This window comes from Neofelis nebulosa, chromosome 2 (genome assembly GCF_028018385.1).
Source record: "Neofelis nebulosa isolate mNeoNeb1 chromosome 2, mNeoNeb1.pri, whole genome shotgun sequence".
Lineage (NCBI taxonomy): Eukaryota > Metazoa > Chordata > Mammalia > Carnivora > Felidae > Neofelis > Neofelis nebulosa.
The window spans coordinates 134856231-134928319 of NC_080783.1; positions in this window are offsets into that span (position 1 = coordinate 134856231).

Consider the following 72089-nt stretch of genomic DNA (forward strand, 5'->3'; position numbering starts at 1 on the left):
GCCAGCTCAGAGGCACAGCCAGAGAGAGCAGTCCCCTCCCTTGAGTGCTGTGGGAAGAATGCATATAGCTGCTGAAGAACAAAAGACCCTGCAGGCACCTGCCAAGCAGAGGCTCCCAGCCTTTGTTGGCTGGCTGGGTGGAGTGGCACTACCTTGGAACCAGGATGCTTGGGATTCTTTAAGACACTGGAATTTGAATCCCAGCCAGCACTTGGGAGGCATGGGGGAGACTGTGGAGCAGAGAAATCAAGGAATGGATCCCATTTATAACTGCACCAAGAACCATAAAATACATAGTAATAAACCTAACCAAAGATGTCAAAGATCTGTATGCTGATAACTATAGAAAACTTATGAAAGAAATTGAAGAAGACACAAAGAAATGGAAAAACATTCCATGCTCATGGATTAGAAGAACAAATATTGTTAAAATGTCAATCTACCCAAGCAATCTACACATTCAATGCAATCCCAATCAAAATTGGGATTTTCTTCTCACAGCTAAAACAAACAATCCCAAAATGTTTATGGGACCACAAAAGACCCCGAAAAGCCAAAATAATGAATGTTGAAAAAGAAAACCAAAGTGGGAAGCATCACAATTCCAGACTTTAATTTCTACTACAAAGCTGTAATAATCAAGACAGTTATGATACTGGCACAAAAACAGACACATGGACCAATGGAATTGATTAGAGAACCCAGAAATGGATCCTCATGTGTTGGCCAACTAATCTGTGACAAAGCAGGAAAGAGTATCCAATGGAAAAAGACAGTCTCCTCAGCAAGTGGTGCTGGGAGAACCAGACAGCAACATGCAGAAAAATGAAATTAGACCCCTTTCTTACACCATACACAAAAATAAACTCAAAATGGATAAAAGACCTAAATGTGAGACATGAAAACCATCAAAACCCTAGAGGAGAAAATGGGCAACAACCTCTTTGACCTCAGCTGCAGCAACTTCTTACTCAACACATCTCCAAAGGCAAGGGAAATAAAAGCAAAAATGAACTATTGGGACCTCATCAAGATAAAAAGCTTCTACACTGCAAAGGAAACAACCAAAAAAACTAAAAGACAACCAACAGAATGGGAAAAGATATTTGCCAATGACAAATCAGATAAAGGATTAACATCAAAAATCTATAAAGAACTTACCAAACTCAACACCTGAAAAACAAATAATCCAGTGAAGAAATGGGCAAAAGACGTGAATAGACACTAGACATCCAGATGGCTGACACATGAAAAAATGCTCAATATCACTCATCATCAGGGAAATACAAATCAAAACCACAATGAGATACCATCTCACACTTGTCAGAATGGCTAACATTAACAACTCAGGCAACAACAGACGTTGGTGAGGATGCAGAGAAAGAGGATCTCTTTTGCACTGCTGATTGTAATGTAAACTGGTGCAGCCACTCTGGAAAACAGTATGGAGGTTACTCAAAAAAATTAAAAATAGAACTACCCTATTATCTAGCAATTGCACTACTAGGTATTTATCCAAGGGATACAGGTGTGCTGTTTTGAAGGGGCACATGCACCCCAATGTTTATAGCAGCACAATCAACAATAGCCAAAGTATGGAAAGAGCCCAAATGTCCATCAACAGATGAATGGATAAAGAATATAGGATGTACACACACACACACACACACACACACACACACACACACACACACACAATGAAGTATTACTCAGCAATCAAAAAGAATGAAATCTTGCCATTTGCAACTACATAGATGGAACTAGAAGGTATTATGCTAAGCAAAATTAGTCAGAGAAAAACAAATTATCATATGACTTCACTCATATGAGGAATTTGACACACAAAACAGATGAACATAGGGAAGGGAAGCAAAAATAATATAAAAACAGGGAGAGGGACAAAACATAAGAGACTTAAATATAGAGAACAAACAGAGGGTTGCTGGAGGAGTTGTGGGAGTAGGGATGGGCTAAATGGGCAAGGGGTATTAAGGAAGACACTTGGGATAAACACTGGGTGTTATACATAGGCGATGAATTGCTGGAATCTATTCCTGAAATTATTGTTGCACTATATGCTAATTAACTTGGATGTAAATAAATAATACATAATAAAACAAGCAAGCAAATATGAACATTTAATGGTCGCTTTCCACACCATTTACTCTGCCAGATACTTTATATAAAAGAATATATAGTCCAATTCATTGATTATATTACCCTCTTTGAGCATTCACTCACAAAATTATATATTCTGTATCATACAATTAAAACTCTTTCACAAAAAATAAAGATCCAGTTTTTCTTTCCAGTCTGCATATCTGGAAGAAGAAATATTAAACTGATACTTTGTTGTCTTTAAGGAATCCAGAGAGGTTGAGCTCATATAAAAGAAACATGTTTAGATTTTAGATTCTTAGTACTTCTTGTATAGGTATTAATTAAACCATGAAAAAGGAGGATAAAAGAGAGAATGAACTGGAAGAGACTCCCCTCGTTGACAACACACCTGAGAACCAGATCTTGTCCCAATCTAAAGCATTAACATGAAGATCAGGATGAAGTTCACCTATGAGACATGAGACTCAAGAACAACCAGTTCTCTTATTCCCATAAAATCCTATTAAATTTTCTACTGTAACATGACTAATGGAGAAATTACCAAGATTCTGAGCTTTGGCAGCACAGGAGTTACTCCTTAGTCTTTCATTTTTCCCTCAGCATTTTTTCAGTAATGAACACTTAGATGGTTAGTCATCAATTCACTAATACACATTTTCTACATTATTTTATGTTCAACTAGTTACAGAAAAAAGGGTGATAAAGAACCATTATTTTTAACTTTCTCTTTAACATTAAGGAGCAACAGATAACCTCTTAGTGAGACCCTACCCCGAGCCCCTTTATAGGCAGGAGCCCTCACTTAACCCTTCTATTTTTCTCTATCACTGAAATCAAGGTGTAGGGAGGACCACACTTGCTTCACAGGCTCTAGAGGGGAATCTATTCCATGACTCTGTGGCTGCTCCCTTTTCACATCACCTTCTCTTCTGTGCTGGTGAATATACTTCTGTTTCTCTCTTATAAGGATGTACATAACTGTATTCAGGATAATCTAGTATCAAGGGGCACATATTTTGTATCTATAAGAGATTACTAAATTCATCAGAATAAACCAAACTTGAGAGAAAAAGAGAAAAAAAAAGAAACAGAAGAAGGCGAGGGCAGGAGAGAAAGACAGAGATAGAATAAACAACAGTAAATAACAGAAGAAAATTGAGGAATGAATAATGAGAAATTTCTATTTTTTAGGAATTAGGACAAGAAATAAATGGAAGAGCTAGTTTCCATCATTTGTGAAACAAAAAGTTTAGTTTTCTATTACAAGAGTTATACAGAAGAACTAATATGACCATCTAAAAGCCAAAAATCAAAACCCTGGAGGCTGCGAATGAATGTGTACAATATGGATGTGCTTCTAAAAAATATGATCTAAAGGAAATTACACTCTTCCAAGAGTGTATCTCAACTCTTCCAAGATTGCTGTAACTAAATATTCCATAGTTTATAAAAAGAAAATAAATGGCAGACATTTCAAAGATGAAAAAAAAAAGGTTTTCTTTTTAATTTTATAATTAAAACCTGGCATTTTCTAGTGTTTTGAATACATTAGAGAAAATAAACCCTAAAAAGGTTTAATTATCAATTTGGAACTTTGTTAAGAAATTTGCAACCTTTTTTCTTCCATTTATGCCTGCATGATTTACTTTATAGTCATTATGAAGTCCCTATTAATACACTCATTTTATCAGCAGTCCACTATATTTTAATCTTCAAAATGGACAATAAACATTTATAGATTCAAACTCCCATAGGTATCTTTAAATCTAATTTATTTTTCTTGTATTAAATTGTATAATTTCTATTTTCTTCTTCTCTAATAAGATTTCTTGGGTAATGAACTTTACGCTTCAGTGTTTCCATTTTGTAATTATCCAGTGAAATAACTTTGAAGGTACTAGTATGTAGTAGGCTGATTAGATTATTTTTATTTTTAAAAATCTCCCTAACAGGATCAAAAGAGGTCCTCTTCTCTCCAAACGAATCCTAAATCTCTTTCCTGCTTTCTATATTGTACTGATAACTAATATATATCTTATTTACTTAATATTATGCTATCTCTTCCACTAGAAAGCAAGCTATATGAGCACAGAACAGTTTTATTCCCTACTGTAGCACTCAGAAGAAGAGAGCCCAGTTTATATATTCCATAAACACTTGCTGAATGAATGAAAAAAATGTATTTCTGTTGTATATTTGAAAATAGTTATCTTGCTTTATGGAAAATCTTGTATCATTACTATGGAATTTTTTATAAATTCAATTAATGCTGAACAATGGGTTTTGACCAAAAAGATTGAATAATTTTATTCACAAAACTCTCTTACAGGTACAAAACATTAATTTACATTTGTAAGAATTAAATTTCTACTGAAAATTTAATTTATATGAAGTTTAAGAAAATAAGAACACTTAAATTGTATCAGTACAAAAGTCAGTAAGTAAAACCACAATTTCAAATTAGCTCTCATTCATGCCTTACCACAATCAAAATTATAATACTTATTAGATTAAGGGATCTCTCCTGTGCTCCAATTTGTGTGTGTGTGTGTGTGTGTGTGTGTGTGTCCAAGAAGGAAATAAGATTCTATTAGTTATTTTTCATAATTTATACACTTAAAGACATCTAATATATTCTTTCAAATTTAATTTCTCTGGGCAGCAGTTTATAATTCAATTAATTTCTGTTATTTGAGACTCTCAAGTTAGTTGGAGCCAGAGAACCTGAAGCAGGCTCCAGGCTCCACGCTGTCAGCACAGAGCCCAATGTAGGGCTCGAACTCACAAACTGTGAGATCATGACCTGAGCTGAAATCAAGAATTGGACGTTTAACCAACTGAGCCACCCAGGCGCCCTATAATTGTTTAAACAAATTGTGGTTGTTTTTCTGGAAAAAGTGGCCATGCAACTCTTCATGGTACCACTTCAGAAGCATCTTTTCTATATTCTCTTAATGTATGACAAAGTCTCTGAGTATTTTAATGACAAAAGTGCATTTATATTTTAATTTTCTAGAAAACTTACCATATCTGTGGGGACCAAAATATAACAGTACAGTAAAACCTTGAATTGTGAATAACTTATTCTGTGAGTGTTCTACAAGATGAGCAAACATTTCTAATGCATTTTAACTTGATACATGAGCATTATCTTGCAATATGAGTAGTATAAGACACTGAACCTCACATGATCACAACCGAGCCAATGGTTCTCTCTCTTTCTCTCTCTCTCTTGCTCGCTGTATGATTGTGGGTGATCGTCTTCCATGATGAGATGCTCAGTCTCAGGCTGCAGCATTTGGCAGAAATCAGTGATTTTTTCACAACATTGGAAGGTGCCCACAATTAGCACTAGTGTATTTTTTATCACTTCACAGCACCTATGGACAGTCCATTGCTTTTCCATACAAGAGTAAGCTCAGGAATGTTTTGCTTCATTCTAGGTCAGGCTGCCTGCAGATAGAGAACCTCTCCTCTGCTGCTTTATTGCCAGTTACATTAAATACAGTATATACCAAGGGTTTATTAATACGGTACTGTAGTCAACATCCATGCAATTGTATACAATTGCCCCCATGCAGAAAAAGATTCTATTGAGCTGATAGATAGCAGAGATTCCATTAGTGATAGTCAAAGTCATCCTACACAATAATCCTCCTCTCTTGTGTCCCTCACACCAGCCGCGAAGATTTTCAAAGGTAAGTGCAAGTTAATTTGTTTCTTTTTCTCTATATTTTGTATTTTCTTTATTATTTTGTGTTATATTACAATGTTGTAATTATTTTTATATGAATGTTTTTGGGCTGTGGATGACTCATTTGAGTTTCCTTTATTTCTCATGGGGAAATTTGCTTTGATATACAAGTGCTGTGGATTACAAACATGTTTCTGGAATGAATTATGCTCACAAACCAAGGTTTTACTGTACTTAAAATATTGAGATAATAGGATAAATCTTACTGAACCTTAAAAATTTGCCAGATGATCTTTGGATTTGAATATTTGCCCTGTTTTAGATTACTAATTAAGTACTTTTACCTTCAATATACCAAAATTAACAATAGTATGAACATTAGGTAATTAAAGATGGGAGATGAGTCTTATATTTAATTTTGTCATGATGTTATAAAATGTGTGATCCCTATACATTATCAGTAAATGAAATAAATTAAACAATAATACCACAGATGAATTTGGAGTGAACAGTCCACAGCTTTACAAAGATCCAACATCAAAGACATATTTGAGAGTTAAATTCCACAGGCAAATATAAAATTTTTTGGTCAAAGATAATTAAAAAATAAGACCCAGTATTTAGGGTCAGTACATGAGTAATTGAAAATAAATTATTAAATTACTGTGTCCACTGCAGGACCCAAACGGCATCACTCTCTATACTAAAGACTCACAGATGACCAGTATGGTTAGCTCAAGTAAAACCACATGGTTAGCAAGGCTTTGAAAAGTAGAAGACTTAGCCTAGTTGCATAATTACCTTTACTTATGAACAGCTGCCCTGAAAGTACTATCTCCCAGACAACAGGAAAGGTTCTCATCTTGTATATTTTCCTATACAGCCAAGGAGGACTACCATAATTTCATTTATATAATAAAGCAGTATTTCCTAAAGTGTATTCTGTAGGACAAAAGTCACATCATTTAGTCACATGCAAAAAGGCTTAATATTTGAAAATTACTTTGAGAAACAACATATATTATAGCCTCTAAGAGATTAAAAATCTACAGCGGCATATTATATGCTCTGATATTAATTCTACAATAAAAGAAGCCTATTTTGTTGTATTTAAAAAAAAATGTTCTATATTTTGTTGACCACAAAGCTCTTTTTGTATAGGAAATATTAAAACACCTAAAAATATTACCTTCTGAGCATACCTTGGAAAAACACTATTGGACACACTGGATGTTCAATGAATGTTTGGGCCTCTCATTCTCTGATTTAAAAATATTTGTTAAATTTCTGCATTGTATGAAGCATTGCACAGGGCATGAATATGTATAATGAATGGCGTATTAAATTGAACACTCATTATAAAAAATATGATGATTTCTCCACACATTCCTTTACAGAATGAAATTACATATCTTCTACTTATTCTTAACCAAAAATAAGATTTTTTTTAATATATGAAATTTATTGTCAAATTGGTTTCCATACAACACCCAGTGCTCATCCCAAATGGTGCCCTCCTCAATACCCATCACCCACCCTCCTCTCCCTCCCACCCCCCATCAACCCTCAGTTTGTTCTCAGTTTTTAACAGTCTCTTATGCTTTGGCTCTCTCCCACTCTAACCTCTTTTTTTTTTTCCTTCCCCTCCCCCATGGGTTTCTGTTAAGTTTCTCAGGATCCACATAAGAGTGAAAACATATGGTATCTGTCTTTCTCTGTATGGCTTATTTCACTTAGCATCACACTCTCCAGTTCCATCCACGTTGCTACAAAAGGCCATAGTTCATTCTTTCTCATTGCCACGTAGTATTCCATTGTGTATATAAACCACAATTTCTTAATCCATTCATCAGTTGATGGACATTTAGGCTCTTTCCATAATCTGGCTATTGTTGAGAGTGCTGCTATAAACATTGGGGTACAAGTGCCCCTATGCATCAGTACTCCTGTATCCCTTGGATAAATTCCTAGCAGTGCTATTGCTGGGTCATAGGGTAGGTCTATTTTTAATTTTCTGAGGAACCTCCACACTGCTTTCCAGAGCGGCTGCACCAATTTGCATTCCCACCAACAGTGCAAGAGGGTTCCCGTTTCTCCACATCCTCTCCAGCATCTATAGTCCCCTGATTTGTTCATTTTGGCCACTCTGACTGGCGTGAGGTGATATCTGAGTGTGGTTTTGATTTGTATTTCCCTGATAAGGAGCGACGTTGAGCATCTTTTCATGTGCCTGTTGGCCATCTGGATGTCTTCTTTAGAGAAGTGTCTATTCATGTTTTCTGCTCATTTCTTCACTGGGTTATTTGTTTTTCGGGTGTGGAGTTTGGTGAGCTCTTTATAGATTTTGGATACTAGCCCTTTGTCCGATATGTCATTTGCAAATATCTTTTCCCATTCCGTTGGTTGCCTTTTAGTTTTGTTGGTTGTTTCCTTTGCTGTGCAGAAGCTTTTTATCTTCATAAGGTCCCAGTAATTCACTTTTGCTTTTAATTCCCTTGCCTTTGGGGATGTGTCGAGTAAGAGATTGCTATGGCTGAGGTCAGAGAGGTCTTTTCCTGCTTTCTCCTCTAAGGTTTTGATGGTTTCCTTCTCACGTTCAGGTCCTTTATCCATTTTGAGTTTATTTTTGTGAATGGTGTGAGAAATTGGTCTAGTTTCAACCTTCTGCATGTTGCTGTCCAGTTCTCCCAGCACCATTTGTTAAAGAGACTGTCTTTTTTCCTTTGGATGTTCTTTTCTGCTTTGTCAAAGATGAGTTGGCCATACGTTTGTGGGTCTAGTTCTGGTATTTCTATTCTATTCCATTGGTCTATGTGTCTGTTTTTATGCCAATACCATGCTGTCTTGATGATGACAGCTTTGTAGTAGAGGCTAAAGTCTGGGATTGTGATGCCTCCTGCTTTGGTCTTCTTCTTCAAAATTACTTTGGCTATTCGGGGCCTTTTGTGGTTCCATATGAATTTTAGGATTGCTTGTTCTAGTTTTGAGAAGAATGCTGGTGCAATTTTGATTGGGATTGCATTGAATGTGTAGATAGCTTTGGGTAGTATTGACATTTTGACAATATTTATTCTTCCAATCCATGAGCAGGGAATGTCTTTCCATTTCATTATATCTTCTTCAATTTCCTTCATAACCTTTCTATAGTTTTCAGCATACAGATCTTTTACATCTTTGGTTAGATTTATTCCTAGGTATTTTATGCTTCTTGGTGCAATTGTGAATGGGATCAGTTTCTTTATTTGTCTTTCGGTTGTTTCATTGTTAGTGTATAAGAATGCAACTGATTTCTGTACATTGATTTTGTATCCTGCAACTTTGCTGAATTCATGTATCGGTTCTAGCAGACTTTTGGTGGAGTCTATCGGATTTTCCATGTATAATATCATATCATCTGCAAAAAGTGAAAGCTTGACTTCATCTTTGCCAATTTGGATGCCTTTGATTTCCTTTTGTTGTCTGATTGCTGATGCTAGAACTTCCAGCACTATGTTAAACAACAGCGGTGAGAGTGGGCATCCCTGTCGTGTTCCTGATCTCAGGGAAAAAGCTCTCAGTTTTTCCCCATTGAGGATGATGTTAGCTGTGGGCTTTTCATAAATGGCTTTTATGATCTTTAAGTATGTTCCTTCTATCCCGACTTTCTCCAGGGTTTTTATTAAGAAAGGGTGCTGGATTTTGTCAAAGGCCTTTTCTGCATCGATTGACAGGATCATATGGTTCTTCTCTTTTTTTTTTTTTTGTTAATGTGATGTATCACGTTGATTGATTTGTGAATGTTGAACCAGCCCTGCATCCCAGGAATGAATCCTACTTGATCATGGTGAATAATTCTTTTTATATGCCGTTGAATTCGATTTGCTAGTATCTTATTGAGAATTTTTGCATCCATATTCATCAGGGATATTGGCCTGTAGTTCTCTTTTTTTACTGGGTCTCTGTCTGGTTTAGGAATCAAAGTAATACTGGCTTCATAGAATGAGTCTGGAAGTTTTCCTTCCCTTTCTATTTCTTGGAATAGCTGGAGAAGGATAGGTATTATCTCTGCTTTAAACGTCTGGTAGAACTCCCCTGGGAAGCCATCTGGTCCTGGACTCTTATTTGTTGGGAGATTTTTGATAACCAATTCAATTTCTTCGCTGGTTATGGGTCTATTCAAGCTTTCTATTTTCTCCTGATTGAGTTTTGGAAGTGTGTGGGTGTTTAGGAATTTGTCCATTTCTTCCAGGTTGTCCAATTTATTGGCATATAATTTTTCATAGTATTCCCTGATAATTGTTTGTATCTCTGAGGGATTGGTTGTAATAATTCCATTTTCATTCATGATTTTATCTATTTGGGTCATCTCCCTTTTCTTTTTGAGAAGCCTGGCTAGAGGTTTGTCAATTTTGTTTATTTTTTAAAAAAACCAACTCTTGGTTTCGTTGATCTGCTCTACCGTTTTTTTAGATTCTATATTGTTTATTTCTGCTCTGATCTTTATTATTTCTCTTCTTCTGCTGGGTTTAGGCTGCCTTTGCTGTTCTGCTTCTATTTCCTTTAGGTGTGCTGTTAGATTTTGTATTTGGGATTTTTCTTGTTTCTTGAGATAGGCCTGGATTGCAATGTATTTTCCTCTCAGGACTTCCTTCGCTGCATCCCAAAGTGTTTGGATTGTTGTATTTTCATGTTCGTTTGTTTCCATATATTTTTTAATTTCTTCTCTAATTGCCTGGTTGACCCACTCATTCGTTAGTAGGGTGTTCTTTAACCTCCATGCTTTTGGAGGTTTTCCAGACTTTTTCCTGTGGTTGATTTCAAGCTTCATAGCATTGTGGTCTGAAAGTATGCATGGTATAATTTCAATTCTTGTAAACTTATGAAGGGCTGTTTTGTGACCCAGTATATGATCTATCTTGGAGAATGTCCCATGTGCACTCGAGAAGAAAGTATATTCTGTTGGTTTGGAATGCAGAGTTCTAAATATATCTGTCAAGTCCATCTGATCCAATGTATCATTCAGGGCCCTTGTTTCTTTATTGACCGTGTGTCTAGATGATCTATCCATTTCGGTAAGTGGGGTGTTAAAGTCCCCTGCAATGACCACATTCTTATCAATAAGGTTGCTTATGTTTATGAGTAATTGTTTTATATATTTGGGGGCTCCGGTATTCGGCGCATAGACATTTATAATTGTTAGCTCTTCCTGATGGATAGACCCTGTAATTATTATATAATGCCCTTCTTCATCTCTTGTTACAGCCTTTAATTTAAAGTCTAGTTTGTCTGATATAAGTGTGGCTACTCCAGCTTTCTTTTGGCTTCCAGTAGCATGATAAATAGTTCTCCATCCCCTCACTCTCAATCTAAAGGTGTCCTTAGATCTAAAATGAGTCTCTTGTAGACAGCAAATAGATGGGTCTTGTTTTTTTATCCATTCTGATGCGCTATGTCTTTTGGTTGGCGCATTGAATCCATTTACATTCAGTGTTATTATAGAAAGATACGGTTTAGAGTCATTGTGATGTCTGTATGTTTTATGCTTGTAGTGATGTCTCTGGTACTTTGTCTCACAGGATCCCCCTTAGGATCTCTTGTAGGGCTGGTTTAGTGGTGACAAATTCCTTCAGTTTTTGTTTGTTTGGGAAGACCTTTATCTCTCCTTCTATTCTAAATGACAGACTTGCTGGATAAAGGATTCTCGGCTGCATATTTTTTCTGTTTAGCACACTGAAGATCTCGTGCCAATCCTTTCTGGGCTGCCAAGTTTCAAAAGAGAGGTCAGTCACAAGTCTTATAGGTCTCCCTTTATATGTGAGGGCACGTTTATCCCTTGCTGCTTTCAGAATTTTCTCTTTATCCTTGTATTTTGCCAGTTTCACTATGATATGTCGTGCAGAAGATCAATTCAAGTTACGTCTGAAGGGAGTTCTCTGTGCCTCTTGGATTTCAATGCCTTTTTCCTTCCCCAGATCAGGGAAGTTCTCAGCTATAATTTCTTCAAGTACCCCTTCAGCACCTTTCCTTCTCTCTTCCTCCTCTGGGATACCAATTATGCGTATATTATTTCTTTTTAGTGTATCACTTAGTTCTCTAATTTTCCCCTCATACTCCTGGATTTTTTTATCTCTCTTTCTCTCAGCTTCCTCTTTTTCCATAACTTTATCTTCTAGTTCACCTATTCTCTCCTCTGCCTCTTCAATCCGAGCTGTCGTGGTTTCCATTTTGTTTTGCATTTCGTTTAAAGCGCTTTTCAGCTCCTCGTGACTGTTCCTTAGTCCCTTGATCTCTGTGGCAAGAGATTCTCTGCTGTCCTCTATACTGTTTTCAAGCCCAGCGATTAATTTTATGACTATTATTCTAAATTCACTTTCTGTTATATTATTTAAATCCTTTTTGATCAGTTCATTAGCTGTTGTTATTTCCTGGAGATTCTTCTGAGGGGAATTCTTCCGTTTGGTCATTTTGGATAGTCCTTGGAGTGGTGAGGACCTGCAGGGCACTTCTCCTGTGCTGTGGTGTATAACTGGAGTTGGTGGGCGGGGCCACAGTCCGACCTGATATCTGCCCCCAGCCCACCGCTGGGGCCACAGTCAGACTGGTGTGTGCCTTCTCTTCCCCTCTCCTAGGGGCGGGATTCACTGTGGGGTGGCATGGCCCGTCTGGGCTACTTGCACACTGCCAGGCTTATGGTGCTGGGGATCTGGCATATTAGCTGGGGTGGGTAGGCAAGGTGCACAGGGGCAGGAGGGGCAGGCTTAGCTTGCTTCTTCTTAGGTGATCCACTTCAGGAGGGGCCCCTCTTCCGTGGGCCTCTCCTCTGCGCTTGACCCCAGAGACTCCGTTCTGCTAATCCTCTGGTGGTTTTCTGGGTTATTTAGGCAGGTGTAGGTGGAATCTAAGTGATCAGCAGGATGCGCAGTGAGCCCAGGGTCCTCCTACGCCGCCATCTTCCCTCTCTTTTCTCAAGATTTTCAAAATGATTATATGAATGCTATCTGTAAAGAGCATAGCTTTCAATAAAGAATTAATATTAGAATCTGAATACACCTTAATATATACATACTTTCTAGACATTTATGTTGTCAAAAAAAAGAAAAATATTTTTATCAAGCTAAAAATATTTCTGATTCAGGAACAGAGTGCCCTTGCAGCTAAGGAAGAGAAGAAAAACCTCACTTAGATAATTCTTGATATTTAGAGCCTAGAAAGAAAAGTCAGGAGACCTAACAACATGTAATAATATGACCAAATGCTAAAAGATAGTTCTCACCTTCAGTGGCATTGTACTAACATGTTTCTTTAAGTTTTGCTTGTATGATGAATTGTTGTTGTTGGTAAAAAAAAAAAAAAAAAAGAAAAGCATGAATAGGGGTGCCTGGGTGGCTGTCAGTTAAGCTTCCAACTTCAGCTCAGGTTATGATCTCATGGTTTTTCAGTTTGTGAGCCCTGCATCAGGGGTCTACACTCACCAAGCCTGCTTTGGATCCTCTGATTGTCTGTATCCCTCTCTCTGCCCCTCCCCTGGTTGTGCGCTCTCTCTCTCTCTCTCTCTCTCTCTCTCTCTCTCTGTCTCTCTCTCTCTCTCTGAAAAATATATAAACATTAAAAAAAAAAGCATGAACAAAAGAGATGTTTATTACAAACCACACTACATAAGGACATCCTAAGATATAAATGCTGTGTCTTAGTTTTGTAAAATCCATATAATTTCATAGGATTTTTTTCATAGAATAAACAATACCAGCCATGGAACTTCTAAACAGTTTTATAGGGCATACTACAATCCAAACTGTCTGGCTAGTAGACAATCTGGTGACTTTGTATCTTATAAAGGAAACAATTGGCATCCCCCCCAAACCTGTATATGATCAATTCTAGTTCCACCTACATTTGAAAATTTTGTAGTTTAAACTGATTTATCGGGGCGCCTGGGTGGCGCAGTCGGTTAAGCGTCCGACTTCAGCCAGGTCACGATCTCGCGGTCCGTGAGTTCGAGCCCCGCGTCAGGCTCTGGGCTGATGGCTCGGAGCCTGGAGCCTGTTTCCGATTCTGTGTCTCCCTCTCTCTCTGCCCCTCCCCCGTTCATGCTCTGTCTGTCTCTCTGTCCCAAAAATAAATAAAAAACGTTGAAAAAAAAATTTTTTTAAATAAACTGATTTATCAACTTATTCTTTTCCAAAAAATCTCTTGGATTAGGTAATTTAAAGATCTCTGCCATCATGTTTAGCTTTTATCTTTTGTTAATATTTTGGGTCTATACAAACTTGCTATCATTTATTCTGTTAGTGTTGCCCTTAAAGGGGGACCACAGTTACATCTTTGATGCCAAGATTTTTGACTAGTTTGTGACTATCACCAAATGATAAGAATTAACAAGCAGAAGATAAAATGAGACTCTCTAAGGTAAACATTTTGGATTTAGATATGAAAGGTGATGTGTCAAGATATTCACTTAAGAATATCCCTGGCTTCACTGGTTAGAGGAAGAGGCTAAAGTTAGGAGAGGGCTATGGACCATTACAATGTAGTAGGAAAATTTAGTATGTCATACAGGGGCTTAAATGTATACTTTTAAAATTATATCCTATGATGTCTCAGGCAGGGTAACATAAAAAATAAGTAAGTAGAAAGAGAGATATCAGCAAGATGACCTAATAAGATATTCTTCAATATATCCCCCCTCTACAGCAATTAAGCATTCATCCAAAAACAAAAGTGCCTTTTTGGTATCCAGGTAGGAGTTTGTGGACAACTGGTGCTGTATAAGAATGAGGAGAGCCTTTTTTGAGAAGACAGGCCTACACCCAGGTGGCTGACTGACTACGGCCCCATCTTAGACCAGGAAACAACTCTGTTACCTTGAGAACTCAGCTGCAACAATAACTGGCTTTAGTTCTATCAATAGCATCATACTCTAAGGGATCCTGGAGACATCTCACCCACCTGTGCATAGGGTATTGGGCATAAAGATTTTGATTCTTGCTGTAGACCCATGAACTGGCTCCAGCCTCTTGTTTGCAGTTCAGAAATCCCAGGACAACACTGAATTAGACATTCACCCACAGATGACAGAGATGGGATGTGTAGATATCCCATCTACACATGTGTTTGCTATATATGAATCAGTGGATGTGATACAACAAATTAAAAGATAAAAATCATATGATCATCTAAATAGATGCAGAAGAAGCACTTGTCAATACACAACATTCTTTCAGCCTCATCATCATTATAAATTCTCAAAAAATGGAGTATAGAAGAAACTTGCCTCATCATGTTAAAGCTCACAACTAACACCATACTCAGTGGTGAAAAGTTGAAATCTCTTCCTCTAAGATCAATAACAAGATATTGGTACCTACTCTCACTTTTCCTATTCAGTTTAGTACTGGAAATCCAAACCAGTGCAATCAAGCAAGAGAAAGAAAGAAAAGTATCCAAATCAAATAAAAAAGAAGTAAAATTGCCTCTGTTTGCAGATAATATGATTTTATATAGAGAAAATCCTGAAGACTCCTCCAAAAACCTGTTAGAACTCAAACTAATTCAATAAAGTTGCAAGATACAAAATTAACATACAGAAGTCAGTTATGTTTCAATGTACTAACAACAAAATATTTTAAAATAAACAATCCCATTTGAATAGCATCAAAAACAATAAATACTAAGAGATAAATTTAACCAAAGAGGTGAAAGATCTGCACACTGAAAATTATAAGACACTTATTAAAATAAAAAGAAATTGAAGACAGAAATAAATGGAAAGATGCCCCATGTCCACGGATCAGAAGAATGAATAGCATTAAAATCTCCAAATTTCTCCCATCATCTACAGTTTCAATACAATCCTTATAAAAATCCCAACAGCAGTTTTCAGAGAAATAGAACAAATAATACTAAAATTCATACTGACCTACACAAAGACCCCAAATAGCCAAAGCAATTCTGGGAAAGAAAAACCAAAGCTGGAGGTATTGCATTTCCTGATTTCAAAATATATTACGAAGCAATAGTAATCAAAGTAGTATGGTACGGACATAAAAATAGACGCATAGACCAATGGAACAGAAGCAAGAGCCCAGAAACATGTGCGTATACAGTCAACTAATAATCGACAAAGAAGCCGAGAATACTCAATGAGGAAAGGACAATCTCTTCAATAAATAATTCTGGGAAAACTGGATGACGACATGCATTAGAATAGAATTGGACCCCAATCGTCCATCACTCACAAATATTAACTGGAAATGGATTAAAGACTTGAACATAAGACTTGAAACCATAAAAGTCCTAGAAGAGCACATAGGAAAAAAAAATCTCCTTAACGTTCATCTTGTCAATGATTTTTGTGAATATGATACCAAAAGTACAAGCAACAAAAGCAAAAATAACCAAGAGAGCCTATATCAAAATTAAAGCCTCTGAACAGCAAAAGAAACAAAATGAAAAGGCAACCTATGGAATGAGAGAAAGTATTTACAAACCACATATGTAATAAGAGGTTAATATTCAAAATAAATAAACTCATACCATTCATTTACCAAAAAAAAAGTAGACAAAACAAAACAGTCCAATTAATTTTTTTCCAAAGAAGACATAGAGATGGCCAACAGATATGTGAAAACATGCCCAATATTACTATTCATGAGGAAAACGCAAATCAAAACTACAATGACATATCACAACACACCTGACAGATTAGCCATTATCAAAAATACAAGAGACAACAAATATTGGTGAGGGTGTGAAGAAAAGAACACTTGTGCATTGTTGGTAGGAGTGTAAATTGGTGTAGCTATTATGGAAAGAAGTATGGAAGTTCCTCATAAAATTCAAAGTACAACTACCATATAATCCAGAAAACCCACTTCTAGGTATATATCCAAAGCAAATGAAATCTGGATATCAAAGACATATCTGCACTCCAGTATTCATGATAGCACTATTCATAATAGCCAAATATGGAAACAACCTAAGTTTCCATCAATGGATAAATAGATAAAGAAAATGTGGTACACACATTCACACACAAAATGTTATATTATTCAGCCATAAGAAAGAAGGAAATCCTGCCACTTACAACATGGATGAAACTCAAGGCATTTAGCTAAGTGAAATAAGTCAGACAGAGAAAGGCAACTATAGTATGAACTTACTCGCAGGTGGAATTTTTAAAAACCAAACTTACAGAAACAGAAAACAGAACAGTGGTTGCTTGGGGATGAGGAAATACGGAGATGTTCACCAACAGATTTCCAACTTTAAGGTAAATAACTCATGAGGAATCCAATGTACAACATGGTGATTATGGTTAACAATATCTTATCATATACTTAAAGTTGTTAAGAGAGTAAAACTTAAATGTTCTCACTATACACACAAAAGGTAATTATGTGAGGTGATGAAGGTGTCAACCCTATTGTGTTAATCATTTCACAATATATACATGTATCAAATCCTCATGTTGTACCTCTTAAAACTTACAAAATGCTTTATGTCAATTATATCTCATTAAAAGGAGGTAGGGGAGCACAAAGTTAAAAAATTCTGTGAACTAGGCATGTGTTCCTTTATGTTATTCCTGGATCACAAATGAACTAAAAACATTTAAAAAGAAAAGAAAAAGATGGGGAAAGAATCCTATTCCAAGCCATATGTTTATTTATAAAACATGCTGTCATGGTCTACAATCAAAGTAATCAATAAGTTGTATTAGAAGCTTACAATGTTCATGGTACTATTTAATTAGAAAGGCTGAATCTCAAAAATCCCTATGGGTAGTAGGTTGAGATAAAATCATCAACTTGCATTGTATATCCATTTCTACTAAAAAACAAAACAAAACAGGGGCACCTGGGTGGTTCAGTAGGTTAAGCATCTGACTTTGGCTCAGGGTATGATCTCGCAGTTTGTGAGTTCGAGTCCCGAGTCGGGCTCTGTGCCAACAGCTCGGAGCCTGGAGCCTGCTTCGATTCTGTGTCTCCTCCTCACTCTGCCCCTCCCCTGCTCATGCTTTGTCTCTGTCTCTCAATAATAAACAAATGTTAAAAAAAAAAATTTTAAACAAAACAAAACAAACTTCAAATGTTCCAAACATCAGGCCCCAGGTAATTTATTTCAGACTTCTTTTTCTCTCCCTGTAGGTTGTTTTCCAGGGAACAAGCCTCTGGTCATGTCAAAGAGAGAGGAGAAAAAGCTTTGGGGTAGCTTTGGGGAAAAAACCTGCTAAACCTAGAATTTCCTCTGCTAGAGCATCCAGAATGATTAATGTCTTCCTCAAAGAGCCATCAGTGAGGCTGAAGAGACATCTCAAAGCTGGGGACTTGTGGTATTTGGTTAATCTATTTCCAACTATCCAACTATCATGCTCCTTTGGGCATGGAAAATATTTGTAGCTAATACTCCCCACCTTTCATTATTCTCTGGCAGTGGCATTTAAAAACAGCACTTTTTGTTGCTTCCATTCTCTCTAAGGGTTAGGCAGGTGCTAAAGCAACTTAGGTGCAGACAGCTTTCTCCTAGATAATAATAATGCCATCTTGTGTTCACATTTACCTTAAAAAATACCATATGGTGGAACGTACCATGTACTAGGCTGTCCTACAACATTAACGACCCATAGGATGCTCTACACAAGCCCCCACTCCCCTACCCTGCTTCAGAAAGGTACTCACTCTCCCAGATGCCAGGAGAGTGGACTGCTAATGCCTCATAGCTGAGACCCACTCTGGGAATGGAACTTCCCATAGTAGGGAGTTTCCTCACCTAAGAATACGCTCCTTTCCAGTTCCAGTGACTAGTTGATCAGGAGTACAAAGCATCGCCCCCTTGCCTGAATCTGGGACAACTCTGTAGGAACTTCCCAGGGCTAGAGCTCTTCTTAGGCTGGCTTAGACCTCCATCTACAATTTCATCTCCGCCACATTTCTCTCTTTGCTTAATCCTGTTTCCTTTATTCACTCCCAGGTTTCTCTCCTGGCTCACTCCTCAGTAAGCCTCCAAAATGCAACCTCCATCCGTAAGTGTGTTTCCCTGAGAACACACACCAGGATGGGGCTAAATTTCCTAAACAATAAAGTGAAGGTCTTTGATACAATAATCTTTAAGATACCTCCTGGTCTAACACTCTAGGATTATAAATTGTAGCTCCTCATTCGTCTCCTAGAGTTATATTTGCCTACTTTAGTCTGCTATGGATTAAGATAATAAATTGTTCATAATCAGTAAACCGAGTGTCTGCTAAATGAAGAATATGAGTTTCAGTACACAGGCTTTCAGTTAGCATAGGGGGCTACACAGATTTTTTTAAATTATTCCAGATTTGGGGCTACATTCTGGGTAACTTGGGCAGTGGATAGTGACTATAACAATTGCTGGAAGACAATTTATTCCGAGGGCAGATACAGTGGTACTACTAGGAAATACATATGATTAATAGAAGCATCTATACCAACAGCTTCACAACTTATAAAAGATACATGCTTATAGAACTTTTATGGAAATTGTTGTGACAAAGGTGGTAGTATATAGAATAGTATGATTATGCATTAAGTATCAAAATATCTTAAATTTACAATTTAAAATTTCCATAAATTAGGAAAATAAAAATAGAAATAATTTTAACTTATGGATTGAAATGGAATTGTTTTTGATAAATAAAGGCACCTAGAACAAGGATATTTAACAATTAAAGCATTCTATTTGTAGATGATTTTTAAAAATTTTTTTTAATGTTTATTTATTTTTGAGAGAGAGAGAGACACACAGTGTGAGTGAAGGAGGGACAGAGAGAGAGAGGGAGACACGGAATCTGAAGCAGGTTTCAGGATCTGAGCTGTCAGCAGAGCCCAATGCGGTGCTCGAGCCCATGAACTGTGAGATCATGACGTGAGCTGAAGTCGGACACTTAACTGACTGAGCCATCCAGGCGCCCCTATTTGTAGACCATTCTTAATGGAAATTTGTAATACTTTACAGAATCTCTGGAAAGTCAGTGAAAATAGGAAGGACACAGAGAAAGCTTTTAAAATGGAAGAGAAGTTCAAAAGCACATCTGATGTATATTGTAGTTCTACAATATAGATAAAATATATGGCTTCTAAGGAAACCACTTTTCTTAAAGGTTGATGCATAGTTACTATAAATTCCAATTTTTAAGATACATTTAAGGATTCTAGTGAAGTTTTACAGATTAGATTCTATTCTTGCAATCATATCAGTGATAGAATAATTCACAAGATCCTTAATGTTACATGCTACCTTCTACTATAAATGTTGACACTTCAAAGTCATTTAACTTCTAGAAAAGGCTACTTTCAGGGTAGCTACAGTTCCCGATGACTTTTACATGGATTTTAAGTACGGTAGTATAAATGATACATTGCAACAAATGCCACAGGCTCAGGTGACTGTAGATTCTTACAGCTATCAAAAGTTTTACCTGCTAATATGATACAACCAGAGACTGACAAGTTCCAGGAATAGGGAAAAATTACAGAAAACTTCTCACTGCTTTTGAAAAGGACACTTTCAAATGATAATTCTAGATGAGATAAACCACAGTAACCTTACTCAAAATCTGACAATGGACAAAGTGGACCGACTTAATGACACCATCTGTTACTAGTCTATTTTAACATGTGCTGGCACCACCAACAGTTATTCTCTGTTGGCTAAATAATGCACCCTCTGAGAAATGAGACCAAAATGGCTATAAAGAAGAAATATTTATCTTGTTAAAAAAAAACATAAATGACAGGAAATATTTATGTTGCTCATGGGAAAAATATTTTAAAGAAGTTTGAATGAATTCTAATCTGTTGAGCACATATAGGTTCCTTGTGGAAAAAATAATATGTTACTCTTCAATACATTTTTCATTAAAGTGAAATAACTTACACTGGCCATAGGTATTGTTCATTTTTAAACCAACTTAGAACATGGCCGTACTCTGGGACTTAAGCTTTGTGGCACTCTTAGAGTCTCTCTAGTGAAGACTGGCTTCATTTAGTCTGCACATACTTACATTCTCAAAGTCGAAACTATAAGTAACTTAAAAGTAAAACTGTGTGAGAAACAAAACAGAAAAACTCTAATCATCCATTATGTTATCTCAAAATAGGGTCAGCCCTCACTTTCTAAAAACTGGTCAATGTCCTGATAAATGGGACAATTTTGAATTTTTTTTTTGTTTGCTTTTGTGTTTTTGTGATTCAAAAAAGAAATGGTGATAGCAAATATAGAAAGTTAACTTGAATTTTAGAATTGGAATTCAAGCTGAAAATGTTATATTTTTAGTTCTATTTTTACCAAATAATGCCAAAAATAAAATTACAGACACTAGAATCATATATATAACATAATCATCACTTTGTAATTTTTGTTGAATGAATAAGCAAATGAATCTAATTTATAATAGGTAATATTACACAATTCTGACAATACTTATGAATTATATGAAGTAGTGATACTCTGGGGTTTTTGACCTTAAGGTAATGTAGTATCTGTATATAAAGGTTATCCTTCTTGAGTACCTAGGTGGCTCAGTGGTTGAGCATATGACTCTTGATTTAGGCTCAGGTCATGATCTCAGGGCTCTTGAGATCCAGCCCTGCATCAGGCTCTGTGCTGACAATGCAGAGCCTGCTTGGGTTTCTCTCTTTCCATTTCTGTTCCTGTCCTTCTCGTGCATGCAACCTCTCTCTCTCAAAATAAACAGACTTTAATTTTTGTTAATAAATAAAATTTATCCTTGCTTGAGAAACAAATTAACTTTTATTTTGAGGGCACTGCATTTTCTAGTTGGGGATTCACTCTAGAGATCTCAAAACAAATACCTTCTATGTCATTTATCCAACCTATAACCCTCACTCTCCACCATTATCTTTCCTTACTTCCAAAGATGTATGAACTGAAAGCCTTCCTAAACCCAAGTTCTCAATTTATTGCCTATCTTCTCCAAATTCACTCTCAATTGCCTGCTCTGGGAAACTGTCATTTGGTCTTTTAAATGATTTTCCTCTGTCACCCATCAGGAAAGAATGCTAGCACCTTAAAGGACAAACTCTCAACATGTTCCACTATCATGCCACCAGAGCAATTTCTTTGCTATTTAGTCAGCAGAACTCTCACCAAAAAGCTCTGATCTCAGCTTGGTGTCAAGGTTCTTCAGCGGGTGCTCTATCTTAGTCTAAGGAGTAGTGGTTGCTCATTATATCTGGTATCCCTATGTTTTGTAGGATTCTACTTATTTTTTACTAAATAATACTTTGTCATGACAGTCTATTACATCAAGTAATTATTAATGTTAAATAATTATTTATATGAAATTTAACAGTGCCTCTCTTTGTTTAACCTAACATAAATAAGCAAATAGGTTATGCCATTTCCTTGGGTCTCCATTTCTTTAATTTTTTTAAGTTTATTTATTTCTGAGAGAGAGACAGAGAGAGCTAGCAGGGGTGGGGCAGAGAGAGAGAGAGAGAGAGAGAGAGGGAGAGAGGGAGAGAGGGAGAGAGGGAATCCCAAGCAGACTCTGTAGTCAGCACAGAGCCAATGCAGGGCTCGAACTCGCAAACCATGAGATCATGACCTGAGCTGAAACCAAGAGTCAGACACTCAACTGACTGAGCCACGCAGACACCCCTGGGTCTTCATTTCTTACAAAGGCTCCCATGTCATGTGAAACTAGTATTAAATAGAAGTGTATGATTTTCCCTGTTGATCTGTCTTACGTCAATTTACTTCTCAGGCCCCGTCAAAACAAAAACAAAAACAAAACAAAAAAACTCTAGGAAGTAAAGGTAAAACTCTGCCTTCCCAACAAAACCATGTGATGCGTAACAGAAAACCCACAACTATCTTTTCCTTTCTGTCCTCAGATTTTCAATATCATTACATCAACAACGTGTTTGTCAGAAAAAATTTACTGAACAGTAGAGATTTTACATTTAAGCAGAAAGGCATAATTTGTCAAAAGGAAGTTAAATCATCTTTTCCAATAATACTGGCAATTCAATTGTAAGAACTCCAAGGTGAAATATATGTGAATAGTTCCCATTTAAAAAAATTAAAGGGAGAATGTGACTTTTTTTTAATACTAACCTCTTTCTTCCCTTTCTCTATTCATTCATGGCACCTACAACGTGCCAACCATGGTTGAAGGTACTACAATAATCAGAGTAAAAGAGAACTCTGGGTGTTACGACCTTAAAACAAAATAAAAGTACAAATGTAACATGATGTGATAATTAGAATAAGGGAAAGAAAACATTATAAGTGGGACAGGGAAACAGAAAAGTCCCAGTCCTGACTCTCTAGTATGACAGATAATTGGGGCGATGAGGGAAGATTTGCTCAGAGAAATCTTCCCAGAGAAGAGGTTTTGAAAAAATTAAATTGGAAATTTGATTTTGGAGTAATAAATAATATTTGATCAGACTAAAAAGCAAATCATTAGGGAGCATGTTGTTGGCAGAGCATATGTAAGAGCTTAAGGACATTCGAGAAGCACAGAATATTCAGGTACAGTAAACAGTTCTTGAGAGCTGGATTGAGTAATTCAAGAAGGGAAAAATGGTAGAGGATGCAGCTATCAAGGTAAGCTTGATGTCTTACATATCATCAGCTCACCATGCCAGGTGTCTTAGACACGTTTAGCACGCTTACCATGTCTTGTCAGCAGGGGGCAGTGAGAATATTAGCAGAGACAATGACAGAATGAGACTTAGGTTTTTAGATTATAGCAGCATAAAAAGTAATGATTAGGGGCGCCTGGGTGGCTCAGTCGGTTGGGCGGCCGACTTCAGCTCAGGTCATGATCTCACGGTCCGTGAGTTCTAGCCCCGCGTTGGGCTCTGTGCTGACAGCTCAGAGCTTGGAGCCTGCTTCATATTCTGTGTCTCCCTCTCTCTGACCCTCCCCTGTTCACGCTCTGTCTCTCCGTCTCAAAAATAAATAAACGTTAAAAAAAATAATAAAAAAAAAGTAATGATTAGAGGGTCACACGGAGTGGGTCAGGAGGCAAAGAGAAAGACATATTACAAGGGTCTATAATAGAGAGGACACAGGAGAATGATTAAAGAGATACACAGGAAATAAAATCAAAGCTCTTAGTTAATAATTGGATGGAGAGAAAAAGGAATGAGTTAGTGGTATCTCTCATGGTTCTGGTTTTGGAAATAGGTGAAATGATATCAACTGGGTTTAGAAATTGTAAAGATGATTTGTAAGAGTGGTGGGAAAAGAAACAATTGGTTCAATATCAAACGACTCAAGTCTGAGTAAAAGATTTGTTATAATTATTGGCATTTGCATTGTTTAATTTGACACTCAAGGGAAAGATTTAGATACATACATAGGACATGCATTAATTCACCAGCAGTATATTCTACAGGACTCAAGAAAATCTGTGCTCATAATACTTGAAATATTGGAGAGGTGGACTGCATCAGTAGGCTATTGCCACAATAATGCTGCACTAAGAAACTACCTGAAGATTTTAATGGCATACAAGAATAAACATTTATTTTTGGCTCTTTCATCTGTTGATGAGCTAGGCTTCAGCTGTATACAGATGGGATTGACTCCAGCATGCAGATTAGTTCCAGGTCTGCTTTATCTACCTTAGCTTCCTTGGATCAGTGGCTACTTAAGGCAGATGTGCCTCCCAGCTAAAGGCTGGAATGCAAAAATGTAAGCCCAAACATGCAAGCACAGTTCAAGTCTCAGCTCACATCACATCTCTTAGCTTCACAATGGCCAAAGCAAGTCAAATGGCCAAGCCAGATATCAAGAGCAGGAAGGGGCTCTCTGAATTCTACACACTTTATAGAGTGAAAAAAAAACAGGTAATTCTTTGTAAGTGATCTCTATTTTATGTGAATCAAACTTTTACTGGGCCTAAGAAGCAAGGTAGTTGAATGAAGGTTTGAAAAGAGTGGTAAAGCCTGAGGAGTAAAAACATTTTGTTCAAGAACTTTTGGAATGACTTCCAGAAAACATTGGAGGCAGGTTGAAAACTGAGAATTTATTGTTACACTTAATGCAAACATTAGATGGATCCATGAATCCTTCCCTAATGTTGGTAAATATTTATAACTTTAAATTCTTATTGTTGTTGTTTCCTTGATGACTATTCTTTCAGCACTTCACATATACTAATTTGTATTATTTGTGGTTTTATGTCAATACCCTCCTGTTCTACCTACATTATAGCCCTCTTGGTAATTGAGACTGAGTTTTATAGCTACTTGTAACCCCATCAGTAACTTAAGTCTTTACTTTTAATGATGTTTAATGATGTTGATAGCACTGCATTAAAAACATAGAGATAATGTAAACAAAGTGCTTAGCACAATGCCTGGCACAAAACAGTTGTTCATTAATTCTTACTTTTCTTGCTGATTATGCCTATAAATATTAATTTAAATAATAAATGGAGGAGCCTGGGATAAACAACAATATCAAAGGCAATTTGGTTTTCCTGTAACTTTTTGCTTTCCCATTTTAAGGTGGAAAATATAGTAATTTAATGCAAAAATAAAATTAGAAAGAAGAATGAATAAGTACATTTACATGTATTTGTACAGTATCCAAAATTATACCATATATTGTTGAAAGGGCACATAGAAAAATTTGTTTCTTCATTTTAGAGAGAGAATGAGCATGAGCAGGAGAGAGAGGTTGAGCATGAGCAGGAGACAGAGGCAGAAGGAGAGAGAGGGGAAATTTTAAGCATGCTCCACGCTGAGCACGGATCCCAACATGGGGCTGGGTGCCAAAATGAAGATTCAGACACTCAGCCAACTGAACCACCCACGTGCCCTTAGGACATTTTTTTTTTTTTAAGATACATAACTATACTGAGAAGACAGGAAAGGGGACAGAAATAGAGCAGGGCACAAAGAGAACTGTAATGGTATCTGTAACATTTTATTTAAAAAAATACTTCCAGAAATATGGAAAATATGAAAAGCCTACATATATTAAATCTGAGTAAATCTGACACATAAGTTTTCAAAATACTTTTCTCTCCAATCTTCTAGATGTAATGTTTCATTATTTTCAAAAGTGAAGGAAGCTAATCTAGAACTATAAAGATATAGGGGTGCCTGGGTGGCTCAGTTGGTTAAGTGTTCGACTTCAGGTCATGATCTCACTGTTTGTGAGTTTGAGCCCCATGGTGGGCTCCATGCTGACAGCTCAGAGCCTGGAGCTGCTTCAGATTCTGTTTCTCCCTCTCTCTGCCCCTCCCCTGCTCATGCTCTGTGTCAATCTCAAAAGTAAATAAACCCCCCAAAAAAACCACTTTAACTATACAGACATAAAATAAGACTTTTAAATGTTTAAATATTAGAAAAGCAAATGACAGGTAATTTTATTTGATGTTTAGTATGTAACCTACTTTTTTTCAGCATTGTTATTATCCAGGCCCTAATATGAAGATTACAGATGAAAATTTTACTTTCACATAAGTACTGAAGACAAGAATAAAAGCAAAAATTAAGGACTGTTTTTCAAATATTTCATTTTTAAGTGGATCAATAGGTGAAATTTGATCAGTTATAATACTAAGAATAAAGCATTTCCAAATGCTGGAAAATTAAATACTGTCCTTTATTAAGTTAAGCGGCCCATTCAGTATGATGAGAAAATAAAGATACTACATACAGAAGCTCAAAAAAAAGAGATATCAACTAATACTTCTTAGGTTGATAATATATGATCTTTCCTGAATTTTGTCACTTTTTTACTGAAGTAAAATATTTACACAGTAAAATGCACAGATTTCCATTGTATATTCTGACTAATTAATGCAAGTGGAAAGCTGTTGTGTATACTCTTGGCTCTTTGCTTTTCCATATAAACTTTAAAGTCAACCTAGCATTTTATGTCTTATTTTGACACTATTTTAAATTACTTTTTAAAATTTTATTTTCCAAAATTGGCTCCTGTTTAGAAAGGTAATTCATTTCACATGTTAACTTTGTATTCTATAACCTTTGTAAGTTCACTTATTAGTTGGAGTAGTTGATAGATGCCTTTTAATTAAGTTTATGCATATATTATTTAAAAATAAGGAGAAATTTTACTTACTAACACTTTTGGTTTTTTGCCATTAGGTAACTTTTATTGCCTTGTTGGACTAGATAAAACTTTCAATACACTGTTGAATAGAAATGATGAAAGGTAGACCTAGGTGGCTCAGTTAGTTAAACATCTAACTCTTGACTTCAGCTCAGGTCATGATCACCAGTTCATGAGTTCAACCCCCACAATGGGCTCTGTCTGATGCGTGTGGGGCCTGCTTGGGATTCTCTCCCTTCTCTCTCTGCCACCCCCCCTAAAAATAAATAAATAAACTATTTTAAAAAATAATGAAAGCAAACATCTTTCCTTACTTCTGATCTTGGGAAGGGGAATCATTCAATATTTCACCATTAAATACAATGTTAGCACTCTAGGTAATTTGTAGATTGTCTGTACCAGAAAAAGGAAACTTTATTTATAGTTTGCTTAGAGTTGTTAACATACATGGCTGTCTGTCAAATGATTTTCCTGCATTTATTGAGATAATCATTATTTTTCTCATTTATTCTATAAATGTGGTGAATTAACTGGTTACTTTTCAAATAGCAAAGCTATGCCTTTCTGAGATAAACTCTACTTCACTATGACATGTTATCTTTTTAATATATTACTGGTTTGATACGTTAATATTTTAAGTTTTGCATTTAAGGTCATGAGGGGACATTGGTTTATAATTTTATTTTTTTTTTTAAATTTTTTTTTTTTCCAATGTTTTTTTTTTTTTTAAATTTATTTTTGGGACAGAGAGAGACAGAGCATGAACGGGGGAGGGGCAGAGAGAGAGGGAGACACAGAATCGGAAACAGGCTCCAGGCTCCGAGCCATCAGCCCAGAGCCTGACGCGGGGCTCGAACTCACGGACCGCAAGATCGTGACCTGGCTGAAGTCGGACGCTTAACCGACTGCGCCACCCAGGCGCCCCTATAATTTTATTTTTTAATAATATTTTTATTGGATTTTGCTGTCAGGGTTTGTTGGTATCATAAATTGACCTGGAGGGTGGTCTTTATTCTACTTTCTGAAATAGTGTATGCAGGATTGGTATCATTTCTTCTCTAAATATTTGTTGGAGTTCACTAGTACAACCATCTGGATCTTAAGGTTTCTTTCTGGTAAGATTTTAATTATAAACTCAATTTTTTAATAGATAAAAGTATATTCACGGTTTCCATTTCTTCTGTCTTCTTTCACTCATCTGTTTTCTTGAAGGAATTTGTGAAGTTTATTAATATGAAGTCATTCATAATGCTTCACTTTTTTCTTTTAATACCTGGGTGATTTTACGGTAATATCTTTTCACTCATCACATTGCTAATTTGTGATTTCTTTCTAATCTGGTATATCAATTTTATTACTTTTATTACATTTATCAATTTCATTATTTTAGAAGAACCAACTTTTGGGTTTGCCAATACTACTATGTATTTTTATTTTATTGATTTCTTCTTAAAATTTTGTTGTTTCTTTCCTTGTTTCATTATATTTAATTTTCTCTTCAGGTAGAAACATAGAATAAATAAACATTTCTTATTTTCTAATATAGTCATTTGAAGTTCTGAATTCCTCCTCTAAATTCAGATTTAGCTGCATCTATGAATTTTTACGTGATTATAATCATTATCAGTAAATTTAAAATATTTTCTAATTACATACTTGTGAGGCCTTTCAATTTAGAACTATCTTGCTTAATTTCCAAATATTTGTATTCTTAAAACCAATTTACTACTAACTTGTAGTATATTTCTGTTGACATAAAATATGCCCTGTGAGATTTCAAGCTTTTGAAGTTTACTGAATGATATTTTATTATCCAGCATGTGGTTTATCTTGATAAGTATTCCATCAGAAATTGAAAATAATGTATGATACGGAATATTGTGGGGCTTATCAATTTTATCAAGGTATTTATTATTGTTTTTACCTAATCATTCTATCAATTATGAAGACAGTGATATAAAATTAATCTACTTCGTCTATGATTTTCATTAACACACTGTCAGTAAGAGATGTGACAAATAATTCAGGTGTATTTCTTTTTACAAAACAAATGAGACTTGAGCTCCTGCTGTTTAACTTAATAAACTCTTCTATAAACAACAACAGGAATCTTTTTTTTTTTTTTTAGGTTGTACCTGCCTTTCTTCGTAACAAGTCAGTAGACAACTAAATTACAGGGGGCAGTCTTCTATCCTCAAAGGATAGGCAAAGATTAATGATTGGGAAAAGTATGGGTGAGGTCCTAAACTTGATGTTTTGCATGTTTAAAGTCACGAGATTTTTTGAATTCCTTTTTCAAACATCTGAAAACTGAGGATTAGCAATGTTAACCAACCTTTCCTTGGTTATCAGTTAGTAAATTTAACCAGGGATTAGAAATGCAATCCTTTGAAATTAAAGCACATTTGCCAATAATCCATTCTGGATAACTTTTAATAATGCTGTCACTAAACACAAGCTTTAGCTAGGATAGAACAAGATTACACTTAAGGAGAATTGAGAAGTTAATGTGTGGTGAAAACAAATGGAAGCTTTAGTTGGGAAATGCCAACTTAAATTCCTTCAGTGTCCAAACCAATGTGAGTTTACAGAAATGCAAAAAGGAATTTAAAGTATCAGTAAAGAAAATAAGTCTTCCTGTAGCCATTTTACCTTCCATTGGCTGCTGCCTGTTCCATTCTTCCCAGAGTTTTCCAATGGTTTTCAAACAGTGCAAGATGGATACAAGAAGTTGCCGAGAAAGTACCTGAGAAATTGTCATGGGGGAACGTTTTAAGAGGGAAGGTACAAATTCCACCTCTTCTTTGGATAGAACTGATCCATTTTTAACACTTTTATAAATTCCACGTCCTACTACTTTTTTTTGTAGAAAGAGTTTTGCGGCTTAAAAAAAAAAATTGAAACCATTGAACAACGGAATCAAGGGAATTTCAGATACTTCAGATCCATTCCTGTACTTGACCTTACTGGCTCAGTGGGCCTTGGAAGATAACCATGGCTTGAGAGAACGAGGTCAACCAGTGTGCAGTCATGTCATAAGTACTTCCTATTTTAAGTCATAGAGAAATGTGGCTTGTGAAGTCAGAAAATAGGGCTTCAAAGAGCTGTGATGCCCACGGAAAGTGACTGACTGCTGCGGGAAGTAAGATGAGTGAAGGCTAGGATGTCCTGTCCTAAATTAGCCTTTCCAACTACCTCCACACTTTAGAAGAAAAAAAGAGAGAGAAGGAATGATAAGAAAAGAAAATCTTCCCTAATGTCATCTTCAAAAGCAGAGGACTCTCATTCATGCATGTATTTTTAAAATAGAAAGCTTCCAAAAATATTTACAAGGAAATTATGCCATTCTTCATGGGAGAATGTTCATTATACAATCTTACTTGACTTCTCACATCCTAGCATAAACTGAATTTTCTCAGTTACTGGAAGAACACACACCTTTCTGAGAACAGGCCACTGAAAACATGGTTTCCATTCAAGACCTAAATCATGTTCTTTTTATTCTAGTTACTGCAATGTATATAATTAATTAAATGATTATTATTTACATATTTGAACACACTGTTTTTTTGAAAAAAATATTACATAGACAATAAATATATTAACTTTAAATGTCCATAATATCTCTATTATCTAATTGTTTTCTTTAAACTTGACAATTCAAGCCTTCTTTATATTCTAATTAAACTACTGCAAACTCTTTCTCATACACTTTTCTTAGGGACTCAGGGTTACCTTGCATTATTCCAGGTTATTGTGACTCCTGGTTGGGCTCCAGAGACAAGACAGATATTATTCTGTCTGCCTTCCAGAGAGATGATATGAGTAAGAGGATACAAGAAAAAGAGGTCTCTAGGTTAGTTGATATATCTTTGCTTGGCAAAATTACAGAGCTCTAGAATTATGATAATTTCCTCATACCTTGATCTCTTTTCTCACTTTCATTATCCTTACTTCCTTTCTACCTTTTAATATCTAGGCATTGCCTTGGAGGCAAGTAACCTGGGAGATTTGTTATGTTATAAAAGGGAAATTTTCCTCTTTAATCACCTCCCTGTAGTATTTTCCCAGGCACATTGCAAGTAATCATACTTAATACATGTTATTGAACTGGACAAATTCTGGGTCAGGTAAGAAGAGTGACATTCCAACAGTTCAGTATAAATCTAGGATAGAATCAGAATAAAAAATAACTTCCTGAAACCTGTCAATAGGGAATGTATTACATTAACAATGAATAGTATAATTAGATGATATTTAATTTTAGAAATAGCTGCTGTATAAATTTTGGTGTGGTCAAAGAATAAGCAAATTTCATCATTATTTTGTCAATTATTTTAATATTTCTAGCATTTGGTTAAATGATTGGTGTGCTAATTTCTATGTAATTTGCTGGAGACAAAAAGAAAGCAAACTGGGAGTGCCTGGGGGGCTCAATCCATTAAGTGTCCTACTCTTGATCTCAGCTCAGGTCTTGATCTCGGGGTTGTGAGTTCACGACCTGCATTGGGCTCCATGCTGGGTGTGAAGTCTACTTCGAAAAAAAGAAAGCAAACCTGTACTTGTGGGGGAATTCACAGTATACTTAGAGATAAGCATTGAAACAAATAATTGCAAAACAATATGGAAATTGCTGTTGATGGGGTTCAGGGCAGGCTGCCACAAAATATGTTGCTTTGGGATACTGATCATTTTGAATTAAAGTTACTTGAGAAACTGCCAGGGCAAGGACACTTTAACACTATTCTGTTCCTCTGAAAGCAGGAAATAAATTCTCCAGGTGAAGGGTACCCTTGCTGTACCTAGAGAGTAGAAATAGGAAATTCAAGGCAGAGAGGGTCGTATAAACAAACCTTAGTTTGTTCAAATTTCATTAATCTGCTACCCCAAGCTCAAACTTCTTTGCCTTATCAATTCTTCACAAATATACTATTTGTCTAAAAGGTATAAAAGCTACCTTCTTTGGTCACTTCTTTGAAGTGAAGCTCATACTTTTATAAGTTTCTGTACATACCAAATTAAATTTGTTTTTCTGTTAATCTATATTATGTCAATTTAATTACTATACCTGTCAAAGAATCTAGAAGTGGCAGGTGGGGGGGGGGGGGAATGAAAAGTTTTCTTCCCCTACACTATTTAGAGGTGTGCATATGCTAGTCTATGAAGACATAAAGCAATGAAGCCAAGGGCTTCCCAGGAGAGGCTGCTTTAAATAGAATTTCAAAAGAAAATTAGGAATTGTGAGCATATGCAAAGTTATGACAATGTAAAAAAAAAAATTAGCAAGTTCAGGGAAGAGGTCATAGAGAATGCCGAGAAAGTAAGACATGCAGTAAAAGACAGAAGTACAAATTATGGCGAAGCAAGTAAGAATTGTAGAGAAATGAGAAAGCAGGGAACATGTGATGAAGGATCTTGCAAAATATGTGAATAGGATGACATTTTATAATAAAATATTTCTGTCATTCAATTGAAAAATAAAAATATTAACAGTTTTTGGGGCACCTGGATGGCTCAGTCAGTTAAGCATCCAACTTCAGCTCAGGTCATGATCTCACAGTTCTTGAGTTCGAGCCCTGTATAGGGCTCTCTGCTGTCATCTCAGGGCCTGCTTTGAATCCTCTGTCCCCTCCCCCACACCCCCTCTGCCCCTCCTCTGATCCTTCTCTCTCTCTCTCTCAAATTAAATGAATAAACATTTAAAAAAATAGTAACAGTTTATCTTGTATGTAAAATGCCTCCATCAAAGATGAATGAATGATAAATTGTTTTTTAAATTTGGTTTTAATGTTTATTTATTTTTTATTTGAGAGACAGAGAGCAAGTAGGGGAGGGCAGAGAGAGAGGGATACACAGAATCTGAAGCAGGCTCCAGGCTCTGAGCTGTCAGCACAGAGCCCGACGTGGGGTTTAAACCCACAAACTGTGGGATCATGACCTGAGCTGAAATCGGAAGCTTAACGGACTGAGCCACCCAGGTGCCCCAAATTTTCACTACTTCAGATGAAGCTGAGATGAATCAGTGATTATTTCTTTAGGACAAATTTCCACAAAAGGGATTATTAGATATTTAAGCTTTCAAATTTCTGGTCCTTGCTGTCAAATTACTCCACAGAGAGATGGCACCAGTTTAGAGTAAAACTGCTTGTATCACTTAGTCTTACTTGTACTTAAAAACCAAAGATTATATCACTTAATGGATGCTGCAGTTGTAGGTTAACCTTTGATGAGAAATAGGGTATTTGCAAATTTTCAAATATTTCCCTGAAAATTTATATGTATTTTAAGCCAAAAACAGTGCTTTTACTATTCAAATAATTGAAGTTAACATCGTCAGTAAGGAGGTAAAACCATAAGATTCACCAAAAAGAACACAGCCTCATTTTCATGCCAAAATATACACATACCATAATAGAAGCATAAGGAAACATTAGACCAGTCCAAACTGAGGGACATTCTACAGAATGTAATGTTCCTCTAGTAATATCCCTTAGTAGCCTAAGAGGTTCAAAATGTCAAGATCAAGAAAGATAAAGAGGTAGGGAGGAGGGAAACGAAGGAAGGGAGACAGAGAGAAAGAATAATAAAGTAAATGGAACACAGTGTAAAGTGCTAAATATGACTAAAGGGTATTTAGTAATTCCTTTTACTATTGCAACTTTTCTGCAAATCCAAAATTACACCAAAATTAAAAATAACGAAAATTGTCAATATGATAGAAACAGACCATAAGTTTAAAAAAATCTGGTTAAGTATGTTGTATATTGCAGGCAGTCCTCAATTTGCAGGATATTGTGAGACCATAAAATAATTGTGCCAGCAAAAACATGCAAAGCAATCTTAAAAATCAATGGGAAAAACTGTGATTGTTCCATGCTCTTTAAAAATTTTTGTCACAATGTTAGTCCCTTAATGTTAATCATAAATGCATAGGGAAATGACAAAAGGTAAAACTGGTGTTTATTTCATCACTGTAATTGAAAGTGTTAGAAACACTGAAAATTAAAGTGATCTCTTCATAAAAAGTCGCCAAGATTAGTTTGTAGAGTGTTTGCCTTTCTCTGACTTGGCAAATCATCTTGTCTTCTACGTTTGAATCGGCTCCAACATTCTAGGCCTTGCATTTTCAATGCCATGAAATATTTCCAAATGTTTCTTAAATGTGAAGTTTTTTGCTGGTGTCACTTCCTCTGGAACATCTTCATCATTTCATCAAGATCATTTTCCTCAATTCTGTTGACAATTTCACCTTCATTAAGTTTCACTGGCTACACATCTAACCTTCTGAATGCAGGCAATGTCAACATGGCCACAGTCAGCTATTTTCCCCTATAACTCCTTTCTCATTCAATTCAAATTTCACTTCCATTGTTATTTTGTTCCTTTGCTGCACTTTCATATTTACTGACCAATCTCATATTTCTATCATTTATTTTTGTAAAATATCAAGTGGGTTTGTCACTGGGAAGAAAGGAGGCAGCACCATTACATGCTTTGCTCTCTGCACATGAACTAAATAAAAGAGATGCACAGTGACCAATCACTGACAGACTTCCAATAAAGTGGTCAGTGATCATGATATACAGCTGCTTGTTATGGATTCTCTACTGAAGAGCTAGTAAAGAAATGTGTACTTTACACATTTACTCACAGTTATTTTATTCCTTGTTCTTATAGGACTGGTGTCATTTAACCAAACAGTAACTGAAATTTGTGCATCTAAGAACCACACAAAACAAAGACTGCCTGTACTTTTCCTTGTGAGGTTAATAGCAAAAACATATTTACTTTAACAATAACAAATTTTTAAGTAGATAAGAATATTTTGAAAAGTCTTTGCTATGATATGTTTGAATTTTTACTACTTTAATATGGTTACTATGGGTTTCCAGAAGCTCAAATGTGGATCAGAAAATCAGGGTTTTACTTTTAGCTCTACCACTAATGTGTCACTTGATAATGACAAATCACATAAATTCCCTTGAACTCCTGAATCATCTTTAAAAAGAAGATTGGAATACATTTATTTTTCTGGAACAGTTTCATCTTACGCCTGCTGTCCTGGCTTTGTTATTTATAGCTACCCTTCCCCTCTCAAAATTGCCCCAATTCTTTCTGTGTCAAAAGTTTTGCCTCCACTTTAAACCAGAAATATTATTTGTGACATAGTAGCATTGATATTGCAATTTTATTGACAATTATAAGAACATCTAATTTGCTAATTAAAAAACAGAAACAACTTCAAAGATGACCTTTAAATACATTCCATGTTGTGGAACTCTATTCCTTACATTTTCTGTGTCTTGAACATTTTTGCAAGTCACATCAATTTCCGATAAAGATTACAACCTTTTATCAATTCTCAGTGCAAACTCATTTTTATCTCTGAAAAAGGCCCTGTAATTGATCTGATACCACTAAGCATATTATATGAGCAGTGACCTGTCCCATGGCAGCTAGCAGTAAAATATCATATACAAAAATGATCTGATAATTCTGTACCTTCCTGGTTGTCCCTTTGACAGGCTGAATTCAGAAAGATGATGATACAGCTTCACAAGCTGAATTATATATTTAAAAAAATATATTTAGACATTTTAAAGTGGTTCAAAACAATGGATAAATAAAGGTTACATGAAAGAGGTTTAATTTCATTATAATTATCTCCAACATTTACTTCCAACAATAGCATTGAGAGATTAAGATAGTAATAATCTTCCTACAGATCTCTCAGGTTTCCAAATGGGAACATTGAACACAAACATCCTTAATTATATCTTAATGTTCACTCCAAGCTGCATTCAAACAGAAAAATGTTGCATGCAATTTGATGACAATAAATCATGAATTTAGGCAAGATATGCATTATGCTTTCTTTACTTGAATCCTAAAAAGAACTACCAAAGTGTTTTATCTGAATGTTGTTTCATAACTAGTGTTTGACATATTTGATACCAGACAAATCTTTCTGACCTTTCTAATCAAAAGCAAATTCTTTAAATTTGGGGTTGAAGATCAAGGTCAATGACATATTTTCCTTTATAATTTTTATCTTGACAAAGTGGGGGGGTTTTTTGCCTTTTTTTTTTGCCTTTTCACAAGATTATTTATAGGATGATTTAAAATTTTTAAGTCCTACTTAATTTCATACTTAAAGATTATTTTATTTAGGGCACCTGGGTGGCTCAATTAAGCATCCAACTCTTGATTTCATCTCAGGTCATAATCTCACAGTTCATGAGACTGAGCCCCAGGTAGGGCTCTATGCTGACAGCACAGAGCCTGCTTAGGACTCTCTTTCTCCCTCTCTCTCTGCCCCCTCCCCCTCCCATACACAGTCTCTTTTGCTCTCTCTCTCTCTCTCTCTCTCTCTCTTTCTCTCTCTCTCTCTCTCAAAATAAATAAAAATTTTAAAAGATGTTAATTAATTTAAAGAAAAAGTTATATGTACATTAATATATCCTGAAACTTCCAGGTGACATATACAACATAATACATAATACTATAATTTAATCCCATATAATTAAATTCCAGGACCAAGATTTCGGTGTATGATATACAAATAATATAATATAGACCCATGCATAGTAATTAGGATTTATTTATTTATTTATTTATTTATTTATGTTTGTCATTTTATTTTATTTGATAATCATGATTTACTTCAGAGATATCCTCTAGTATCCTATTTTAGCCAAACTTCCTTAACGGAGCATATATACTTAAATGTAATATATTATAAATCTCTGTTAATATTCAACTATTCAATCAGCCATTTTAAGATGTGCTGTCTTTAAATATTTGACTTCAATTACAGCATTTCAATTTTAAACATTGGATGTTACAGACAAGAACACTAAACATTTATGTTACCTTGGTTATTCAAACCAAGAAACTTTTCTCGGACTCTCATCTTCCAAGTGTAAAATAGAGGTATCAGATTACATTATTTCCAAGGTTCCCATTTTAGATATTACAACAGATATACTTTACATATACTGCTTAATGATATTCCATCTTTTCTTAAAATAAAACTGCCTCTGATTCTCAAAACCTGCCATTTAAGCCAGAGTGCTGAACTCTTAAAAGAGCAATATTCATTTCTACTTTTATGCACCCCATCCCCAGCAATGATACTCGTCCTGCTCCATTTATAAATCTTGTCTCTCTTTCAAATTCACTTCAAGCTTCATGTCTTCCATGAAGCCTTTATTGAACTTGTGATATTTCTTTTGTGGTGTTGTATTATTTAGCTTTCTATGTTCTTTAAAACACTGTATACTATACTATTTAAAATACACATAATATCTAGTAGGATCTGATGTGTATAATAGATATTCATAAGTATAAAGAAATACGGAGCACTCATAATACAATGACAATTCTAATATGGCTCAGGAATGCTAGATGCAGTGATAGAAACTTGCTCTAAGTCACTAATTATGTTATTTTTTAAACAATTACATATTTATCTCTAAAAATGAATAGATTGAACAATATAACTTTAATTATTTGAGATCCCCGAACTGTTTAAATCCCCATGTCCCATATCTACAATTGTTTAGAGAGTCAAGTTCGCCCTTTTCATTCATCTGTCCCTACTCGGTCAATACTTTCAACTGCAGAGCATAGAGCACACGATGTTCCCAGAAGGAAATCTCAATGAGGAAATTAACAAATCAAGGTTCTCTTTATACTTCCTTGGCCAATGCTGATTACTTGCTTGAAATATGCTTTGTGACCTTCTTGATTAGAGTCAATGATTGTTTTCAGAAGAGGTAATTGAGTCTAATCTGTGCAATAGCTTAGAATTCGATAGCTGAACATTTTGTAACCAAAAGCAATAAAAATACAAATGTTCAAACTTTTCCTGTATATCAGTATCACAGGTAGAACTTCCATAGATTGTTTTTATTGTTCGGTAATTTTCCAGAGATTCAGAGGCACCAAGTTCTGAAAATCTATTTTCCCATTTAGAAATGTATTGATTTTCCTCTGAGGAGACTATGGATATCAATTTCTTGTTAAGGATCCTGAAACTAGACTTGGAGACTTCATGGAAACAAGAAGCAGAATGGTCACAGTGAAGAAGAGAGATGAAATTACAATGGGTTCTCCTAATTTCTGTCTTGAAATGTTCCAGTTGGTGGACAGAGTACAGTGACAACAATGTGAGGAGGAGATACTGAGAAATCAAGGCAGGGATAGATGTCTTGAAAGTCTGTCCATAAATGGCATGAAGGAAAATGAAGGACCTGATACTTATTGAGCATATATCATGTACCAGATGCTATGCCAGGTTCTTTAAAATTATAACAATTTGAAATAGATATTGCCAAATTTTAGATAAAGGAAGCAATCCCAGAGAGGATGAGTACTAACTCAACATCCCAACAGTGGTAAGTGTACATGGGATTTTTTAAACGGTGTGGTTTCAAAGCACTGGCCATTCCATCCCACCACACCACCTACATGTCCATTATGTTGGCATTAGGGATAGGCTTTCCATTCCTGGGTGTGATACAGGCGGGGGAAAAGAAGACATTTGGTGATTAACGAGGTTATTGGAGCTATCATTCTTTATTGAAGTATAAGCCCAGAGAAATTCAGTTGAATAAAAATTTACCCTGATATTTCTTGTATTCATTTGTGAATTTCTGTCTAATCATTTTGTCTAATCACACACATATATATGCATTCCTGTTAATACATCACACACATATATACACACACCTATGTATATATATTCCTATAAATCCTGAAAGATAGAGTGGTAGGAAATGGTCTCTGCTTGTTAATACAAATTTTCTTTTGGTTGCCCTAATGATCCTGTTTTAGAAACCCACCACGCATCTCTATATTAACAAAGAACTGAAGTAAAGGAGGCATCTACAATTTTTAAGCAGAAATATGTGATTATTATATAGAAATACTAGTACAAAATATTATACTTAATTAAATGAGAAAACTGCATGTACCAAAAAATTTGAATAATTTATTTGAAATTTTAAAAATGAACAGCTGTAATTGAGACTGAAATGAAACACAAAGAACATAATCTCCTGCATTGTTTAAGCATTTCATCTTAATTACAACTAAAATAGCTACAAGAAAGGGACTAACTTTACCTGGTAAAAAAAAAAATCTAAAGAGATTCCACGATTTGTTTTTTTAGGAGGATGAAAAATCATGTAATGAATAACTAGTTCCATGATTTTGTTCATTAGGCATATACTGACAGGAGCTCCCAGGGCAAGGTTGAAATTTTGGGAAATTCATTTTTCCTTTTAATAGATAATCTGAAATATAGGAATGTGAGATATAAGAAAATGAACTGGTATACTCATTCTTGTGTAATTAAAAGAGAATCTGAGGAAGAGTAATAAATCTGGGGTTGCTCTGGGTTACAAACTCATCTGAAGTCTAAGACAATGTGTTTGATACAATGTGTCACAGATGATTCCCATCCACAGACCAATCCCTGAGACAGGAATATACCAGCCAGAAATGAGGACTTCCAGAAGCTATAGGGAAGACTGAGCCACATATCCATGGCTTCCGGAATTGTTGGGATAGGTCACCAAGAGGACATGACTGCCAGGTGACACAGAGGTTCCTCACTATTTCCCCTGTTTGGAATGTGGGTTCTACTTCCCTTCCTGCTCTCAGAAGCCCCAAGGACACAGCCCTGAGATAACAATCATTGTGTTGAGACCATCTGGATGGTGTACATGACTAAACCCAGTTAAGGCATCCATATAAACTTTTAATACTTGGCAGGCAGATGTAGAGATCTACTCACCTTGTGGCTGCCAGAGACAAGTCTTATAGGTAATTTCCCTTGCTTATTAAAATTGCCCCCTACCACTCTGGAGTGGCTTGGCTCTTTCTTTGGTCTATCCCTGACCTCCATGTTGGGAGACTGGTTTCAGATTATACCTCGGAAGCTCCCAAGGAGGTTGTAAACCAATGGGAAAAAACAATTAATGCCAAAAAAAGAATGTCCATATCTACAACAACCAACCAGACAAACAAAATGTTTAAGAAAAAACTGTATCACCACAGTTTCCCCCAATAAAATAGATCATACTGGCTATCAAAGATCTAATATGTACAATGAAAATAGAAGACTAAATAGGGTTTGTATTATAATTTCTAAGGGTAATAAAAACAACTAAGACAATGGTAGTTATAATTTTGTGTGTGTCTATTATAAGTTGGTAAATGTGAAATATTTTTAAAAATATTTTCTTTAGCACAAGTATTTTCTTGCCACTTTATGTTTTTATTTATTTTATTTGATAGAGAGACAGACAGAGACAGAGAGAAACAGAGACAGAGAATCTTAAGCAGTATCCATGCTCAGCATGACTCTGATCCATGACTCTGGGATCATCACTGGAGACAAAACCAAGAGTGAGATGCTCAACCCACTGAGCCACCCAGGTGCCCCAACTACCATTCTAAAGATGAGGAAAATGAGCTCAAAGAGATTGAGACTTGCTGAAAGCATAAAAAACACAATCAAAATTTTAATCGTGATCTCACTTCAACTACCATGCTTAAGGATCATTCTGTGGGAGAAGTCAAGGGACAATTATGAGAAGATTCCAGGTTTTTTAACACCTCCAATCTTTCCTATTTTTGTAAATCTTTTCCAAAGTAATAATAGACAACATAGCTACTGTAAGTTTTCTATTGCTACTGTAATAAATTATTGCAAATTCATATATACTTATTATCGTATAATAACGTGTCAGAAATTTGACACAGGTTTCACTAGGCTAAACAAAATCAAGTTGTCAGCCAGGTTCCACACACTGTTTTAAGCAGTTAACATGAATTGATTTATTTAGTCCATGCCACAAAAACAAGAAGTTCATATTTTCCCAATGCCTATTTCAGAGAAAAGAAAACCCAAAGAAAATGTGTTTACCTTTTTTAAGGTCATGATGCAGTTAGTATGTTAGAGCTACGATAAGAGCACTTAGCAATAAAAGAAAGGAAGACCAGCCTCTGTTCTAATTTTCTGGGATTAAAAAAAAGTTACTCAGAAAATATATTTGACTTGACTTCATAGTTGAGAAGAGAGAAACCTAGGAGGGGAAAAAAATGAATCATTTCTACACTGGAAAAAAGAAAATAATAAGCTGAATCTCTATGGTCAATGAGACTTATGGAGAAAGTATCCTGATGCAATAAATTGATCTAGGAGATACGATCTTGCTACCTGCTGCCAGATTTCTTGTATAAAGAACACCAGCCATCTTTATCTTCACTCTACTACTCCAAATTTTCCATTATTGAAATGAGAGTTCTACTTGGCTACTAGAAAACTACCACTTCCTGTCTTTCTGACATATCCCCTACATTCAGACTCTATGAACAGTGGTCACCTGATTCCCTAGATGACATCAACCTTGTTTGCCTGCCTCCACCTGCTCACACTGCATGGAGCAGACTCCCCCTTAGGCAGGGTCATTTGTTCCTCCATCCCAAACCCCCGAGGAAGACAGACATGCATCATGAATAGGGCTAAATTTGGACTTCTCTCCCACCCCCTTTACATATATGCTTCCCTAAAAGCAGTGATTCTTGATTTTCTTTAATTGCCAACTGCAAATTAAGCAAACATGGGAATGTTTTTCCTCAAAGATATTCATAAAAATGTTTAAATATTTACCATAAGAAGAAAAAACCAGTAAATTCTTTAGTTAAATAATTTATAAAATTCGACATACATTACTAATGAGGTGGCATACCTCTCTGGTTCACCTATCAATAGTATTAAGTGCAAAATCAATTAAACATTATTTTCTTTGCTTGGCATAATTTCTTCTTAGAATTTATAGTGACACCTCACGGGGTGCCTGGGTGGCTCAGTCAGTTAAGTGTCCGACTTCAGCTCAGGTCATGATCTCAAGGTTACAGAGTTCTAGCCCCACAAAGGGCTCCCTGCTGTCAGAGCAGAGCCCACTTGGATCCTGTCTCCCTCTCACTCTATCTCTCCCCTACTCGTGCTCTCTCTCTCTCAAAAATAAACATTTAAAAAAATGCTAAAAAAAAAAAAAAAAAAAGAATTTATAGTGACACCTAAGTATGCGGTGTTCATTGCTAAGTGCTCAAAATTTCTATAACAAGACTAGATTTTGGTCAAAGATTTATCTCATGCTCTTAGTTTACAGTTCTTGAATTTGCTGTTTCTTCTTTAAAAGACAAAGGACAGTAACTTACTTCCATTTTCACAATTGTCTAATTTTTTATAGTTTATCAAAGATAAAAAATGGTGGTTCCATAGTAACACTGAAAACCTCTTTCAGTACCCAGGCATGCAATTCATCTGTATTTCAATGCATAAACAAGTTATGAGAAACTATACTGTCTCCTACATTTATCCCTTAATTAAGCATATATTACTCTATTGTTTCTATTCTGAAGATAAATTCTGTTACTTCGAAATATAAAGAAAAAAATATGTATAAAGAATCTTCCCATATTCTCTGAAAGAGGAGGGTGGACTCTATAGTCAGACTTCCATGCTTCCAATCTTACTTCTGCCACCAACAAGCTGTATAACTTGCGATCAGTTCCTTACATGCTCTATGCTTTAGTTCTCTCCTCCATAAAAATGCGAATAGTTATGCAACACATCTCAAGGTGTTGCTCAGAATTGAGGGATGTTATATAATGCTTCATATGAAAATGAATTATGGACTTAACCCCAAGCCATTTTTCTATTTCATTTTTACTCAAGCACAGAGTTTTAAACCTCCTTTTACACATTTGGCATTTTTATATAATAAGTTTGTCTTTGTGTTGTGTGTGGACTTCCCACAGAAATAACAGTCATAAAATAGTTTGAAATAATTCTATGCTCTCAAACATTTTTCTAACAATTTGGGGCATACCTTTTGGCCTTCACATTGACCTGATTAGAGAGCTAACAAAAAAATCCCTTTTTATTCATCATCAGTATTATAATTTGTATAATCAGAATTGCATCTTATAATATTGTTCTCATGTTCAACGCAGTAACTCTATTCAGAGCTCATTGACTTCTCAATAACAATCTAAATAAAATCTATGGTTTGGCATCAGTAAGCATATTTTTTCAGCCTAAGTGAATTCATCTATTTCTCTTACATTGCTTTTTATTAGGATTAAAGCTTCAGATATAATCTCTTAAAATAATTGCGTTGTATATATTTTTATAAGTCAATATTTTGTAAATACCAGGATTCCTTTAAAAACTATTTTTAAAGGTAAATTTTGGTATTTTCTCCCCTGTAACCAAGTTCTTCAAAATATCAGAAAATACAGTATAAGTAGAAATGGATTACTAATAATACAAAATAGAAAGAAAGGATGGCTTCATTGAATTCCATTTTGATAAATTCCACAAATATAGAAAACAGAATGGATGAAATTGATGGAGGGATAAATGAATAGAAATCTAGAGCCTAAAATACACATAAAACAAAGTTACCACAAAGGTAAGAGCAGGTCCAGAAATAACCCAAATTCAGAATCATCTCAACATGATGCCAAATAGCTGCTGAGAGGAGCATTTCACCCAAGTAAACAATGCCACAAATACTATCTTCAAAAAGGGAAATATCCTCTGAGAAGGAATCTAGATGGAATGCTAGGGTTGGAGAGAACAGCAGAGCATTTCTCTTGAGAGTCCACAAAGACTTCTAAAAAGAAAGAACTGAAGGGGGCCAACTGAGTTTTCCAGAAAATCAAAGGGGGCCAACTGTCTGTCTCCAGTCTAGAATAAGAGTTTCCCAGAGGCACTCTCCTTTTTCAGTCAAGACTTTATATCTATACCATTCTGCTCTATTCCATGTCACCTATGACCTCCACATTATCAAATCTAATATTCAACTATTCATCTTCACAGCATCATTTGAATAAATTAATCATAATCACTGCCTCCTGTTGGAAACATTTCCTTCACTTGACTTCTGAGATATTAAACTTCTCTGCTTTTCTTACTTCCATAGTGCTCCCATCTTGAACCTTTTCCTTTCTACAACTACAATCATTTGCTAGGTGTATAAATCCATCTCACAACTTTAAATACTAACTAATGATAATAACTTCCAGATTTATATCCACAAGAGACCCTCACCTTGAATTCCACATTTGTATATCTGACAGCCTACAGGACAACTCAACTTAGATGTTTATCAGACATCACACTTAACGACATGCAAAGGGTGTTAATAGTCCCTCAGAAACCTACTTGTTCTTACTTGGGTGTTTCTAATTGTAGTAAATAGTCCCAACTTTAGCATAAATTGCTTAAGCAGGCAACTTGGAATCATCATTAACTTCTTTCTCTTTCATGCTCCCATTCAATAGAGTCCTGTTAGCTCTATCCAAATTTGACTACTCAAAGTTGACCATTTCTAACTATTCTGCTACCACTATTTCACTTAATACATGCAAATAAATAACTCACAAGTATCAATATATGTTAAAAAGCATGGGATATTCAACAATATAAGATGAATACAGCAAAGATTAGCACAATAAGAACATAAAATCAGACATCAGTATTATTCTTCAAGAGGATCATTGGAAAAAATTGAAAAATAAAATACATGAAAGCTTATTTTGTAACTATTACTGAACTCTGTCAAGTTTTGATCAATGCAAGTTTTGAACTTTTAATTAATACAAACTTTCAATGATCATAATATTGTATATAAACATTTAAAAGTTTTTTAATACTACATGCTTAGAATGCTTTATATTAATACTTACAGATCAATGCATTGAGATTGACTATACAATTGGATACCTAGTTGAACCAAATGATTAAATCATGGGTTACTTATCCATTTTCCTTACAGGGGGACATTTGTCTCTCTTTTCTACCCTGGGACAAAGAGTGATAGAAGTTATCTGATAGTACTCATCACCTTGCCCATACGTGCAAGAATTTCTCTCATCAATAACCAGACTTTCTGTGTCACAGAGTATATAAGCTTCAATTTAACTAGGTGTGATCCAATTAATTTCTTAAGTGGTTGTGCCAATTGATTTTCATTCTAGCACTGCTTTGGAGTTCCTGTTCACACTTGCAAGCCAACACTACATGTTACCAGCCATAAGAATTTATGCAAACCTAATGACTGGGAGGTAGTGTCTCACTACCTTAATATGTATCCCAGTGACTGTTAGGCAGACTGAAAGGCTTTTCAATTTTTGTTTTTCTTTCATTTCTATTGTTGTACATTTATATTTTTAAAGAAATTCTTCTCTAACTCCACTATAATACACATATTTCTAGAGTATTACAAAGATATGTTCCTGTATTTTTGCTTGTGTTTTAATACTCCACCACTTTAAAACTGGCACGACCTTGGAAAAATCACTTATTCCAAGCCTCAATGGTTTCATCTGTAAAATGGGGATAATAAGGGTTGTTGTGATGATTAAATGTGTACTTGGCCTTATTTAACTCACTTTATGATTATAAAATTTACTCATGTTCATTCATGTGGTCCTAGCATATTTACTCTTAATTGCTGAAAAGCAATTCATTATAGAAATGTCCACGATATATTTTTTTTCTTCAGCTCTTAAAGGATAGAAATAAAAGAAATCTTTAAGAAATAGCATTTGACCTGAACTTTGGAGAATAGATGGACTTTTACCACAGAGATATTAGAGAAAAAATAATTGCTCTTGAAAGGCATTTTCTTTCACCTAGGGAGCTTCAATTTCAATAGTTTCCTACTCTTAAAAATAATTTATCTTTTAATTTTTTGACTAAAAACATTAAGGTTATTTTCAAATTCTGGTTCATTCAATGTTACAAATGGTTAGAACAATAATTACAGTGGCCATATTTCTTTGCAGATACACCCTTAATTAAACTTAAAAAAAGCCTCTGCATTTTAATGGCTTTGCTTTGTGGAAAATGAATTTTAATGAAACAGTCTAGTGAAGTTCCAATGATTAAGGCTTCTGTCACTTTTGGTTTGGCTGAAAGCAGTTTTAGAAGTGTTGTTAAAGAATCTCCTCTTTGGAATAATTGAGCATTCTTACAAAAATAAATTCACTCTTTTTTTCCTCAGAAAAAAATAGGACGCTATTTCAAAAATACATTCTGATCTTTTGTTACTGCAAACATTATTTTACTAGTGGCCTTTTGGGACTGATATTTTCACATCATGTTTTCTATACCCAAAATCTTTCCCCATAGATTTTCATTTATTTAACTGTATTTGAAGTCAAGTAAATTTGATAATGTCAGAAAGCATGTAAAAACAACCACAGTCATTTGTAAAGTTATTCATTTCAAAGTATAATAAAATGTGTTTCTAAAATTCTTGCTATTAAATCGTTAATGTATATCATCTTCGTTCTATAGACCAAAAAGATAATGAGATTCGGTTCACGTTCAAATACTCTTAAGTATAATGAATTACTTTCTTAAATTGCTTTGGATTCTAAACATCCTTTTCCTGGAGATATTTCCCTGTATAAACATATTAATGCTTAGTGAAAGAATTCATAGAGCATAAACAACTCTTCCAGGGAAACAGATGAGAAATATAAAAAACCTGTACAAATTTTTGTTGAATTTCTTAAACACTGAATTTTTTGTTTCCTTTTTTTTTCTCTTATCTATCAGTCTGGGTTTGGAAGATGATGTTTCCAAAGATTATTATATAGGAGATTATACTGAATACATCAGTATCTTACTAAGAATATTGATTTGATAAGGAAAATACATTTACTTTCCTGCTTTGCTCTTAGTCTCTTAGACTTAACCTAATTAATGAAGAAACCAAGAAGATGTGATCAGTTTCAAGTATTTTAATAGGTAGAATATTCACAGGCAACATAAAAGGAAAATGTTTGGATAAGATTACTGAATTACATATAAAATTGTTTAATGTACAGCAGGCCATAAGTATTTGGAGTTATCTGTAACACTGGGAAGAAATTATTTGCATCTCTACTGGACAAAAGTCTCCAAATTAACAAGTAACTCCACTGCATATGAGATTTTTGATCAGTAATAACAATGAAATTAACTTAGTACTTTCTCCAGACTATCCCCGTATAGTCTTTGAGCACATATGATAATGGAAGGCATGTTGCTCACCTTTTTGTGCCTTATTTCTAAATTGTGGGTAATATTTTTTACACTCATAACTCTCCTGGTGCCTAAGACAATTTCAAAACTTAGTTTTGTTGACAAATTGTTAGTGTTTCCATTTTTTCCCCTCTCCCATACTATTATTATTTCTTTCTCTCATTTTCTCAAAGAACAGGGGTTGCTCTAAACAAAGAACAAAGCACAATTACCATTTTTTTCTTTTGTTTTTGTTGTTTCCGAATTTCAGAACTTAACAGAGGACATTTTTCTACTTCAGGAACCCCAATACTTTATTTTACTTTCTTACTTTAAAAGTTTTCTGTGGTAATTTCAAAGCAGTAAGAATTGTCTTTGAATCACAAATCATCAAGCCAAGAGTTTTGTGTTTGTCTGATTGTTTGGTTTGTTTTGCTGTGCTATGCTTTTTAAACAGGGAATAATAACATACCAATTAGAAGTAGAAAATATATCTTATTTCTTTTTCTCTGAAGCTGAACATCCAACAGAATTCTTAAAGAAGTTTCTGCTTAGGTTGAGCCCAGGGACATTACATTTGCAATGACTAGTAAAGGACCATCATGTGGAACCTCTTTAGAAATTGGAGCCTGTACTTTCAAAGTAAGAAATTTGTCCACTCTTCCTTACTATTCCTTTTCTTCTTCTGACAGCAGTTTCTACAGTTACCTCCTACCTAAATACATTCCCATGTCTGCCCATTTAGAAGATATCACAAAATTTTCATTTCGTAAAAAAGATTCATGGTAGTATGATTACTCAATTAAAAATAATTTCATGTGCTAGATTAACAGGATGTTGAAAGGAAACTGGAAGAGTTACCTGGCAATTAATCAAGGTACTTTATCTTTTTAAGACAATACTCATATAAAAATAGTTCATAAATCTGAAAGGCCGATTACTTTAGCAGTAGTAGGAACATTTTTACAAAAGAAAATTGAATTAAGGAAAGATTTTTAATGATACTGAAATGTGGTATTCCTGAGCTTTACCTCTTAGGTATCATTATGTGGGTCATATGCATATTGCCTTGAATGTGTTTAAAGAAAGCAAGAGGAACTCTCCACAGCGTTTCTAAACTAAAGAACTTCAGTAGAGAGACAAGCAATAAATGCCGAAATGGCTTTACGTATTTTGCAATGACGTGCCTTTAATATAAATAACGCTGTTGTGTGTTGACTCTTATTTATCATATGAACATAAATTCAGTTTTATAGCCATTGCAAGTGATTTCACTCTAAGAGTTTCTGTTAGTCTTCTGAGGCATTAGGTGGATACATCTAATAACCAGAATCATGTTGACTATTATCCTATAATAAATGAACCAGTTTAATATAAAAGCATGCATCCAATATATCCAAATTTTGACCTGTTGTAGTTTGACAGCATGATCATACAACTCTGGTGTATACTTCACTCCTTAGAAGATAGACATGTACTCTTCCTTTCAACTAAAACTTACAAAACTTCATACAATAAGAAATATCTTGCATGGCTACAGATAGAACCATCATTGTGACATCACGTGCTCAGAATCAATACCTTTAAAAGGACGTTTTAAGGGCTATCAGTGCTTTTGATCAATGCAAGTAGGTTTTTTTGTGACACTGGCTGATTAGTAAGAAATAATGAGACGTGTGATGATGTGCGTAAATAAGTATTCTCAGACAAATATAATTAATGGACTTGATGCTTTCAGAGAAGGCTTTCCCCCCAAATATGTGTCTACATTACCTAAATCCATATATATCCAAACAATGAAGCTGAAATTGTTCCACAATTGCTAACATTTTGATTTGTCTCATGTCACATGTTTACAGAACTACTCTGTAACACTTCTACAGAAGTAATTTAATAGAATATCATTTACAATCATGCTGGAGACAGTTATGACATACCTCTGTTAGATGAAGTTACATATAAATTTGTGATACAGAAAGGAAAGGACAATATGGACCTGTAAATCAATTCCAAAATTCAGTAACTCAGAAATGTCTCTTTATGATAATGTATGAATGATACAAGTCCTTTATAATTTTGTTTGAAGATAACAGAAACACTTGTCATATGGTTGTTGCTGTATTTTAACAAAATAAATTCTAAAATAATAAAATTAGTACTCTTATCAGGATTTACAGCATCACACAAAAGGGGTATAGGGCTTGGGCCAATTTACAGATTATGATCCCAGAATCTACCAATTGAGGTTGGAAACTTTACGGTTACTACCTCTAAGGTTGACAATAATGAGGTTAAAAAAAAATCAATAAAATTCCCATGAAAAGTATGTTGGATTTATTGCAAATGGTAAATATAGGCTGGATAGACTATTAATCTAAAACAAAATGTTTATATGCAAAACAAAATCTTTAATTGAGGTCGTAGAAAATATACTGGCATAGATGTGTCTTTAAGATAGTGTTTTCTGTTCCTATCTCCATCCTTAGAGCAGGTTAGGCATGCAAGAATGAAGCTTGCCACAACAAAGATAAACCAATTCCCAGTCTAAAGGAAACATTTATATTAACACAGAGTTCTACAATGAGGAGAGTGGCATAGGTGTGTTCCTTACAGTCTTCTCTTTCTGTATAAAATGACCAAAATAGTTAGTCACTCTCCTTTGTGTTGAAATGTTCCAAGGGCAAATCACTAAGAAAAATACCTATTTATTAATATAACAAAAGGCTCAAGTGTATTTATCTTTTTGATTGCATAATTTGCATTCTGTTGTGTTTCCCCTATATTATACTGATTTTAATTCTCTTTGCTCTTAATTTATTCCACACAGCCAATCTATTTAATTACAGTTCTGAAAGATGCTTCCTTTTAATGATTTTCTTTGCATATTTCACTTCTTTTGATTACAGTTACCTAAGGAATTATTCCAGAATAGGGGAGATTATAGCGTTAAATTGAGGCTATGTCCAAATTTCAACAGTGGCAGAAATGTGCAGAGAGTTCTTTTCTTGTTTTTAAGCTGATAGTGTTTTGAAAGCAAAAGAAATATTAACCAAGACAGGCAATGAAAATTTTATATGATTTAAGAGCACAACGCCTTCTCTACAGAATTACTATGGTTTGCAGCAAATTCCACATCAACTATGAAATATAAAAGTAGAGAGGTCTATTATTATTTACTGTTATACTCACATTGTTTCGAAATAGAATATATATTAATTCAGACATCTGACATTGCTTGACAACATAGCATGACCTGCCTTTTGAGTTCTCTGCCTTGATTTCTTTTAACCAAAATAGAAATACATGTTCTGTATTTCCTCAGATGTTAATATCAGGGAATTTGAGAGGAAAAGATGCACACACTGCCAAGTAGTTAATTACCTTACACAAGAAATGTAATGGACATGGGTACTATTTTGTAATACTTTAGTCATAATGTTTAAAACATACAACATTTTTTATAGTCATTGTTGCTTCTATTTTACCTACAAGGTTTCTATATATTCAAGGAGGGGATTTTTAGATTTTAAGCAATCATGGAAATACACAAGAAGTTTGTGTTTGATATAGAGATCAGCATCTTTCAAAACCATACTTTCATTTATTTCATCCAGAAATTCTTTCAATGCAGGTAAAAATCTCTACTCATGCCTATGTAAATTTTAAGTAAATTTGAAGTGTCCCATAAAAATTGTTTGGGTATGTCTTCCAAAAATCCAAGGTGTTTGAAAATTTTCAGATATATATATTATATATATTAATATATACAAATATATACTTATATATATTTGTATATATTAATATATATACATACACACACACATAAATGTGTGTATGTGTGTGTCTTCTTGCATATAGTAAGATGGGTGATTTTTAGTAAAATTGAGCCCAAAATTTATGTAAGTATCGAAAAGAGTTGTCATTAATACAAAAGACCTTACTTCTTGCCACAATATCCTTATGTGCAAAGCATAAATTAAGTTTAAAGTTACTTACTTCTATTTCTAAGGCCAGAGAGAAAACCATATTTTAAAGGGAAGGTATCTTGGTACATAATCTACATTTTTTTTTCCAAAAGATAATATGGCCACATATGGCAACATTCAACAGTAGCATGAGAACTGAAAAACAAATTACAAACATTGTTTTCATTAAAACGTGGCTACACAGGGACTCCTCGGTGACTCAGTTGGTTAAGTGTTCCACTTTGGCTCAGGTTGTGATCCCACTGCTCTTGGGTTTGAGCCCCGTGTCAGACTCTGTGCTGACAGCTCAGAAACCGAAGCCTGCTGTCTCCCTCTCTCTGTCCCTCCCCCACTCACACTCTCTCTCAAAAATGAATACATGTTAAGTTTTTTTTTTAATTTTAATGTAGATACATAAATCATCATTTTAAAACAGGTCATCTTCTGTAATTTTTTTTCCAGAAACTTCATGTCCCTCGGATTTTTAGCAGAAGTGGCATGCTTTGCTCCAAATTCACCATTCCCAGGACTGAGACAAGGAGACGTTCACGATGATGGGCATTTGCAACCGTAATTTGTTTGGGCCTTTATTGATCAGACAGGAGATCTTGAGAAGGGACTGACATTTGATTAGTGAAGTGGTGACAGGACAAAAATTGTTTTGTGCGGTATAGTGGTTGCCATTTGGAATATGCTAAAATAAATCTGTGCCCAAGATTCATAATCATCAGAAAACATTTCCGTGAACTAGTTTTTAAATAGCCATCAGGACACATTTCTGAAATGCTCTACTGCAAAGCTTATTTCTGCTCACAAAACTTCTACAAACCCTGTCACCTGATGTGCCAGCAGAGACCTTTTTCATTGTTTTATAATTATTCAAACATTTTCTGTTAAAATACCAGACTTCTATTATGTAAATGAAGTGCCCTGAAGGACAATAAATAAGTATGTATTGAAATGATTAAAATATGTTCCTTCTGTATGATTTAGTAACTTGCTTAACTTTAGAGAAAAATGTCAAAGTAACTTTATTATTCTGCCTGGGAGATATTAGCATAAAGGATACTGAGTACACTTTAGTTGTGCTTTGAATGTGGGAAAGAAGGTGATAACCAAAGAACCACGATAACAATGGGTTTCATGGCAATGAATGACATTATCTGAATGATGTCAACAGATCAATAAATGACCTCTTTGACCTAATTGACTATAATGTTTTAAATGACCACCCTGATTAAAGATTTCAGGACTGCTGAAAAGTTAATGTCATTTATTTCACCAGGAAAGAGCGTGGCATAGGCAAAAGTCACTTGCTTAAAGTCAAGAATCCTGTTTTCCTGTATCACTCTAGGCACCCACTGGATGATCTTCCTTAAATTCTCTCACACTCAGTCCAGTTGTGTGATATTTCCTCTGGCTGGAGCATACGCAAGTTTTCTTTTACCTTAACTTCTGGGAATATTTTGTCGTTTCCCATAGACTGCAGATAAAATATGACTGTACCTTTGGATTATTATAATTTGGACCAAAATTGTTTTATTAAAAAGGTCCACCTTAAGTGGGAACATAAATAAGTACAATTTTTATGTTTAATAAGCTACATGATTCAAATAGATCATTAATATTTATTATAAATCCTATTAAAAAAAGTTTTTGATCATAGGAATGTAGTGAGTTAAAAAGTGGCCATGCACATTCTGCTCCTTGTATTGCTAAATAACTCCTAAAAGAACAACCAAGCAACAAATAATAACTATAAAGTCTGCACAGAACATCTAGAAAACATAACAAAATGCACAACAGCTACCTGAATGCACTAGTGGGTGAACAAATACAAGCAGACTGGAGAGAAGGTGAGACTTGGATGGAGAACAGAGCTTAGAGAATTATTTTTTTTTTCATATTTAGCCAAATGGTAGGCCCTCCAGTCTGCACACTGTGAGTTAGCTAAAATTCTGATGGAAAACACAAGGTCATACTGGCGAGCAAAATTAGAGGATAGTGTGCAAAGCACCACAGCCACTAAAAAGTGAAGACGCAAATCCTTGAAAAGAAGATGCCAGAAAAGTGAAGCTCAAATTAGGCTAATAGCCAAATATCTGACTGACCTCTGAACCACACATGCACAGACCAGACTCGAAGCAGACAATTAAATCGGAGATTGCAGTTTCGTTTATCAAAGTTAAATGCTGTTAGAAAAGTATTCTTTGGCAGAACATAACAATCCAAATTTTCTTTTTTTTTTTTTTTTTTTTTTTAATTTTTTTTAACGTTTATTTATTTTTGAGACAGAGAGACACAGAGCATGAACGGGGGAGGGTCAGAGAGAGGGAGACACAGAATCCGAAACAGGCTCCAGGCTCTGAGCTGTCAGCACAGAGCCCGACGCGGGGCCTGAACTCACGGACCGCGAGATCATGACCTGAGCCGAAGTCGGCCGCTTAACCGACTGAGCCACCCAGGCGCCCCTCAATCCAAATTTTCTACAGCATAGAATTTACAATGTCCAAGACAAAATCCAGAATTACCTATCACAGTAACAAGAAAGTAGGGCCCATTCTTAAGAGGAAAAAATAATAATGTAATAGAGACCAATACCAGATGAATCAAGTATTAGAATTATAAAGAAAAACTTTTAAAACATAATTGTAACTGCTCGAGGAAGACAGATTAATAGAGGGATGGAGAGATGGATAGATATGCAACAAACAAGTATAAAATGTTAACTATAGAATCAAGATTATGTTCGCTTCAAATTCCTTTCAACTTTTATGTACATTTGAAGTTTTTTCATAATAAAAAGATGAAAAAGTAAATGCTTTACAGGACTGAAAAGTACAATAACCATGAAGAAAAATATTGGTCTAGGTTACTGAAATAAAGTTTAATTTACTAAATTTTCCATATGCATATAAATGTCTCTGCTCAATTGGCCTAGTCACTTCAATCTGTCAGATAATGTTGAGGAGAATACATAAATATAACCAAATTTATGTTTATAAGTGAACTATCTTCAGGAAAAAGAAGAGCTGGGTCATTGAGTAAATATGTAAAAGCTTTTTTGAAAGTTAAACTGTTTTACACAGCTATTATTCTCTTCCTAATTGCCATTGTTCAAGTCAATTTTCTATGAGCTTGTATTTCTTAAGTTTATAAAATGTGGTTCATTTTACATATCCCCTAGGATTACTGTAAGATCAAATGAGAGAATGTATTTTAAAAGCATTATATCAATTTAGAAGCAAGCTTGAAAAATGATTATTGCATAAGTAAAAAATATATCTGGCCAACTTCAAGGGGCCTCTAAGTTAGTAACCTATTATATATTCCTGTATCATTCCTTCTGTTTTAGTTATTAGTTGGTATGAGGATAATGTGGGATAAAGTTTTTGAGCACATTTTATAAATCATAAGGTGCTAAAACAATGTGTTATTAACTAACTTAATAACTATTATTGTTTATTATTTTCTACCTTGGTTAGTATAATTATTTTGGTCATTAACAGGATATATTAAAAATTACATATATAATTACATATATGTGATTACATATATGTATGTAATTGTACATACATATATACATATAGATAATTTTGGTTATATGCTATTAAATATTATCAAAATATCTTTATCAGCCATATAATGAAGGGGCAGTGCAATCTATAAGAAAAAAAATTACATATATGTGGAAGTGTTTGCTACATAGGTATGATAATTTTTTACATTAAAAATTATTCACAATAGTTAAAAATTTTATTTCTAAGAATCACACTTTACAATATCTGTATATAAGATAATACATATAATAATATACGTAATAGCTCACAGTTAAGTGCAATTAGTTTCAACTAAATAGAAGGCTATATAATCTTACACTGGTTACTGGGGCTAGAAGTTGATCCTGATTGGTCCACCCAACCAGGTCTCTAAACAGCTCAGTAAAAGACAATATACACAATAGAATATAATGTATTCATGAAATCAACCACAATGCTCTCAAGACCAAGACAGGACTACAATTTCAAGAGGCTAAATTATGTGGTTGCTGAGCCTGATGGATCATTAATATCATCTACGTAAAATTTTAAAAATAGTTCCTAAAAAAATGGACCTATTAGATCAGAATTTCTGACAATTTCTTAAGCATTTTTTTGATAGCTCTCTATTGATTCATATGGCCATCCAAGGGTTGAGAAATACTCAGTACTATATTTATATTTATTGATATTTACATATCTTCTGATTCCCCATGTTACTAAAACAACCTCAGTTACAAAGAATAATATGAAAACTAAGTTTTCAGAAATGGACATTTCTGGGTCTCAAAGTTTAGGTCACAAAAATATAAAAGAGCAGAAGCCTGTTTTGTTTTTGTTTTCTCAGAAAAAAAAAGGGCATTAATAATTTTATTTAAAATAGTGATAGTGGTAATAAATAATACTACTTGTTATTTTAAAACATATTGCCTGTTATGGAGTATCTGCTATATTCTTGGCATTTTTTTCATTGTTTCAACTTGAGCTTTTCTGCCTTTTAAGGAGGTAAGATAGAAAATGGGAAGACAAGCATGGGTTATATTTCAGATGCAACCTATGCTTAATTATGCAGAAAGTTCTGGAGCATAATTACACTTCACAGTTTGTCCTGCCTTGAGGCAAGAGAATTGAGCTTTCATAATCCTACACTAGATGGTCATTAACTATGCCTATCCCAGTTGGAGGTAGAGGAGAGAAAGTAAAATCCCAAGCACCTTCGAGCTCTCATGGGTATGGGTAAAAAGGGCTTCATGTGTAAGGGCAGTTGCACGTGAAGTTGTTAGATGCAAAGCATGCAGAAACTGAGTAATAGTTTGGGCAGTACCCATGAGCAATTTGAAGATGTCTGAGAGGAGCAATAACATCTAAAATACTGATTAGCAAATATTTATTGCCATTCCAGGTATTAGAGAAATAACAGTGAAAAAACAGACCAAACAACTGTTTTATAGAATATACATGCTAAAGGGTTACCTGATTTTGCAATAAATCAAACTCAGAAACAAAGACTTAGCTAAAAGTCATTTATTTTTATTTTAGGGTGAGTAATACAGGGATTGGAAGCAAATCAAGAACAAAGGAGAGCCTCTATCACTATATGTAATTGAGTTGGCAACTGCTTTAAGGGGTTGCTGAATTCCATAGGTCCTCCTGGGGAAGCCCTATGAAATTCATAACAGAACCACCTGTTAGAGGATGACAGGTGGGGGAGACATTTATCCACAGGTTTCCATACCCCATTGGTGAAAAGTTTGCTCCACAGGGCATTAACTCCCTTGCACTACCAAAACATGCATGTTTGTACCAAGAAGCTTCTCATAGTAGCCACACTGTGGCAGGCACTACTGTGCTGTCCCTTAGTATGACAGCAGTAACAGGCAGAGCGCTAAGAAGTAACGCCCAGGTCTGATGTGACATACTCTCAGAGCACATACAGAACTGATTCACAACAGTCACGGCTGGAGTAATAAACAAATGCCGATGACCAAATACGAAGTTGTGCATAAGAGTTATCTGATACAAATCACCTCTTGCACCACACTTTTCCATTTGTTTCCTCCCTTAAATCCAATCCAATACAGAGTTACTATCAAGAGAATGGTCCACTGAAATCTCTGCAAAGTATTAAGGAAAGGTTATTAAAATAAGCCACAATCCATGATCTAGACACTGATCTTTTACATCATATTAAATATTCATTAGATACAACTTTCAACATCTTTCTAGATTTTTCATACTCTCAGCCATCATTTTAGCTATTTTGAGTTTTAAGACCCAAACTCACAAAAGATATGAGATCTTCATTGTTCTGCCCTTGTCAGCCTGTCTTGGCTGTAATATATATTCAAATTTATCACTAGTCTCAAAAAACTCAAGAAACTTTAAAGACAGTATCTTGAATTCCTGCATATTCCTCTTCCATTGTTGAACAGCAATCCTAGCTCCTCATTTTAATTGGAGTCAATTACTTCTGACGGTACAGTTATTCCTTTCTTTGCTTGCTGGTCTGCTGGAATGAAAAGGCCAACATCAACAAGTAATAGTGCTAATGTTCTATGGAACAGATAGTGTTTCTAGTGTTTCCCTAAGCACAAGAATCCTCTCCACCACAGGGAATCAGGAGGTTGACTAACAGAATCTAGAGAGGTGGAGATGCCAAGCACAGATTGTGAAAGTGGATCACTGGGAGTACTTCGATCTCTTGGTTCCTTGACCTACATACTCCAGCATTTGAAAACGGAATACCATGTATCCGTGGTTGTTTCAGCAAATATACCACATTCTGAATATCAGCCCCCAACTTCACAGGATGGTAATCCCTTTCAGTATTTAGCAGGACATCTCATGTTATGTGAAACCAGCTACCTGTAATTGATGAAATACCTGTTCACATCTGCAAATTCCATGGCCATAAATCCACTCATAGACCTCTTTGGCTGCAAAATAGGGATCTTATTTCAAGGAAATGTTGCATGGGATACCTTACTAAGAGTTTAGGCCATCTATAAGCCCTCAGTGGGTTGCAATGGAGAAGGCATTATAGGTATATCTGCTCCAAATATTTGTACACAAAATGTGTACTAAAATTTGTAACTGTTGTTCCCCATAGGGTAAAATAGTATCTGATGCAATCAAACTGCCATTTAATGGCAGGCTGATCTTCTGAAGCACTGATTGCCACAAGGGCTCAAAATTGACCTCTTAAAATAAAGTTTGGGCAATCTGCATCGCATTTATTAGCTTGGCTTTGGAGAGAGGGTGGTGGAGCTCTATAGCCCCTCCTACCAACACTATAGTGCCTAAGGAGACAAGCTGAATGCCATCCTTAGGATAGTTCATCCTCTCCATCTGGTTATTAAGAGGCTTCACAGTAGGTGATTGTCATTTGTGGTCATTAACTTGATACACAAAGATATGAGCACGTTGTGCCAAGCCTCATAGGTCTGCCCATGTGTTTTTTTCCCTGATCCTCTAACGTGATTCTTTCCAGACCTCTGATTAATCTGCCAAGTCATTCGCTTCTATCCACAAGTCTGTGCATATCCATGTAAAATTTAGAACTTTTTCCTCTGTACAAAGTGAAGGACAAAGTATGATCCCCAAAGCTCTACCCCATAGGCCTCGCAAGAGAGGGGTTGAGATGCACCATCTGTATAGCATGCTTTCTCATCTAGGAACTAAACTGAGCTCTCCACCACCTGGTTACAGAAAATATCTCAGGAGGTTTTAATTTGATCTGGGAAAGGTCTTTGGTGGGAATCTGGCCTACCTGTACCTAATTTATTTGTTGCTTCTGAACCTTTTGGGGCCCAATCTTGAATGTCCCATTTCTATTGCAAAATAAATTATTGCTATATCTGCCTGATGTTATGAAACAGTGAACCTAAAAATATCAACTCTCATCAAATAGTAATTTTGTATCACATGGTTAGCTACTCAGTCTTCATAATACCCAATAACAATGACAGGAGCTAATTTTTCAAATTAGTGCTACAGAAGTTTTAACTTTCCTGAAGAACCCCAAGGTCTGTTAGTTTGTCTCTTTTTTTATGCACTAAGAATTTTATTTATGAAGAATATGTCTAGCAATTCCAGATTATCTGTTACTGTAGCTTGGATCTCCTGCTGTGTTCTTTCTTTCTCTGGGCCCCATTTAAAACTGGGAGCCTTCAGAGCCACTAATAACAGGTTGAATAGTAATAATATATGTTGTATGTTGCCTCCAAAATCCAAAGAAACCCACCAAGTACTATGACTTTTTTACAGACGCAACAATTTTCAATTTACTCTAGAGGAGATATTCCAGACTATTGGATTTCTATAAACTTCATAAATATAATGAACAAAAGAGCCCAGGCTCTTTTACACATGCCTTCCTAAGGTTTATAGGCTACTTGCATTTTTAAATTAGGTCCAGTTAGCACAATGTTGAACCAGCATTATGATCTCTGAACTATTCAGTCAATCAAGATCTCTATGGACAGTATTGTGCACAGAGACCCCTGAGGCAAGAGCAGGAATGTGAACTGCAATCCTTTCCATGTAAATGCTAACAGTTTTAGCCTCTCCTTCATGATAGAAATTAGTTTAAAAAAAAAAAAGCATTGACAAAATAAATATTGGCAAAACAAGTACCAAAAATCGTGTTCATCTAATACAGAAAAAATACTAAAGTGAGCACAGCAGCTACCATCTAATTAAATGTCCAGTAGTCTAACACAATCCATCCATTTTTACAAGGACCAAACAGGTAGAAATGGAAACATGATGGCCATCTTCCACAATTACTTTAAGTCCTTGATGGAGTGAAGATTCAATATGGCTTCTGATTTACAATCTTGGCTGACTGAGATGCAATGATGTCCACAAACTTTCCTGCTTAATAGCTCTAATTAGCGAAGGTCAAGAAACCTATGTGAGGATTCTGCCAACTGCTAAGTATATTTATCCCAATTATACATCTGGAAACTGTGGAAGTGACCACACAGTTGTTCCACTTTCATAATATTCACCATAAGATGGACTTAGGCCAGAAATACATTTATCACCTGTCTTCCATTAATTCCCTCTCCTTTTTGTGTTCCTTGGTATTAGGATGAACTAAGATCTATACCCAACAGTTCTCATAAAATTTCAGAATTTCCCTTTGCCCAGTGTGCAAGTTCCTTTGGGGTAAGATTGAGGAAATTTTTATCACAAATGCTTACAATGTTAGCATTGGGTCTCCCTTCTCTTTCAATCGTTAAGCTCTAGGCTTATGGAATTAGTCATATCTCAAAAAAAGGAAAGCAACTGATTTCCCATTTCAATGGCAGATATCACACCTCTGCTATCCATCTCTCAGTGTTTATTATAATATAAATTAAGTATGTTCTATATTTTGTCACTAAGAATACTACAATTTTTTCATCTCCTTGGATCTTTGTGGGACAAGTTATTCTGATAGTCAAAGCTACTTAATGCAATAATCAGATCACATTACCTCTGAAATGAAATGCTGCCATTTAGTCTGTGCCTTTCAAAAACTGCATCCTTCCTATTTACATTAGGAATCACAGTGGCATGATAGCATCTCTCAGAGCCAATCCCAGCTTACAGGCGACAGCCACTCTTGAGCTAAAGATGCTTTGGCCTATCTCATCAATGTATGGCATTCTGTCTTAGAGAAGGTAGTGTTACCAGGGTCCTAAGAGAAAATATGGTCTGGTGATGGTTCTCTAGTCTTCTATAATTAATCTAATCTAAATGTTTGACTTCCTCAGTTTTCTACTTTTATTCACTGGCACAAAATTCCAGCATCTTTGCTTTGTTTACTCAAAGCCATAATCAAGCACGAAAGAGACACACCGCCAGTGTTAAAAACAGCTCCAGATGTCATCCCCAGAGTACTGAATCCTGAGACATGGATGAGTGCCACCCACTCAAAAATTATCCTCAAAAGAGGTTGATGTTATTCCCCACTCTCTTGGTCTAACCGCTTAAGAATCACTCACAAACATTTCACCCTCTCCTGCTGATACATAATAGCCAGGTGCTATAATTAATTTGATGTGTAATCATTTTAATACTGTAGTACAAACTGTATTTCCCCATCATTATGCTAAGATATAATTTGGATGACTGGCTTAGAACAATGAGGGGTGACAGGGGTGAAAGTTGAGGAGCTCAAGTATTATCTTTGCAAAGGACAGCTTCAGTTGAGGTATTTAAAGGGTGTCCAGGAAAGAGAATATTTCTCTCTTTTGTGAGGGAACAGGGGACTTCTTTCAACATATATAAAATTGAAAATTTAGTGGTTTCAGTCCCACAGAATCATTCACCACAATATCCCCATCCTGTTCTCAGAATCTCAGTCTTCCTGTCAAAGTCAAACAAGAAACCACAGCAGGAGTAAAAAGTATACCTGCCAAGGATATGGATTAATCGTCTCTGCAATTCTGCCTCCTTTATGCTTAAGTCCTGGCCTGATTTTCAACGTTATCTTGAAACTACAGGATATGAAGTTCTACTTAAACTGCCATAGAGACATGCTGGTCTTCAGTCTGTATTTCCATGAACCCATAATTTTCCTGTTTTCAAAGATCCCAATGCCAGCCTCTCTGTAACCTTTATTTATTGTCTCTATACTTCCCAAATATCACAGTCACAATGTAATAAAATGCCTTACCTTTTATTCTTCCCTCATCTGAATCCATTAAGGGTATGAATTATATGAACTGTGAAGCTGGTGTGCATCCAGGATTTTTCAGCACTCACTTCACACAACAAATTTCTTTCTGCCATATGACTGATTAGTTAGTGATCAACCTCCAAAACTTCAGTTATCTAGGCAACTCTGGGTATGACTGTTTGGGCATGGGTTTCCCAACAAAACAAAGACGAAAATGGAATTCTAAATATAAATAATTTATTGGGAAGTATAATCTAGGAAGCTGAAGTGAGGAGCGGGAGAAAAAAAGACATTTCAGCAAATACGAAGTGGTTCATAACAATGGTTGATGCATGGAAAAAGCCAAAATGAACAAAATAAAATCTACAGTTTCCTAGATTGTGTTAAATGCTATGGAACAAAAAATAAAGCAAGAAAGGGGGATAGTGGTATCAATTTACATGGAATGATCAAGGGAGGGTCAGAGAAGTAAAATGTGACCAAATGTATGGTTTTAAGGGACATTTGAGGAATTTTGCTTAAGACAGGAAGCCTTCAGATGATTTTGAGAGATGTAGCATGTCCTGACTTAAGTTTTACAAAATAGCTTTGTCTGCTGTCTGGAGAACAGACTATATATGGGGGAAGAACTGAAACAGGAAAATATACTGAGGCTATCACAGTAATCTAGTGAGAAAAGATAAAGTTTTGGACCAAGATGGTAGTGATGAAAATAGTAAGAAGTTACCAAATAATGAATATACTTGGAAGGCAGACCCATTATGATTTGCTGAAAGATTTTATGTGGGGTCTAAGATTACAGGATTGAACATTTTAAAGAATAAAGATGGCACAGAAGGTGTGTTATATTTATTATTTTTAGTTTTATCCTGCACAACTTGGTATTATTACTAGCATTTTCTTGATGAGGAAATGGGTTTGTGAGAATTTAATGGGAAATCCAAGGTCAATTAATAAGGGGAAGAGTTGGCTTGAAAATATGTCTACTCGTCTTTAGGTCAGATGGTTTTCCCTCTTACATTTCCTTTTCAAAGATTATTTATGGAATTATGACAGAGTGACCATTCTGTCTTACAACATTTAATGAGAGCCCCTTATATCCTTCTTGCATAATCACAGAATTTGGGAAGATATGGAATTGCAAAATATAGATTAAGAGACCTCAACTGTCATGGGAGATGGGAAACTTTACACTTATTTTATAGTTATAAAAATTGAAGCAGGAAGTTCTAAGAACTGTGAATAAATCACCGTCTTCACAACCCAAATTGTCCAAACCAATGAGCAGCTCCATGGCTATGGGTGCCCTGGAGAAGCTGTGTAATTGTCAAGGCCTTAATGCTGGTAGTCATATTGATCCATCAATAGAAGAAGAGAATGTCTCATGATTCATACTTTAACCAACAGACATTATACTTTAATGAAGGATGACACCTTAATGAGCAATCATGTTGAAGGAAAGGAGAAGTACTCTAGGAGTACCAACACTCAATTTACTGGTTTGGCAGGAGGGTAGGAAAGAAGCAATCTTGTTGTCTGAAAAACAGATCTCTGGGGTCCTTTTCTCATGAAACTCATCTAGACCCAGTGTTCCCACTAACCTCAAAAAGAACACTAACCTTAGACAAACATCCCTAAGGATAAACAATTGTAGGAAAAACTGTGTAGTTCCACAATAGTGAGCATCTGTAGAGATGAAAAATGGTAAATGCCTTTACTCGGGGTTTATAGTTCTCAGTTACCTTAGGAGTCCCACAGATTGACTGGGTAGTAAGACAAGAGTGTAAATATGAAAATGAAATAAAGACAGGTCAAATTTGTTGAAATAATCTCAGCTTAAATTGAACTGTTGGGAGTCAAAAGGGCACTTTGGTTAATGCGTTTTAAAAAGAAAATTTGTGGGGCGCCTGGGTGGCTCAGTCGGTTGAGCGTCTGACTTCAGCTCAGGTCACGATCTCACGGTTCGTGAGTTCGAGCCCCGCGTCAGGCTCTGGGCTGATGGCTCAGAGCCTGGAGCCTGCTTCCGATTCTGTGTCTCCCCCTCTCTCTGCCCCTCCCCCATTCATGCTCTGTCTCTCTCTGTCTCAAAAATAAATAAACATTAAAAAAAAAATTAAAAAGAAAATTTGTATCTCAGTGATTAGTAACTGATTCACAGATTTAACTCCACTGAGTCATTAGAACAAGAGCAAATGGCTTAACTATTAAAATAAATCCTGGGGTGTTAGATATTTGTTAAGGTAAAAACTTAATTCTAATGCATTATCAAAAGTTCCAACCTTTGATAGAATTTTGAGTCCAGATACACAGTATTATCATTTAGCCTCACTTATACTTGTGAAAAAGGAAATTATCAATTATATGAAAATAGGGCTAAATATAAACTGTTGTAATTGGGTAAAATTTGGAAATTTTAAAGTCTGTGAATCTAATACACATTTGCTATATACGTTGTACACAGAAATTTTTATAAGACTTGGAACAAAGCTACAAAATAAATAATAATATAAGAACTGTACAGTGTAAACTATTTAATGAATATAGAGAATCCCAAGAGGCCTCTGCACAGTGAGCGTAGAGCCTAATGTGGGGTTCAATCCCAAGAACCATGAGATCATGACCTAAGCCGAAATCAAGAGTTGGACGCTTAACCAATTGACCCACCCAGGCACCCCTAACAATTATTTTTTCTTTCACATAATGTGCATAATGTATTAATAAAGAACTATTTAAATATACACATGAACAACAAAAGGATCTTTTCCTTAAGTATCTAATAGTTTAAAATGAAGATGTACATAAATAATTAAAATTCTAAGATTAAATTGACATATGCCATTGAAGAGATGTAGATAAAATGCTAAAGGATTTCAGAGAAGATTCTACTTCCAGCTATAAAAAGGACAGGCACCAATCTAAAGTTAATGACTTAGTATCCGGTGAATAGAAGTGAATTACATAATTAAGTAAAATATAAAGTAAAATCTTGGCAATGCAAGATCCTTCATTAATGTCTCACTTGAGATGCTGAGGAAAAATCATGGTAAAATCCACTATATATTTCCTTTCCTTCCTAAAAGGCATCCAAATAACATAATATAGCTTTTACTTTATGATTCAGTGTCTTTATTATGGTTGTTAGTTATTCTTGGACACTCCAGCAGAACGTTCTATAATGGTTCAGCTAAAAATGGTATTGTACATGAGGTAAAAAGAATAGCAACTACAATGGAAGCTAGAACTTGATCTCTTAAAAATATGTCAACCACTGTTTTAGAGATTTTTTTAAATGGTGATTTCAGTCTTCAAAGGTTGATTAGAGAATGTTTACTGGCAGGAAATTTTTTGTAGCATAGTTGTGTGTGTGTGTGTGTGTGTGTGTGTGTGTGTGTGTGTGTGTGTGTAATTACAGGTTTAACTAGAGATTCAAAGGCTAAAGTTGTCTTTTTCCAAATGGCTTTCTCCAATGTTCTTTAACTCTTTAGCACTATTCAAAATAGGATCTGATTTATATACCACAAAAACAAGCTCCTCATTGAGAACCATGCTCCTTCTTATGAGCCTGAGCCCATCATTCTAGGTTACTTAAAACACATCTGACCATGGGTTATGAATGATAACTGACCATTTCAAGAATCTGTGGTAAATTTTCTTAAAGAAAACATGATCCAATGTCTAATTTTTTTTTTTTATCACGAGGAAGATATTTCTGTATACCTGATACTAGGTAATACCTATTCTTTAGTTTTGGTAGTATACTAGTTTTATATTATATCCTACATCAGAGGCTCATAAGTTTTTCCTGTAAATATGAAATAATATTTTAGGCTTTATGGGTCATATATGGCCTGTCTGATCTATTTACTTATTTGTTAGTCCATTCATTCAACAATCTTAAACCGATTTTAGCTTGTGGCCCTATAAAAAAGATCACAGGCCAGATTTGGTCTGTGAGCTATAGTTTACAATCCTGTCTTACCTCACTCTACCGTCTACAAACCAAAAATTATATGTAACGTTCTCAAATCATCACATACCTTCAATAAATAAATCTACCTCTCTTCTATAAGTCCTTCTGTCAGAAATACATTTCTAAGCTTATTGTACCTATAAAGTTCATACTCATCCTACACTACTCAGGCAAAATCTCTTTATTCCTAGGAAAAATTTTCCCAATTTTCCTAAGCAATGTTACTTTTGTTTTCCTCCAAAGAGCTTTGTACATAACTCTATATGATGCCTTATAATAATTAATTCTCTATGCTTATCTTAATTAAATCATGACTTCTGTAAAATCAGCAACATTTTTTGTAATCACATTTATATCCACCCTACCTCTTTCCACAAAGAATCTTAGATAGCTTACAGCAAAAGTATAAACAATGAAATGAAAGAATTAAAATGTAAAAACAAAACCATGGAAAAGTAGGATACCGCATTACTAAACCTCATATCCACACAGTTGATCAGGTGAGTTTCAAATTTGGATCTGTATTTAGGAAGCAAGAAGACAAACACAATTTGCTATATAATTTTGCTCATAAGACAGAATGAATTCCACTATTTTCTTGTGAGAAACATTTAATTTCTCACTACAGAATTCTAAAGGAATCTCAAGAAGAGCTTTATATAGGAGATTTTGGTTGAATTGATATGACAGTGTCCTCCACATTTTCACAGCAAATGCAACAGTAAATCGTCATAGCTATAATGCAAGTTTAAGGAAAACAATCATTTTCAGATGGAATCAGGTGCCTTGAATAATCTTCCTCTACTGCTTAGGAGTGATTTTCTTACAAAGATGCTGCATGGGCAACAAGACAACTGCAGACATTCCCTGCAAGAGCAGAGCCTGAGCCTGGCTCATTGAGTTTGACAATACAAGGAAAGGAAACCTACAGGCTGCTTTGAAAGAGAAAAGAATGGGAGACTACGTAAGAGGACTCCTCTCTTACACTTCTCCAAAGAAAAATCTGTATCAAAAAATGGCAGACTTTGGGGCGCCTGGGTGGCTCAGTCAGTTAAGCGTCTGACTTCGGCTCAGGTCACGATCTCGCAGTATGTGAGTTCGAGCCCCGCGTCGGGCTCTGTGCTGACTGCTCAGAGCCTGGAGCCTGTTTCAGATTCTGTCTCCCTCTCTCTCTGACCCTCCCCTGTTCATGCTCTGTCTCTCTCTGTCTCAAAAATAAATAAACGTTAAAAAATATTTTAAAAAATTTTTAAAAAATGGCAGACTTTGCCAACTTCTTAATCTGATAATCACTGCCATATAGAAGAGTAAGGAGGAAAAGTAAAGAAAACCGGCTACTATTATTACTTCAATTCTGAGTGGTAGTGGAAGTTTTCTTAAGGAAAGCATGAGAACAAGATAAGAGAGGTCTACCTAACAGCTGTTGCTACAGGAAATAATACCCAAGAACATAAAATTATAGGACAAGTTATAATGAAAGGAATTGCACTGGGAGCCAAGTTAACATGGTTGATACCATGGGGGCGGGGGGGGGGGGGGAGATGTAGCCCCCGCCTAGTAGTCACATTGATGCAAGAATTACTCAGAGTATTGAATTGCATGTGTCTACAGAAATCTTACCCAAACGTGACCTTTCTCAGTTGGAGCTTAGGTACAAACCAGGGAAAGGACAATTTTCTAGTGTTTTTATGAGACAAAAAAGCTGACATTCAATGGCACTTCTGTATTTCTGATTTAAGAGTTCAATGAAGAATTAAAAAATGGATGAAATGTAGTTCACTACATATTTACCATGTCTCTTCTATCATCTGTCCTCTTACAACACTCTGTGTTCTGCCGCCAACACAGCCCTTGTTCACAGCCTCCATCAGTTTTTAATAAATGCTGATGTGCACGCAGCTTCTATTGATGCCATTATGGTCCCACAGCTCCTCAGCTCTTCAATTCTTCATGCCTGCCTCTTCTGCCAGTGTCACTTTTCCCACTCTTTCTGGTTTATAGATAAAAAGCTTGGGTTCCTTTTATACAATCATCAGAGCTATCAGATGCAAATAAAATCTTTCTAACTAAGCTCAATTACCTCTGGGTGTTCTGGGTGATTGCTGCAGTGACCGTTAAGGCTAGAGGTCTTCCTGTGACCTAAACATCCTAAAAGATTTCAAACAGTTGAGATTTCAAAGCCTATGCTCCTATATGAAATTTGTGGCATTAAAAGTTTTCAGTAACTTTTTTAAGTTTATTTATTTAATTTGAGAGAAAGAGAGCATGAGCACATGAGTGGAGGAGAGGGATGGAGACAGAATCCCAAGCAGGCTCCAGGCTCCGAGCTGTCAACGGAGAGCCCGACGCCAGGCTTGAACTCATGAACCAAGGGATCATGACCTCAGCCAAAGTGGGATACTTAACCAACTGAGCCACCAAGGCAGCCCAGTTTTGGCACTTTAAATATATCCTGCCACTCCCTTCTGGCCTGCAAAGTTTCTGCTGAAAAATCAGCTAATAGTCTAATGGTGTTTTCCTTGTGTGTAACGGTTTTCTTTTGTCTTACTGCTCTTAAAATGCTTTATCACTACTTTTTGTCATTGTAGTTACTATGTGTCTTGCTGTGGACCTCCGTAGGTTGATTTTACTGGGAGCTCTCTGTGACTCATAAACCCAGTTTTCTGTTTCCTTCCCTAGATTTGGGAAGTTTTCAACTATTATTTCTTCAAATACATTTTCTGTCCCCTTTTCTCTCTCTTCTCCTTCTGGGGTCCCTATAATTCAAATGTTATTACACTTGATGGTGTCGCTGAATTCTGTTAATCTATTCTCACTTTCTATTATTCTTTTTTCTCTCTCCTGTTCAGCTTGATTTCTTTCCATTACTCTGTTCTCCAGGTCAGTGATCGATTCTTCTGCTTCCTCTACTCTACTATTTATTCCTTCTAGTGTATTTTTTATTTCAGTTATTGAAAGAAGTGATATTCAGTTATTCGAAGACTAAAGTCTTCCACTTGTTTCTCAAGTCGAGTATTTTTATGACAATTACTTTAAATTCTCTATCAAGCATATTACTTATCTCTGTTTCATTCAGATCTCTTGCTGTGATTTTTTCCTGTCCTTTCATTTGGGACATATGTCTCTGTCTCCTTATTTTGTCTCACTCCCTGTGTCTGTTTCTGTGGGTTAGAAAAATCAGCTACATTTCCTGCTCTTGAAAATCATGGCTTATGATGAGATCCTGTGGTGCCCTGCAGGGCAACATCCCCTTTCATGAGAACCTTGTCACTTGAGGGGTATCTCCTATGTGTGTTGCATATACCCTACTCTTGTGGCTGAGCCACAAGAGTTTTTCTTCAGCCCAGTCATCGGCATGGCTCTCTTCACCTGTTGTGGGCAGCGTTTGTTAGTGTTCTTAGTGGGTCAGTCTGTAGCCGCCTTGTGCTTGATATGGGTCAGACTATGTGTTTGTGAGAACTGCAGTTACAAGGAATTGCAGGGTGCTCTCCATGTGGCGTTTCCTGAGAAGCTTTCATTGGTGGGCAATCCTGCAGTCAGACCAGATGTCTTTCCCCCCCCCCCCCCGCCAGCCCACTGCTGGGGCCACAGTTCAACTGTTATGTATTATTATCTTCCCCTCTCCCCAGAGCAGGAGTTACTTTTGAGTGGTGCCGATCCCCGTTGGGCTGCTTGCACCCTGCTACACTAGTGGCACTGTTTTGAATGAACTCCTTCAGAGGGCATTTTGGAGGGGGCAGGTCCACAGGAGAATATAAGAGTAGGGTGTCGAAGGCTTAGCAAGATTTGAGCAGATGTGCTGTGGGAGAAGACCTGGAGCAGAGGCCTGGCTGGAGGGGATATGGCCACAGGAGAACACAAGGATGGGGAGCACTGCTATCAAGTTAAGTGGAGAGTGTTGACACCACACCGGCTCCCGCAAGTACCCATGTAGCTAGACTGTGGGGGGGGGGGGGTGGAGAATAGAAATGGCGCCTGCCAGATCTTTTGTTCTTGAAGCAGTCTCCCAGAGATCCGTACCCCTTCAGGACATGCTCTGATATTGGTAAACAAATCTCCCTCCCTTTCACCCCAGATGTCTTTCAAACTGTATGCTGTATCTCAGCAGGACTATTTGTTATGTCTCTTTAAGGGCAGGGACTCTTTCCTATCACCATCCATCTCCTTCAGAACTGAGCCCATTGATTAAAGTTCCAGGTTTACGCCCCACTAATTGTAAGAACTTGTGAAGACAGGCCCCTCTAGTTTTCAATGCCAAATGCTATGGACATTCATCTTCCCAGTGCAGGTCCCTTGTGTTTGGGGGGCCCAATGTGGGGTCCGGTTCTCTCTCTTCTCTGCCTCTACAACATCTCTCCCTCGCATGGGACATCTCATGGGTCAGTTTGGCTCCATTTGTGTCTCTAACTTTTCCTACCCTCTTTGATATGGCCTCTTTTCTACTTTTAACTGTGGAGAATCTTCCGGCCTCTGGGCTGTTTTCTGTGTTATTTACACTAATATGGGTGTTATCTAGGTGTATGTGTGGGATAAGGTGAGTGTAGGATCCTCCTATTCTACCATCCTCCCCCTGCTCCATCTAGCATATTTTAATTTTAGGTATTTTATTTGTTCATCCTTAGAAATTCTACTTGCCCTTTTTATACTTCCCATTTCCTTATTGTATTCAGGAGTTCTTTCACCTTCTAGTACACATGAAGCATGCTTATATCTGTTTTAACATCTTTGTGCGCTACTTCCATTATCCCACTCATTTCTCTTTTCTTTTATTTTATTCATTTTGAGAGAAAGAGAGTAGGGATGGGGAAGAGAGAGAGAGACAGAGAGAGAATCCCAAGCAGGCTCTGCACTGTTAGACACAAGGCTCCATCTCATGAACCATAAGATCATGACCCGGGCAAAAATCAAGAGTCAGATGCTTAACCGACTGAGCCACCCAGGTGCCCCTCTCTCACTCATTTATGGGCCCATTTCTATTGATTGATTTTTATCCTAGGTGTAGGCCATATTTTTCTGCTTTTTCCATGCTTATTAATATATTATTTGGTTGCCAAATATTACAAATTTAACATTTTGAACACTCAATGTATTTTTTTAAATACTGTTGGGGTTTGTTTTGGGCCATAATTATTCTACTTGGAATCAATTTGGCCTTTTTTCAGGATTAATTTTAAGCTTTAATAGGGTATTTCCAGAGAAAACTCATTCAAGGGGTTATTTAGCTCTACTATTAGGGTTAACCCATTCCTGAGGATTCTACATGAGGCCCTGGTATTAAGAGACATTTACACACTGAATAGGAGGAAAAGAAACTATCCCCAGTTTATGACAGCCCTGGGCATTTTTTGGCCCAATGCCTTCTGGTATTTCTTTACCCATCCTTGATTAGTGTCAATTCACACAGAAAATATTCAGCTCAATAGAACAGTGGACCCTTTTGCAGGTCTCCAGAGCTCACTTGGTCTCTCTCATTCCCAGTCTCCATCCTTCTCTGAGCTGTTTCACAACTTGATCTCTCCAAACCCTGGTTCTGTCTCTTCACTCAGTGAGCCCCAAGACTTGTTTAGGTTCCCCTTTATGAACTACTGACTGGAGACCACCTCTAGAGAGAATGCTGGAGCCATGGTAGGCCTACCTTGCTTGTTTCCCTTCTCTCTGTGAGCAAAGTCCTGAGCTGCCTACTGTCTAGTACCTGAGAACTGTCGATTCATATTGTCTAGTTTTCTACTTGTGTAAATAGAAGGGTAAATTCCAGTTTTCATATCCCATCACGGCCTAAAGCAAAATTCTAATGACAGGGATTTATACAAAATAATACTACAAAATATTTGTGATACTATTTTACTTAAATAATTGGTGACGAAACATGACTAGTGGTATATCTGAATTATTGAACTGACATTGTCTTGCCCTTCATGAACCTAAATGTTTTGGTTTAAATTTCCAGTAGGAGAGGGGCACCTGGGAGGCTCAGTGGATTAAACAGCCGAATCTTGGTTTCAACTCAGGTCATGATCTCCAGTTCATGGGATCCAATACTGACAGTGCAGAGCCTGCTTAGGATTCTTTCCCTTCCTCTTTCTCTCTCCCTCCCCTGCTGGCACTCTCCCTAAATGTATGTATGTATGTATGAATGTTCCTGTGGGAGAGACAAATGCAAGAGCACCTGAAAGGAAAGCTTTAAATGGGGTCATGCAGGAGAAGCTGGAGAGATACATGTCTGAACATGAGTAAAAAAGAACATTTAGATAGCTATTAATGCTTACCATTTCACAGAATCCTCTGCATGTCCTCATTATTTAATTAGAGTCTTAAGGGGAAAAAAGGGAAAAGAAAGAAGCCTTATGTACTGGAGATAAAAAAACACGAAGTAAATTGCATTTTTCCACTGAGTGTCATAAGAAATTAAAAGTTTGGGCATATGGTTTTGAGGTTTCAAAATCCTATAGATACAACACTTATGAGTCTGCCAAAACGAACAGTGAACAAAGCAAATCCAAAGAAGGTGCTGACCATGCTCTTTCTATTCTTGTTTATAATTTATGAGTATATTTCTTTCTGGTTAAAGCTCTAGATTATAGCCTTATAACTTGTCAGTTCTATTTCATTTTCAAAACCTCAAACATCACAAGACAGAAATAAGCCTAGCGAATAAAGAACATTTTAGAAATGGCACCCAAATACCACAAACTGCTATACTCACTATACATGATGATATGTCCCCATATTTAAACACAGTTCAATCTCAAACTAGAGTGGAGCAATAAATACAGATGACCAAATGTTCATATGGGAGGCTATAAAATAAAAAAATATTTATGCCAAGTAATTTTGATATAAATATAATATTGCATGCTATGACTCTATAACATTTCAATATATTATATGTATAATATATAAATACATAAGAAGAGACAGATACTAATGAAGAGTTAGCTTACAATTATTCTGCCAGGAATACTG